Raw genomic sequence first — 68,524 nt, forward strand, 5'->3', positions numbered from 1 at the left:
GGTGATGCCGGAGCTGGACATGCAGCGGGAAAACAACCTGCGTGAGCTGTTCCCTGAATCAAAGGTGTCCAAGGAAGGATTCGAGGTCCTCAGCGGCCTCCTCACGTGCAACCCGGAGAAGAGGCTCACGGCAGCCGCGGCGCTCAAACACCCATGGTTCGACAAGATCGACGTGCTGGAGCTGCCAAAGAAAGAAGAGTTGCCATCGCCGATGCCCTTGCAGCCCAAGAGACGGAGGATACATGCTGTGTGACTGACTTAGATTTCTTTTGGTCGTTGTACGCACGTGTAAATTTACTTTGTTCTTCAAATTATGTTGTACATATTTCCGGCCCTTCTGTGATGTTCAAACACACGAAGTTGCTGAATTTCAGTTGCTTGTGTTTCGGAAGAGGTCAGTATTAAATATTAAACGACTCCTTTTCATGAATTGCTGCTAGAACTTGAACAACGACATTTTGCTGAAAATCTTGTGGGGTCTCGCTTCAATCTGGCAATTTTTTCATAAATTAGCTTAGCGCACACGGACAGTGATCAATACTGGGTCAAAACAACAACTTTACTGAATTATACAAGATATATGCATTTGTGTTCTACAGATTCTGCAAATCACAGATGCATGAAGTTGTTGGATATTCTTTTAGATGCGCGTGTGTTTTTCAAAAGATTTCAATATCAAAATGACTTGCCTCATGAAGAGCTTCTGAAACTTTGACAGTGATTTGAAAATAGATGCATGAATTTGTTGGATTTTTTTTAAACGTGCGCATGTGCGTCAGAAGATTTCAGTATCAAGTTGACTTGCCTCATGAGTCATAAAGAGCTGCTGAAACTTTGACAGTGATATTCATTTTTGCAGGCAACGTGGTGTCTGATTGCTTCAATTTAGTGCATTTGCTTTTGTCTTTTGATAAAACATATAGAAAGAAGATGGATGTAACACTTTTCTGGTGAGTCCAAACTGTAATCTATCAGTTACTAATACTTCTTTGTTCTTCGATATCTGAATTGTTCCTTTTACTAGGTGACTTGTGTCCGGTTTTGTTAGGTGCCAAGATCATATTGTGCGGAATTGTACTGGACTATTGTGCTAGAAATTTGCTAATCGCTGAACTTTCCGAATCCGAAAGACTGGATTTTATTAATGCAAGATAACCTGTTACCTGAAGACTTTTCCATTGACATCCTATTGTGAGGGGGCGTTTGGATATTAAGTGCTAAACTTTAGCAGTGTTACATGTTCGAATACTAATTAGAAGGACTAAACATGAGTTAATTATAAAACTAATTGCAGAACCTTGTGCTAATTCGCAAGACGAATCTATTAAACCTAATTAATCCATCATTAGCAAATGGTTACTGTAGCACCACATTGTCAAATAATGGACTAATTAGGCTTAATAGATTCGTCTGCTAAATTTTAGTGGGGTGTATCCAAACACCTCCTCAGAAGGTGTTCGTTGTGTCTGATTGCTTGCCTGAATGAGCTGTCGAGCACTTAGCATTCTTAATTTGTTTGCTGTATGAATGTACATAACTGTCTATTCTTCTGAACAGGTCATGTAACTACTAGATTACTGAATCAATTTAAGAATTTTTTTTAGCAGAGCCGAATTGAAGCAACATCTACATGCTGATCTCTTATGCATCTAGCCATCTAGTACTACTAGATTCATTGGTGGTGGACTGGTGGTGTCTGCCGTCAAGCAAAGACTATTGCACTGGCCATCGAGCAGCTCATCAATCGGTTTCGATCTGCTTCGCCTATCGCATCTGTTAAGCCTTCCGTGGTGACGAGTCGCTCGCTAATCTCCACCAGCGGAAGCGTGGATTGGATCCACCGTGACGAACTTGCACGATCACATATGACAATAAAGACACTGTTTTCTTGACGAGGTTCGGCCGAAGCCTACATCCCGGGGCATGACAACGGGCGCTCCTCCCCAGTACTGCAACACCGGTCACTCCGGGGTCCCAGCATCATCTGCCTCCCCTGCGAGCTTGTCGCTATGTCGTCATGGTTACAACAGCAGGCCTCCTCTCATATTTACGAGGAGGCTCAAGTTACAAACTATGACATAAACTCTACTCTATACTGCTAAATACAACTCAAGTCCCATCGTAATTGGACTTGTACAAATATTCGACACAATATTTAACAAACTCCACCTTGACGAATATTCCATCATCTTGAAACCGTCATGCGCAAACCTCCATGTACACCGAACTTGAGTTGTCGTCTTTTGCCAGTTCATCAAAAGTTGCCCGAAGAAACATTGCTATCCCCGCAATTCACAAGTTTGTGACTCCATCACCCTTCTCTTCTATCACCACAATAGCTGCCAAGCAAAATTAGATTTCTCTCTAACCATAATAGCTAGCTAAATCTAACATCATGCTCCTACTGACTGCACACATGATACTGATAAGAACCTCATTGTCGCTATTCAAGTCACATGTAGGAATTGCCACATTAGCATTGTAACCTCATTGTCACTATCCAAGTCACATATAGGAATTGCCACATTAGCATTGTTTTTCCGTTACCACCACCATACTATGCCTAGCGCCTTACACCGTAATCTCCTGCAGCCATGTCCAACCAGATTGCTCCAGTTGTAAGTACAGACACCACAGTCTATACTTCCTTCTTGTCCAGCCTTTGAAGCTTCTTCGCGTTTTTCGATTCATGCTTTAGAAACCTGTACGTACATCTCGAATCGATCTGCGCTGTTGCTGATTTGGAAGGACGTAAACTCGTCCCATGCAAACCTGCCTCCTGAGCTTGCGCCGCGTGTTGCCATGCCACATAGAACAACCCTATCAGCCGTCACGCTCCCATGTCATCATCATTGATCCTGTCGTTGGCTTTAGGGAAACCTCGAACATCTCCAGGGTCACATGGTGACAGGGGAGCCTGTGAACGTCTCCGGAGGGTCACACGGATTGTGTTGTGACTGGAAAGTTGGACTCAGGGCCTAGGATAACATCTTCGAGAGATCACATGGGTTTTATGTGATGGAAACGTTAGGCTTGATGTGTGATGGGAAGATTGTTAGATTTAGTCCTATATCGAAAATTGATGGTGGGGAAGCACAACACACACGCATATAGAGAGAGAGGTAGGGGCAGCCCTCACCTATCAGATTTTTTGGGTTAAGTTAGACCTGATACCTTGTTGTTGGTTTCGATGGACGTGGACCTGGTTGAGCGCCAACTCGTGGGTATAGCAGGTCATGCTAGAATCCGCTGCGCAACAGCCTCCCTGCTCTCCATCGAGCTCAGCAACAACTTCGGAATCGGGTCGTGAACGAGCGGCTGGATCCGAGCCGGCGGAGGCGCGGGACGATTTGCGGCTAGATCAGCTCGGGCCCAGCTTTCTGTCGAGGCCCAGAAAATGAAGCCAGCCGTTTTCTCGCAGCCGCAGTCGCGCGCGGCGGCGCGGTTGCCGATGGCGAGCACGCTGCCGTCCAAGTGCAGCAACATGGAGGTGAGCAGGAGAGTGGCGCGCGGGGCGCGCCGCCGGTGGTGAGCCCGTCGTGCAAGTGCTGCAAGATGGAGGCGGGCGCTGCCGCTGCTGAAATCGGAGGAGGTGTCCTTCTGAGCTCTCTCACGGGACGGCGAGGTAAGGAAGCACACGCACTCGCCGTCGAATTGCCGTAATCGTTGATACGTGTTACATGCGTTCGCGTGTTCATGCATGATGCATCTGTGTCGTCTCTAACTCTCTGTCGACTTGTTTTTGTACTGTGTCCTGAGTGGCAGGCTGGCAGCCATGCATGAAGTGTTTTTACTTTCTTACTGTGATGTGCAGTGTATTGAAAGAATTGTACGTTTATATGTGGGAAAATAAGAGCAATTTTGTGTCAGAAAAGGAGAACAAAATTTGGAACCATGCGTGCAAACATTTTGGCGTCCGGCAAGCTGATCTGGATTCTGCAGTGGGAAGAACGGAATCCGAAAAGCGAGATCCGAAGTTCCCTTGACTTGATCAGCAGTTCAGCACCCGAACTCATCGCGCGTGCGGACTCGGCGATTCAGGCGGCAATGGCATACGATAGACGTCACGTGGACTCTTGCTTGCCATCGACAGAAACGGCAGCGGCTGGCGAGGCGAGGCGGAGGCGAAGCCTCAAAGAAAGTCGGCGATCACACAGCTGGGAGCCTGAGAGCCCGAACTGAGTATTCTGATTGCCACACGCACGCCCTTCCAGCCGACCTTCTTGAGCCGCCGTACGTGCTGCTCTGCACAGCACACCGTGCGCGCAGGCTCGTCAATGGAGGCGGCAAGTCTGCAACGAGTTAAACCTGTACGCTTCAAAATCGTCGTAAAATTTGCGCGGCATCTGGACGTTCCAGGCGTCTCCTGTAAGGCTGTAACTATTCCCGGCGGCGGCAAAGGCGGCGGTGGCGGTGGCGGTGGCGGTGGGCGAGGACGACGCGCCGGCGCGGCGAGGCCATCGGCATTTACAACCCGTGCGCTGCGCGTCCGGGGCGGAAAATCCCAGCCGGAAGCTGGCTGATCTGCATCGGTCGGAGGCGCCTGCGTTCCGCGCGGCACACTGCCGGACGGCACCCCTCAGCAGCCAGCGGGCGGCGGCGGAACGGCAAGTGCCCGCGGCGACGGGGAATTGGGGGACTGGGGGTGGACGGTATTTCATCTACCGTCCACCCCTAGGGTCATCGGAACCGTCGAGTCGTGAACGAGCGGCTGGATCCGAGCCAGCGGGAGGCAGGCGGGAGCGTTGCGCGGGCCGATTTGCGGCTACATCAGCTCGGCCCAGTTTAGCTCTACGACTCCTCGGAACTAGCTTTGAATCTTCTTCAGAGAAGGCCAAGAGCCCGACCGACGCCGAATCTTGGTAACCCGCCGACTCAATCATGTTCGAAATGCACTCAATTCATCTCTGTTTTTTTCAGAAGAATTTTCCTCGGAAGATTTCATCAATGTTTTGATTTCTCGATCATCCCAGAGATAGATGTGGATCGAGAGACGTAGTGTTTTTTCTTCGTGTCCCCTCGGACTGCGGCAGCCTGCAGCGGCCACCGGCGGTCGCCGTCGGTGGATGCTGTGCTCTGCTCCCTGGGCACCACGGGCATCTCCGGTTGAGCCGCAGCCGTGTCGGCGCGCGTGGGTGGGCTCGTGAACCTGGCAGCGGCTCGAGATCGATGCACGGCGGCGGCCGGGGAGAGCGGAGGTCGGCGGCGGGATCAAGCTCGCCGGCCTGGAATAATTGCAAAAGACCCCTAGATTGGATCGCGATCCGTTTATTTAGACGATGCCCGCTAATTTGGATCGCGATAATCGCGATCCGAATATTTGCAAAAATACCCCTGGTTTGGTCGGCGGACTCTCGGCTCCTCCTCCCGCTCGGCCGCCCGCCCGCCGCCGTCCTCCTCGCCGGAATGCCCAGGCCCTGTACTACCATTCTCCTGCTCAAGCCGTAGCACCGACCAGCTCCAGCCTCCACATACATGATACATCTCACCCGTAGCGAGGACCGGAGCGGCGCGCGCGGTGATTGGGAGATGCCAGAAAGGCTGCGATTGAGCTTGCAAACCTGTTGGAGCCTGTCCAGGTTCCCGATCCACAATCCCTCTTGGCTGACTGCCTTCTCTCTGTCTCTGGAGTCTGGACATGGCTTTGGGCGTCACAACGAAGAAGTGAGATTGGCAGAAATACTTGTGGGGTTCTTCCAAGATAGAGCTGAGAGCGATGCGCGTGTGCTCTGCTCCCTCCCTTGATCTGCAGCCTGCAGGTGCTTGTAGAGTCGGAGGGAGGTCGAGGAGGTCGGTGACGCGCCTCGAATGCGGCGGCAACCGCGGCGTGCTCGTGGCCGATCTCGGCGCCCGCTCGTCTCAACCAATCTTCGTCTGCAGGCGCGCATCGTTGGTTCTAGCTGTCGAACGAATGCACCTTATGCTGTGACGCTATGCACTATGCAGCCTGCGGGTCTCCATGAATCCAACAGCGGCCTCAAGTGTGTGACTGCAGGTAAACAAACTTATCGGACCGTTCGCTTCAGCTTATTCAGCTAATTTATTAGCCACCAAACAGTGTTTTCCTCTCACAACAAATCAGTCGTTTCAACTTTTCAACCGGCTTATAAGCCGAAGCGAACAGGTCATCATCACTAGAGACTGGCTTCGTTTTGCAGTCGGACTGCTATCTCGATGATGTGTTTCGTGCTGCACTTTTATCATCAGAAGAGTGGTGTTAGCCTTCGTTTGGGTGGGCCGGAGTCGAAGACAGACTGGTTTGCATGGCCCACTCACGATGGGACGGCCCATACACCTTTCACGGGCATGTTTATTCCAGAGACAGTCGATCGATCAACGGTCGAGATTTTCCGACGGAATGATAATGATGATAGATGAGCCATCCAATCCAACGACTCTTCTCGCTGTAACGGGATTTGATACAACACCCAGGTCGGCGCTGCACGTAGAGGACGGCGGAAGGAAATTCGTTTCTTCACGTCGGCGCCTCCAGCCATCATCCCCAACAGCTTTATTCCCTCCCTCCCTCGCGATCATCATGCAACGCCTGGCCCCTGTGCCAGCCCAACCCTTCGTGCGCGTCCCCTCCACCTCTGATCTGTCCCATTATTTTTCTCCCCAATCCTCTTCTTCCGCGACGCCCCCCTTGATCACTTCCGATCCGATTGGTCATTGCATCCGCGTTGAGCGCGCGCGCGCGCTGCCACCTCGCCGCATGAGACCTGCCGCGCCGTGCGCCGCCGGTCGCCCTAGTAGCCGTCGCGAGCTGGATGAGCCAGCAGCTACCGCGACGATGAGGATCACGGTGCGGACGCTGCGCGGGGAGCGGGTGGCGCTGGACGTCGACGGCGTCGCCACGGTGGCGCAGGTCAAGGGCATGGTCGCGGCCAGGGAGGGCGTCGCGGCGGACATGCAGCGGCTCTTCTTCGCCGGCCGGCACCTCGACGACGACGCACTGCCCGTCGCGCACTACGGCGTTCGGCACGGCTCCGTCGTCTTCCTCAGCCTCCGCCTCCGCGCCGATTCCTCGCAGTACGTACGCACCCGTTGCTCCAACGTAGAACTCCTTAACTTGTGATGTCTGTGGCATGTTCGACTGATCGATAGATCGTCGACGCGGAAGGCAGGAGATGCGTAACGTGCAAATGCAGCCAGAACAACAACCTGTGACAGCGAGGCAACTGATCGATCAGCAACAGCAACAGCTGATTGTTTTCGATGGCGATGGCCACCACGAGGCCGCGAGAGGCCGTGGCGGCGGCGAGGAGGCCATCATCAAGAGGAAGCCGGTGTCGCGGCGCTCGCTCCGGAAGATCCTGTCGCGGCTGCACGTGGACGTGTGGACGGCCCAGCACGACGCCAAGTTCCTGGACCTGCTGCACCGGCACACGCGCGGCGGCGGCGGGGACAGGCGGTCCGTGGGCGACCTGACCGCGGACGACTGGCGCGCCATCCGCGCCGAGCTTAACGCGGCGACGGCGTCCGCGTTCCCCGTCGACGAGCTGCAGCGGCGGCTGGCCGAGTTCCGGCGCGAGTTCAACGCCGTGAGCCGGATCAAGGAGCACCACCGGTTCAGCTACGACGCGCGCCGCCGGGTCGTCGTTGCCACGGAGGCCGAGTGGAAGCGCTACGTACTGGTACGGTCGGTGCTGATCAGCTGATCGCGACACGCGGATTCTCTGATACTCTGAACGGAAACGAACGATGCGTTCTTCTTATCTTTGGTTGGTTTGGGGGTGTTTCAGGAGAACCCGGGGGCGGTGGCGTACGAAGGGAAGAGCCCGCACTTCGGTCGCCTCCGTGCGATCTTCTCCGGCGTTGGCGTCGGTGGTGCGGAGATGCGTGGCGCGCGCGGCGTGGCCAAGCAGTGCCGAGAGTCCCGGGCGAAGAGATGCCTGGGCAAACTGCTGCGAAGCTTTGGGCTCCGATGTAAGTTGTAAATATATTTTGGACACGGTAAGTGGTGTTGTGTTAACACTTGGGCCAACCCAAATCGTATGTACTAGCATGGAGAGGCACAATTCCAGTCAGCTCGAAGTTTTTCCTTCTTTTTATGCCGGACGACCCCGGAATTTCGTTCCTTCGTCAGCAACGGAATTACAAGTTTTTTTTCGGGAAAAAAAGAAATTACAAGTTTTTGAGACCAAGTTTTGTAAAGGACATACTTGCACGGTCCTGTCCGTTCTGCTAGTACTTTCGACCCTTTTTAGTTCCACACAGGTTTGTCAGGATTCTAACAAAAAGAATGGAGAATGCACACGTACACCCCACTGTGACAACAGACAACCGACGTGGCAACCAAGTAACAAGAAAAACTAAAATTATCCATCCTTGCATAATATCACGATCGTTAGTTGTAGGATCAAATGATATAATTTAAGCAAACATATCGAGAACATTTCTTCTAGAGAAAAGAAGGAACAAACATAGGTGGTGGACGCCAAATTACGGTTGCAATACATATATACTTATCGCCCAACAATATTAGCATGTGTCTATCTATAATTTATGTGACAATTCAAACATAGAAAATACACAAGAAGAATATATCTACTAAAATCTATGTAACAATTCAAGCAAAGAAAGTATAAAAGTAAGGAATGTTCACCGGTGATAGAGCCTAGCAGGATGCATATGCCCCCTACCCCCACACCCACTCTTGTTCCTTATGTGTATGCGGATTCCTTCTTACAAAGTGTAACACCTCGGGTGTTAATCTTAGGCATCATAAACTTCATTAGAGCGTAATTGAGCATCATGTCAAGCTCTTTAATTGTTGTTGTTGTCCAAATTTAACATTGTGAGGTAACTTAAATTTTGGCCACATAACTGTGGCTCCTGTTAATATATTTAAATACTATATGCTAAATGATGAATTTAAAGCATTTTTGCATAATTTTTGGCTGATGTTTGCTTGTGTTAAAAATTCAGTGAAATTTCAATTTTAACCATTTTTCTTTTTCAATTGTGTGCAACCTGATCAGCTCTGCAGTTGATTCAAGTTCCACTGTGTTATTTGTGGTTTTACCTTTCAAATGGGTATTGTTGGGTAATTTTTAGACACCTGTAACTTGCTCATTGAAGGGGGAAACTTTATTTCAAAACAAATTGCCGTTGGGCCCGCCTGTCATCTCCTCCTTTCTCCCTCCTCCTCCTGCCCATGCCGTGCCCATGCGGCCAGCATCCCGTCGGTACTGGCGATGGCACTGCTCGGCCATCCTTGCTCGTCCTTGTTCACTAGCCGTCAGAGCAAGGCCGATGACTTCCGCGACCTCATCTTTCCCAAGCCGGCTGGCCTCAACTATCTCTCTCTCTCTCACTCATTTCTTCTTCCTCCTCCAGCCGAGGAAACACCGAGCTGAGCAGAGCCTGTCCGCCGGTCAAATCCTCGGCTTCCGCTCCACCATCTTCAAATCACCGCCTCCCACGGCTTCCTGACCTCCTACTCTTCCCCCTCGACCACTCCTTGTCCGCCGCCGTAGCTCCTGGCGCCGGGGATGTCAAATCCCGCGGCCGCCATTACCGTCGGCCCAAGCTCGGGCGCCGCCGCTAAACACCACCTCCCCGGCCTCCTTGTCCCCAACAAGCAGCCAAAACGGGGTCGTGGTGAAGCCCCGGTGCTCCTGCGCCCATCACCGGCCGCTCTCCCTCGCCGTGCCGACCTCCCGGCACCGCTCCCCATCCGCCGGTCTACCGTCGCCCGAAGACCCTGCTGCGCCGCTTCCTCCTCACCGCCGGACCCTTTGCTAGTGAGATCCCCTGCCTCGGCGAGCTGCCCCTTTGCCTCCCGCGCCGCCGCGCCTCGCCATTCCCCGTCGCCGGCCAAGGCCACGGCCGGCCATGCGTTGCCGGCTCGTGCCTGTGTGCGTGGGTGTGTTGAGGGTGAGAGAGAGCGGAGAAGGAGAGGGGGTATGGGAAAAGATTTAGGGAGCCATGTGCAAGAGAACTTTTGATATAAGGGGCTAGATGCAAATTGACCTCAGTTTTCTTTATTCTCCTAGATTCAAATAGCTGCAAACTTTGGAATTGCATAGTAATTTGTATAAAAATGAGAAAAATGCAAAATAAGTTTTGATAGCTTCCTGATGCCATCTAGCTTCAAACAAAAATGAGTGTGTGCATGTCACTATTGTATATTTTTTCTATAATTTATCTTGTGCTACACTTGTTTAATGCATGGTAAATTGTAGGTTGCTCCAAAAATTATGAAACTAGTTTTGTTAGCTTCCTTGCATCATGTGTGTTTCAGATCTGTAACTTGAATACGTGAAATATGTGGTTTTTCTACTGTTTTCAAGCTATCTCTTGTGTGCTGGCTTAATTTTGTTATGTGCATAGTAATTATCAGAAAAATGATAAAATGATGAAACCACTTTTGTTGCTCTAGTTTTTATGTATAAAATCTCTGAAAAATTCTATCCATATTTTTATAGATGATTTACATGCCTTTTATGATTTAATGTGTTTAATTATAACTTAACTTGTTTAATTTGTACTTAAATGTTGAAAATTGATTTTGATGTAAATCCAACTGTCATGGTCTGGTTTTGTTGTCCTTTATCAGTATAATTTAATCATATTCGTTACTCAACCCGTGACTTTAATCTTGCAATTCCATGTTGCTAATAGCTTAATCAATTAAGGGATCCTTTTAAATAATCCTATAGGGTTGTCTAATTGTTTTAGCTTGTTGTTCTATGTATAAATTATATCTTGCAACTCTAATCATCACCTTGCATCACCATATTTCCTTGCATAGTCCTTTTGTGCACTTGCTCAGTAATGACTACCCAGTCATGTTTTAAAATGTTAAGCATTCATACTCACTTGCACTGCATCATGGCTGAGCAAGGAGAGAACGACCAGCTGGAGCAGTCCGAAGACCCGGCCCAAGGTTGGAAGGACAAGGCCTTATTAGTGCTAACACCGAGTAGTAGAAAGGCAAGCCTCAGAGCATAACCCTTAATTTCAGTATTAAATGGTTATTTATTTAAGTATTGTGCATTAAGTTTCTATTTGTTGATTGAAACCTTAGATGCATAGGGATTCCTACTAGTATGTGTAGGCATGCTTAATTAGAATTCGTTAGAAATCGAGTGATTTCCTGTCACTCGCGAGATATAGGACCTTTGATATTTATGGTAAAAGTTACTTAAGAATGAATCAGTGAGGAAAGAAAAATGGAGATCGGGTGGAGACGAGTTTGGTTAAGGATATGACATGGATTGAAAGTAAACCTTCGCCTGTGTCAATTAAGGTCCGAACCATTGTTGGCTGTGCTGATCGAGTTTGAACAGTACTGATTGCATGCCGGGAGTAGGAGGTAGTCGAAACCGGTAAACCTATGTACCTTCGTGTGCGCTAGTAGATTGAGCTTGATATCGTTGTCTTATTCATGTACTAGTCTGTAACTCATGACTGACCTGGGAGGTACGGTGGGGACTAGTACTTAAGAGTCGCGGGGTAGTTCAAATGCTGGCGTTCATGCAGAGAACGGTTGCTATGCGCAGCTTGACGGGACGTGCGTATGTCGTGTGATTAGGTTTACCTTGTAAGGGATAAAATCGGATCGATTCGTTGTACCTCTCAGATAAGAGAACCTTGATCTCTTAGTCACATCTTAGTAAAGAAGTGGAATGAAAATGGAATGGTGATGATATGACATATGTTTATGGTATTCTTTAATGATTAATGTTGTGCACCATACTTGCTCTAAGTTAGTTATGCAAACCTAGTTGGTACTTGCTACATATTAAACTTGAGCTAAAATATTGAAAGGAAGGATCTACTTGTAGTAAGTTTCTTTTGCAGAAAGAAACCTAGCAAACCAGAAGCCTTGCATACTAGTAGTCGGCTAAGTATACGCTATAGTTGGGTAAGTCTTGCTGAGTATTAGTATACACAAGGTTGTTGTTGTGACCCTATTTCAGGTGAGGTTGCTTCCCTGTGATGGCACACCGGTAGGCTCGATGTGTTGTCATCTGCATGTTGTTGTTGTTAGTTTATCGTCTAGCTTAACTTTACCTTTGGTTTTCAAGTTTCTTCTTTTTTGTGTTCAAAAGCTCTGTATCATTCGTGTATTTAATCTCTGTTTGTAAAAGTTAAGTGTTGTACATTAATTTATGTAAACTTTGTGATGTTTGTATCATCTCTGCTCACCTTCGTGTGAAACTTGCGGTGTATTATTTTGATCGAGATATTCAATGGTTGAATCGGGCTTGACCTAACAGACTGTCAGATTACACCATTTTAAGTGCGTATTGACTGGATTAACTATTAAGAGGATGGTTAGCATACTTAAGCTGGTTTAATTTGGGTGGTTTTGCCACACAAAGTGAAAGAAAGAAAGAAAATGCGTGTGTGTGATAAATATAAAGAGAGGGTGGATTCCTTTGTCAAAACCACTTCTTGGTGGTGTTCGAAGTTGTGATGTACAACTTCATCCAGTAGGATCTAAATCACATGGACCTCAATTTACACAGGTACTTTTTGGGCATGTGATACAAGCATACTTGTAGATGTGTGCGTTGGCGTGTACATTTACGTCAGTTGTAATAATGAAAAAAAGTGATTGATCCCCTTATTCCAACCCATCTTACGTCCTAAAGTGTTTATGAGAAGTACAATGACAATATAATCGTGTTATTTTTTGTTAGCTAGTTTTGTCTATCTCCTGTAAGACTGGTTGCACTTTCTACCTTTTCACAAATTCACCATGGTCGGGAAAGGCCTATGCTATGGTCATATAAAGAGCATAGCAGAAATGCACTACACTTAACAAATAGCTTATAACGTTGGACGTAAACATCAATTGTGATCGAACATAATTTGGTCAAAGAAAATGTACAATAGACATATGGCCTAAGCGACGGTGGCAACCAAGCACAAATCACCGAACACCGATTGTGATCGAACATAATTTGGTTTTTGTCATGGAGATGGGCCATTGGACGCGCAGCTCTAGCTGTAAGAATTTTAAAATCTGTTCATCTTAGCTCCAGATTTTTTTTTTAGTGGGAGCTGTGGACATATTAAAGGAATTAACAACTTTTTTTTGGTTTGTTTGAGCTGCAGTGCTGCGCGCGCGCACACCTCTGGCCTGATATTTCGCTGGGAAAAAAAAATCCATCAGCGACAAAAGCGTACACAAAAGGCTATTACATGAAAGCTTGGGCCTAGCCCAAAGTAAAAAAAGTAGGCCCAAGTCTGATCCAGCTCGTAGTAACCCGCCTGATCGATCCATTTAAGTGGCAGTTCGAGCAGCAGGCACACCGACTACGCAGAGTCATCATGGCTGTGATGGTTGTTAGACGGAACGTTTTCACCATCCGCAGTCAAGGCGTGCCCAGGACGACTGTCCCGCCGACGGGGGCACCGACCCGGCGACCCCTAGCCGGAGGGGACGCCTCATGATGGCATTCACCGTTCATCCCATCCAATCATCCATGATCCATTCCATCCACGGTTGCAATCTTACACGCAGACTGGTACACGCGTGGCACATGATTGCTGCTGACGTCTCGAGCTGTGCGTATCAAATACTCTCCAAAGGCCATGTTTAGTTACCCCCAACTCCTAACTTTGACACTATGCAAAAAGAAGATTCCCCGTCACATCAAACTTGCGGTACATGCATGGAGTACTAAATGTAGACGAAATTAAAAATTAATTGCACAGTTTTGTTGTACTTTGCGAGACGAATCTTTTGAGCCTAATTAGTCAATATTTGGACAATAATTCACAAATACAAACGAAACGCTACAGTGTGCTACAGTGCTGGCACAGTGATTTTGCATCTCCCAAATTGGCCAACTAAACAAGGCCAAAGTTTGGTAGCATGTGAACGGTATTCACAGACGGGTTCAGCGACTGATCAGTATCTAGTGATAGGAAGGATGCATGCCAATTGCCAACAGTGTCAGAGACAGGGACCCTGTCCCTTTGGCTGCCTGGCGCTGGTGTTCCTGCTCCTTCACGTCCATTCACTCGTTTTCAGCGATATCGTGCAGCGCTTACGGGATTTGGATACGAGATTTTAAACTTGAGCAGAGTCACATCGAATGTTCGGATGCTAACTAGGATGACTAAATATGAGCTAATTGCAAAACTAATTGTACAAATAGAGTCTAATTCGCGAGACAGATCTATTAAGCCTAATTAATCCATCATTAGCAAATGGTTACTGTAGCACCACATTGTCAAATCATGAACTAATTAGGCTTAATAGATTCATCTCGCGAATTAGACTCCATCTGTGCAATTAGTTTTATAATTAAACTATGTTTAATACTTCTAATTAGTATCAAACATCCGATGTGACAGGCCGCTAAACGGCCTGCATCCAAACAAACAGGCCCTAACTAACCTCTGCTTTTGGTAGGTAAAGCCTCTTATTATATTCCGCTGCAAAAAGAAAACAAATAAAAGGCAAAGAGATGGATGGATCGGTCGAGTGCAGGCGGCAGCCTAGCGGGCTAGCACTAGCGGGGAGCACGATCTGTACAAACCCCCAAGTGATGAATAATCCGTCAACATGTGTTCCAGCTTCCAGAAATAAAAATACTAGTCTAGTTAAGCTGCTGTTCGGACGTCGATCGAGCCGGTACAATGATTGCTCGATCGATCAGCACAGAGTCTTGATTCGCTTGGCTTGCCTGGCCACTACTTCATTCGTTGATGAATGATGACGCGAAAGCTTGGAATCCATTACCAGCAAGCACCAGTAAACCCACACTTAAAAAAAAAAGAGCAGAAAAAAGATTAGTCCTTGATCGCGTTTACCTTTATTTGCTAGCTGTAAACAGCTAGTTAAGCAGATGACATGGCGGCACCCCGATCGATGGAGGTCGTTTTCTCTGACTGCAACGTCTCTGCGTCTGCAAAACCAATGGTATACCGCGCTGAAGGTGGGCCATGCCCCCCCCCCCCCCCCCCGGGGCGACCAATGGAAATCCCCATTGCGTGAACAGTAAACCTGCTGCTGTTCATCGATTTTTAAAAGCAGATTAGCTGCTCAAGCTCCGCCACTGGTATACCCCGCGTCATCATCGGCGTCGCGGCATGGTGGTGCCGTGATGACTCGGTGGCGCGCGCGGAGACGAGCGCGACGGCCGCTGGCTGGCTGGCCACGCCCGCTTGTCCCCACCCGTAGCCCCCGCGTCACCCGCCGTGTACACGTCCCGCGGCCGTAGCAAGCAAGCCAACCCCCGCTCGCACACGTGCCCGCCGGTGGACGGACGGAGCAATCCAACCCCCTCTGGGGTCGGGGACCGGGACGAGGGCCTCGCTCGCGCGAGGGGAGGAGAGGAGGGAGGGGCGTACGAGAGGAAAGCGACGCGGCCCTGGCGAGCGGAGCGAGGCGAAAGCGGCCGGCGAGCGACGCGCGGGCCGCGTGGGCGCCGCTCGTTGGCCGCCCGCCCCCGCACGTAAATTTTTTTTCCGTCAGGCAAAGCGCACACGCACGACGCTTATCCCGCGCGGAAAAGGGGGAAAGCGACGGCCCGCCACGACCGCGGCCGGCTGGGCCACCCTATCCCAATCCCCGGCTTCCACCTCGCCGCGCCGGAGGACGGGGACGGAGCATACTTGCTCGCGAATTAAACTAGGTGCCGTCGTGGCTCGCGGTGATGATGGCGATGATGATTTTGGACGATGACTAGTAGCTAATTGAACCGATTATGAATGAATTCATATAAATAATCCCGTCGACTTTTTTTTGGCTATCGTCCTTGTCCATACAGATTGTGATAAAGAAATCCAAAAGACGTGAGGAGGGGATTGGGCTTTTTTCAAAAAATTTCCCCCTCTTTCTCTTCTAGTGCTTGGTCTAGTGCGATAATGCAGATAAAGCAGAACACCTACTAACTAATCGACACACCAGCACCTACCTACTTTTGCTAGGGAGTTTGCGAGTATACTATCAGTAGAGTTTGCAAAGCTGGATCAGCGATGTGCACGCTGGGAACGTGGTATTGCGCAGCATGCGTTTTCGTGCCATGCGTTTCAGTTGTCTAAAATTGGCTCAAACTGCACTCATCCTGTCAAGTCATTAGTTCAAAATTCTAAAGATATGGGCAGATTTTTCATGATCCTGTGCTTAATTTGACCGTCACACGTGTTTTACTAGTCCTTAGCTAGGCGACAAGAAACCAGAGGAGAAAAGGCGAAGAGAAGATTCTCCATCAGCATCCCAATTGCTTTCACTAGAACGTAGGGATTTTACAAGAAACTCACAGAATTCGGTCCGATTTTCATTTTATCCATGTAGCATAGGATTTAGGAAAGAATCCAGCATCCCAATTCCCAAACTCACAGCCGAACCCTTTCACCAGCCAGTTATTACCTAAACAGCCAACGAGTGCTGCAACTTGCAAACTGGAAGTGTCCAGCTGCTGCAGTCACGAAACATTCGGGCGATCTATCGATGGAACTAAACAAAGCTCCCACCTCAATCTCCAGGTGCGCGGGGAGCCAGCCCAGGAACACTGACCCAGCCTCGCCGGTCACCGGTCACCACCACACCCTCCCCACCCCCACACACTGCGTGTGCATGCACTGAGCTGAGAAGATGAGAACTTGGCGGATTCCCCCCGACAGCTACGTGTCACCCGCGCGCGCCAATGGACAATCAGCCATGGCCATCGCTTGACCCGGCCTGCCTCTGCCTGGTTGCCCATCCGCCCAGCCATCCTTCTTGATATACTCCAGCGCACCGAGTCGAGCCGGGCACAGCCACGCACCACCACCAGCGCCATCCACGGAAGAACGAGCACGGCGGCCCTGCTCATGCATGGTGCAGCCTATTAGCTCCCCGCCGCCGGCGACGACGACCTCCACCACATGTTGCATGAGCAGCAGGCACCGGCAGTAGCAGCCGCAGCCGCAGCAGCGCCGCCGCCAGTGCCATCGGCGCCGAGCAGTAGCCACGACGAGGACGGCGATGGGGGCGAGGGCGCCGCGACGACGTTCCGCGACATCCACCCGCTGACCCCCGACCCGCCGACGCCACTACCCCCCGCGCGCACGGGCTCCGCCGCGTCCTGGGACACCGCCAGCCACCGCTCCTACTCCTCCGAGGAGCAGTACATGACGATGAGCCGCGAGTTCACCGCCATGGTCGCCGCCGGGGCGACCATGCAGACCGGCCCCAACGCCAACAGCGGCGGCGGGTACGACAACGGCGCCGCCGACCAGCTCACCAGCATCGGCGAGGACGAGCTGGAGGAGACCAACCCGCTGGCCATCGTGCCGGACAGCCACCCCATCGCGACGCCGGCCAGGTCCAGGGCGTCCGGCCTGGAGGTGGTGCCCGCGGGGCCGCCGCCCCCGCCACCGGCGCACGTGGAGGCCAGCCAGGTGAAGAAGGAGGAGGTGGAGACCAAGGTCTCGGCGTGGCAGACGGCGGAGGTGGCCAAGATCAACAACCGCTTCAAGCGGGAGGAGGTGGTCATCAACGGATGGGAGACCGAGCAGGTGGAGAAGGCATCCGCCTGGCTCAAGAAGATCGAGGTAATCCAAATCCAATCAACGACAGACGAAACTCTCCCCTATCCTTTTTTCCCCTCTTGATTGAAGGAAATTTATCTAAAAAATTGTTGTCTTCTAGATTAGTTTCTCATGACTGCTTGCAACGTGGTATGAACTTTGCATCCTAATTCCAAAATTGCGAGAACCGAGTCTGACTCTGACATAGTATATCTGCTGTAGCCTGTAGAGCTTAACAAAGTTCTTCACGAGCAGAGGAAAATAGTTAAACATGATATACTAAATCAATTTGCCGATTTTGTTGTCTTGTACTATAAATCAAATCTGTATATATTCAACCTCATTATCGATGCAGTAGGCATCTGTGAGATTTCTGACGGATAGACTGAAAGCAGAGGGGTACAGCTATCTTCTTCATACAACTCTGAATATTCAGTCCTACAAGGGGAAAATATGGATCGATTTTGCTCTCGGAACTTAATATCCATCAAGGCAAAAGATCAACCAACTTCAATCGTGTGTTTCGTACATGCTTAGTCTTATTGTCCCTGAAGTTCACTTTGATCTCCGAGTGAAGGTGACCGGCGTCTGCTAACAAAAATGGCTCGCTTTCACTCACATGGATCTCCCTGTGTTGCGCAGAGGAAGCTTGACGAGCAGCGCGCCAAGGCGTTGGAGAAGACGCAGAACGACATCGCCAAGGCGCGGCGCAAGGCGGAGGAGAAGCGGGCGTCGGCGGAGGCCAAGCGGGGCCTCAAGCTGGCCAAGGTGCTGGAGCTCGCCAACTTCATGAAGGCCGTCGGGAGGGTGCCCACCAAGCGCTCCTTCTTCTAGCCGCCGACCCGGCACTCGCCTCGCCGTCCCTTCAGTTCTCCATCACTACCGGTGTGCTCAACCCCTGCTGCTTTGCTGCTGCTCCATCGAGGCATCGATCATCATAGCTACTAGCTAGTAGCAAGCTTGTGTGACGATGTATGCCGCTGCATCCGAGAACCCTAATTGTAAAAAAGATTTGTATACGATGTACTGTCGCCGCCCATGTGATGCCTGTGATCCACCATCCATCGCAGCGCAGAGCGGCCGTTCTTCTCTTTTTTGTTTGGCTTGTATATCGATCCATCCGTATGGTGTTTGAGTGATCTGTTTGCGTAACCGTGCAAACATTCAGAAACCCAACACTGCAAGAGCTTATTACTTGTGCAGAGAATAGGACCACATCACTGCAATACCTCAATACCTCATTCGTGATTTTCTTGCCTTTTTGCTACAATCTGCATACGATTGTCACCATGATTGGTGCATTAACTTCTGGTCACCCTGTATCATGATCAGAAGCTACTGTTCTTACATGTCTGTTTATCATCAAGAACCATCATCGCACATCATGTGTCTGAATGGCATTAGCAGTCGCACGCACATCATCGCGACCCATCAAGAACGGCATGGCGACTTCGAGAGCCAGGATACGGAGCTCCTCCCTCGCCCTCGTCTGCATCGTCTGCACGTCGTCCAGTCGATCTGCCCTTTTCCTCATGCCAAGGCCAGAGCCTTGATCTGGAGCCATGCAATCGGAAGACAGGGTCGGATTAATCAAAGGTAGGATCGAGAGGGACAGGTGCGATTGACCGGTGGAAGATGGGTCCTCGCGTCGACAGAAGAATCGGGCAATCGGCATCATTCGTGGCCGTAACGTCGGCGACGGCGAGATGCTTAGCCGCGTCTCGCTGGCACTCACCGTAGTCCAGGCACACCGGATGGGGACAGTCACTTGCGAAAGGCGAACTCTAACCTCCCAGATTCCGAGCTGGTCAAGTCTCGAGATGGTGTCGCATGCAGAAACTGCTGGTAAGCCTGGTAGCAACTGCCTGTTAGAGCATCTGGTAGGCTTTTACAGCGATAGTTTCCACCGAAGAACAGAAGATTTACTTAACGGTGTCGGTGTGGGCATCTCAGCATCAGTGTCCGCCCGTTTCTTGTTCTTCTCGTGGGTTTTGCCGCCTCTGCTTTACGTTGACCTCTGAAGTCTGAACTGTCTGTGATCACCTACAGCCTGAAAGTATAGAATGATAGAAGGTACTCTTACGCTACAACCCACGGGTCTGTAATCTGGGCATGGGAAGATGAACATGTGGATAATTAGTGCCAAATGCGTGCATGCTTTTGTGACGGCTTGGGGTGATCAAACCGATTTGTTCTGCAATACCTAACTTCGTATTGGCATAATTGTAGTAGTATGCCTTGGGTTTCAGAATCTGAAAGTCAATTTATTTTTGGGAGTATTTATTTATCTGTCAATAGATTTTTCGGAGTAAAATCTGTCGAATTTTATGATGTTGCATATGTTTTTCTTTGATGTTACAAATATTATTCCCCCATGTTGCATATGACTGAAACATGAAGTATTATGCAACATGTGAAAGTGCATCTGGACCTCTAAGTGGGTTTTGGTGAATTGAATGACAAAATAATTAAAGAACTAACTTGTTGGCTTAAGTTTGTGAGCAGGGTTTTATTCTCATATTCATGATGTAATATTGTCTCATATGTTGAATGTGTATTATATGGCTCACAATGAAGATAGCAAACAAGTATATGATTCCGTGATGCAATTGTATGATCAATGACAAGCAAGGATGAAATAAAACTTGGGGCTAGAAGTTTCCAAATCATGTGATAGCTTGATTAACAAGTGAAGGGATCATTAAGAAGAATAGTGATATTCACAAATGAAAGTTACAAGACTTCATGTGTATATGATAAAAAGGACATGGGCTGATGTGTTACATATTGATCTTATTATTGGAAACTTGCCATTTATGGGATATTATTTATAAATTAAGAACAAGCATTTGAAAAGGATTTCAAATAGGATTTTATTGTTGGTGTCAAAAGCAAATCTAAACTCAAAGTGGCAAGAACATATGAAGAAATCAAGCGAGGTACTAGAGCGAGGGACTAAGCAAGCTTTGGTTAAGCGACGGTTTGAACCATATGCGTTTTGCTAAGGTGAAGTGGCTAGTATCCGTGGGATTTCGAACTATCATATCTAAATCTTACCGAGGGAAGCAATGCAATGCATCTAATTGATCATGATTGATAAAATGAAGTGACTTAAGGATTCAAGTATATCTTATCAAGAATGATGGAAAATCTTAAGTCACTAGCTCAAGTTGGATATGCTCAAGATGATAGCAATGCTGAGAGCCCTCAAGTGACTATTGATCAAAGTATGACATGGATGAAGACTTACAAGCTCAAGTGGATAATATTGTGAGGGATAAGGGTACCCACGAGTCCCCACCAATCAGGATACTGGCCGGCCATGGCGTGCGGGGCAAGGCATGAAGACACGTGAAACACAAACTCGGAGGTCGGGCGAACAGACTCCGTCCGGATATTGCGGGATATATGTTGTAGTCCGACTCAAATTGCTTTCCATGTAACAACGGAATAGGAGTAGATCATATCCGACTTGTCACCCTAAGTCGTCAGCCTATATAAGACGGTCAGGGACACCCCCCGAGGGTAACTTAAACTCAACCCAACAGACATGAACTCTTCGCATACTATACCAACAATACAATCCATCAGAACACATGACGTAGGGTATTACTCTCCGGGTGCCCGAATCTATCTAAACCTTGTGCCCCTATGTTATCATTCGAGTTCTTGGTCTTACGATCTCCCCCGCCTACAAATTTACCATCTAGGTAACCCAGATGGACTGCCGGTCACTGAATCCGATAGTTGGCGCGTTACGTAGGATGATCGTGAGATCTTCTCGGGAACTCGACGGCAGTCATCATCAACATCTCCTCAAAATAGGAGGCGGCGCTGCATGCCGCGGGACGTCGGCGCCCGTCATGCTACATCCTCGATGCCGCCGAGAACGCGTCACGTGCGGCCGTGAATTGCCCGTGCAACGGCCGAGCGGGATTCCCAATGCACGTCAAAAGCTGATGTGCCGCTGAGCATACAACCCTCATCTACGCACGCACGTCCTATATTCCTCTTTTGATCCTTTGTGCATGATTGTTCAGTTATACTCCTTCTATTCTAAATTATAGGTTGTTTTAACTTTATTAGATTCATAGACTTTGTTATACATTTAGATATACCATATGTCTAGATGCATAATAATATCTATGCATCTAGAAAAGTCAAAACGACCTATAATTTAGAAAGGAGTACTTTAACGGAAGTTTAGTGCTTAATTGGTCTGTTGGGTTGTTATGCTTTTCAAGAGTCGTCATTTTATATTTTAACCTTATCAGGTTGTCTCTTCCATTTTGTTGGCGATTCTAAATGATTTCTTTTTTATGTACAGATAAGCTTGTTGTCCAACAGGTTACCTGCATCAACGTGTCCGGAATCTTTGAACGATTTGGAATTGCTAAACCTTTTTGACTTGCACTAGCCGTATTTCTATGTAATAAGAGATTTTTAAATACTTAAGATTATAAACCAACCACTATCATCTTTTGCGCCTTCTACTAGCCAAATGTCTATACACTAGTATTTTGAATACCTAAGATTTCATAGATGAGCGAGCCTGGTAGCCTCATAATTTGTGCTATTGTGCATGTGCTGGGACACAGGGACAGTGGTAGTTTTCTCTGTTTTTTAACTCTATTAATCTGACCTGTGTGCTGTCTGGACTCTGAAATGACATGGTCACCTCTGTGAACGCCTGACGCGGCTGTTGAGCGTCAATGCAGCACCCGACTAAACTCTCCCCGGCTATTTTGTTTTCTATATAGCGTATGCGATATTTGTCTTGCATAAGTCGAAATATAGAAGTGGCTTTCAACCGGCAGTAGGTTTATCACCCGTGACATCGTATTAAGCCGCGGAGGGGTCCATGGTCTCGGTGACGGAGGCCAGCGCGGTTTTGGTTGTGTGTCCTGCCGCAGGACAAGCTCCGATGAGATCCACGCATCCTACCCCTATCCACAAACATACAATGTTTAGAACAGGCTAGCTAGGTTGGTCGGAGGGAGTATTTAGTATTGGATCGTAACGATCTCTAGTGCTGCTTGAGTAGAAATAAACTGCAGAGATTTCAAATGAAATGGGCAACAGTTGCATCCTAATTCCTAACGATCGTTGTGGCTAAAAGGTGGTGACTTAACACTAAACACTGAAGAATGGATTGTAATAGCCACCATATCGAGCAATGAAGATGAACACGGTTTCTTATGACTCTCCTGTCGGCTGTCCCTGGAGGCACTTGCACGCAGAGCGGGTAGGTTATGTCGAGCTGTCCGCTGCAGGCCAGTTTGTTAGCACTTGCACGCAGATCGAGCAGGTAGATTGAATTGGAGGAATGGCAAGGAATTGGGGACAAGTGCATTCTGTTTGATCACACATCATGGTGCTCTCCCTCCCTTCTCTCCTGTTCATACTTCATACAGTAACTTCATATAACATGTACTGACACATTGAAGGACAACTCGATCTCTACACTCCGAGGCAGACAAGCAAAATTGAGACACTGTCCCTGTATGCGGATGATGCAGTGGTGTTCTTCAATTAACACTCAACAATAAGGGATGATGCTCTTAGTCCCTATACTATCCTATAATGCAGCGCAGCGTTGGTCGAGCAGGCCGCGTTCAGTGCTCCAATTAATGGCACCCAAAGCTGCTGAGCAGGTGATGTTTGATGAAATGTCGCTTGGGTATGAGTATGACGCAGCTGCACCAGCTGAGCATATCGGGAACGCTGTGGCCAGCGGTGAGTATCCCTGTCCAGCGGTCTTCCCAGTTGGATTGGAACCGAGTTCTTCAATTCAAGCACTACTGCTTCCCTATGCAGCCGGCAAATCCAACTCAGATGCATAAGTTGAATTCCAATCCGGTTACGTTATCATGTGTTTTAGAGCTCAGATCCACCAATGAGGGCATCATCAGAACTGAATGAACTTTTTGGCTTTTGGTCTGCAGATGCTCGTCACTGTGACAACATGAATCGTTCCTGTAGGATGCTATGTTTGTTGCCTTGACCACTGGCTCACTAGAATTGATAATGGTGTTTAGCATGAAGGAACCATGTCATTTGGATTCAAGCATAGTTTTCAGGGGAGTATTGTGACACCTGTGATGCAGAGCCAAGAGGTCTAGAGCTTCACTGTCAACTAGTCCACCGTATGAGTCCATAAGCTGCCAATCGAGAAAGAGCACCGAGCAGAAAATTTGACACAATTATCTCGAGCTATAGGAGATGATTTTACCTCCAAATCTCGAGCCGGAAAATTTGACATGAAATTTGCTTTCTCTAAATGTGGAATAAAAGTGAGAGGCGAATCTCCTGCACCTCAGACCGACATAACTCCACAAGCTGACAGTAATATTAACTGCAACGCCTTATCTTTCCGAAAAGACTTTGACTGCAATGCTTCGATGCTACTCCCTCCGTTCCAAATTATAAGTCATTCCAACTTTCTTGGAGAGTCAAAGCATCTCAAGTTTGACCAAATTTATACAATAAAGTGCTAACATTCATGATATCAAATAGGTACCATTAGTTTCTTCATTAAATATATTTTCATAGTATATCTATTCGGTGCCATAAACTTTTGTAATTTTCTCTATAATTTTGGTCAAACATAAAATAGTTTGACTCTCCAAGAAAGTTGGAATGACTTATAATTTGGAACGGAGGGAGTACAATTTTGGTAGTACTCGTACAAGTGTATCTTAGGATAATACATAAGTTAATAGCGGTAACTAAATAAACACTGCATCATTGGAGCAATTATATGATATAAACAGAGGTATTGGCAGTATCAACTTCAATGGCCCTCAGTTCCTTATCCTTCATTGCTATAACCTCCCACACCTCCCTCCATGTAGTAGTGTGTGACCATCCAACCGCAGTGTCCCGTAGAGCCTAAAAGTAGAATTATACAAAAGTATATTAGACCCCAAGTCTCTGGTCTGGTTATATAAACGTGTAATATGACATATTTGCACACACTTTTGTGAAGGTTAGCAGGGGATCAAACCGATTTCTTTAGCTATACACAACTTCTTTATTGCATAATCATAATATGTCTTGGGTTTCTAAACTCCTTCTAAACTCAGTAGCATCAAAGACTTTTTACATCAATTTTCCATCGAAGCTAAACAACTAACAAAATTGACGATGGTTAACAGATTCCGACAGGCAAAGCATCAGTGTACTTGTGTCATCATATCAACGTTTAGTTCTATCACATTTAAATTAATTCACTAAATCAATGTCCTGGCTCCTGCTGGGCGCTGACTACTTTGCAGTTTGCAGCATAGCAATACAAGTAATTTCTGGTAGATAGGAAAAATACCTAACAAGTTGGGGCCAGCCGGCCAGGGCCTTGCTCGGATCGCCTGCTTGATTGGCTAGTTGGCTGATCTGCTGCACGCAGCGCGCCCCACAGCCACACAGGCGGACCGGCAGAGGCCAGACCGCCAGCCGCCAGGGGACACGGTGAGGGCGCGGGGCGCGGGCCTGGCGGCGGACGGCACGGGCGTGGTCGCGAGGAGGCGGAGGACGGTGCAAGACTCCCCGACGGAGGAGCGAGCGCGTCTGACGGGGTGGTTTTTTATTCCTTCGCGGATGCCCGTGGCAGCTAACGCCATTAGCTCGCCCATATAAGACGACACCCACAAGGCCACAACGTTGGCCGACGCTGAAAAAAAAATAGCCATGGCACGTTTTAGCATGCAGCGTTAATATCGCCGCGCTCCTTGGTGATCTCCCGTAGCAGTCACAGTCATACTGTTTCCATCCACTACCCAGCGCCCTTGCCCCTTGGAGATGAACTACCTCCACGGCGTGCTGCAAGCCAAGCACCGTTCCGCTACAAGCAGCCATGGATGGAAACGGTGGCATGAGAGGACAAGGCAGATGATCGCTTGGGTTAGAGTGTTACACTATGGGTCCTACAAGTTAGGATCAATCAAAATATTAAATTCGATTTGTAGTTATCTTTGCTATCGTTATTTTTTTTTGTTAAAATGTGTATTTGCTAGATAATCTAGTCGTATCTCTCATGTCATTGAAAATCATGCGTGTGTTCGGAATACTATGTCATGAGAATCCCTTTCCAAACTCTTTCTATCTCTGTTCTTCTTGCAAGCCAACCATAAATACTATCTGATCCCCAAGGCAAACCATAAGTACTCTGATTACATGTGTATTTATTAATGGTATTTTATTCATATGTAACTCAAATTACTTTATTATGCTTTCTTGTGTTCCAAAAAGTTCAAAGTTTCCATCCCGTGTTTTGTTTGGCAGGACTCCGACTGTGGTTGAAACGGCACTGGCTATAACTCCTCTAATGGAATACTTTTTCCCCCGACCTATGTAGTTAGAAAAACGTTCGGTAAAACCACTTCTCTTAGTGGTTGAAAATAGAAGAAAACATTAAATGTCTATAATACCTTTCTCTTTTTTCCTTTTCCTTTCTCTTCCCATTATTCCTTCCCTCTATTTCTTTCCCTTTCTCTACCTTCCTTATCCATTTTCCTACCTTCCGTCTCCCTCTCCCTCCCAGCGTCCCGTGACCCTTCACCCACGGGCACTGTCGTCATCGCCTCCGGCCCCTTGCATCCGCGTCGCCCACCGTCCTCTGACCTCCCACGCTAGCATCGCCGACAACCCCCCTCCCCCCAACTCAGGGGCAAGCTGGGGACTTTGACCCCACGGAAGGGATGACGCTATGGAAAGCTGTTTTTTGGGGCTTTTACTCCCTCTCCTGACTCCTCTCAGCGGAAATCTTGAGGCTCCTTCGACGGAGCAATTTCCTTTCCACCTATTTGGTAGGATTTTAGGAGAAGTCGGTGAACGAGCTACTCATGAAGGTAGAATCTTATTTTGCATCGGATTGTTCATGATGGTAAAAAAAAAATTGTCGACTCGATGATAACCAAGCGTAGATTTCCTCGTTCGTGAGAGTTTTCTGGTATCCTCTGAATTTTGCATTTGGACGATACGCAGTGGACTTCAATTGTTTGACATTTGACTGAGGGCATGTGTGCAGCTGACCCAAACATTCCACAACATTCACTCCTGCCCTTTCGACAGTACTCTACTGCAGCCAACCAATCACCAGCTGTCGCGCCTTGCCCCAGTCACTACCAACTCGGTCCCACGCGCCTTCTCCACCTGTACGCCGAACACGGGCGCGCACCCCCGACGTCACTGTCCCGTGGTCCCCTACCCCACCCCCACCCCGCTATTCCCCACTCACTCCCAAAACTAATCAAACCGAGGGCGGATCAGCTCGTACGCGCACGCGATTCCAAAATTAATCCGCGAAATCATAGGGTTTATCACCCCATCACCGGTTGCTAAACCCCGGCAAAGAGAGTGATACACGGCACGGCTGCACGGACGGGCGCACGCACCGATCCAATTCACGCGGCGGCGTGCGCTGCTCCCCACCCCAACCCATCCCGTCGCCGTCTCGCCGGTGCCGCGTCCCTTTCCTTTTCCTCTGGCCCCCGTCGCCGTCCCGCGCGAGCTCCCCCGCGTCTAATCCTCCGCGAGCTGGACGGTGCTCTCGCTGCCGCTAGTGCTGCTGCTGCTGCCACTGGGATTGGGGAGGCACCCCGTCGGCGCGCAAACCCGAGGCGAGGCGATTCGGTGCCGTGCCGATACGGGGGGTTCGTCCGGGTGCGAGGAAGCCGAGGAATGCGGTGAGTCGGCGGGGGCGAACCTCGCTCGGATTGGGGGTGGCCGGGGAGTGATCGGCGCGGGCGCCATGGACGGGGGCGGCCGAGACGCTGCGGTGAGTGGCAGGCATTTCGGTCAGGGGATGGGGAATATCACAGGGTGTTTTTCTCTACTGCGGTTTGTTTGGGGATTGGTCTGAAGGTGTTTTATGTTGTTTTTGTTTTTTGGTTTGTGCGCGTGCGAAGAATTCGGGGAAGCATAGGGCCGGTCAGGTGTGCCAGATCTGCGGCGACGGCGTGGGCACGGCGGCGGACGGCGAGCTCTTCACCGCCTGCGACGTCTGCGGCTTCCCGGTGTGCCGCCCCTGCTACGAGTACGAGCGCAAGGACGGCACCCAGGCCTGCCCGCAGTGCAAGACGAAGTACAAGCGCCACAAGGGTAATGCCCTCCTCGCCATGTGCATGATTTCCATGTAATAGTTCAGGTTAAGGGCAGCAGGCTAGGCTTGAGCAGCTGTTGAAATTAATCAGATAGTTGCATTTTAGTGGCTATGAGCAGGGAATAATTCAGTGATTGGCAAATTTATTCAGATTCTTACCAGAAGCTAGCCCTTTCAGTGAATGTTATAATCAAATTGCAGTGTTGAGTCGTGTTGCATTGTCACCAAGAGCGGCAAAGCAGCATGAAATGTTGTTAACTCCAACCCGAGGCTGAATCTTTGCTCAATTACGTTATCTTGTTTAGGGAGCCCTCCTGTGCATGGTGAGGAAAATGAGGATGTTGATACTGACGATGTGAGTGACTACAACTACCCAGCATCTGGCAACCAGGATCAGAAGCAGAAGATTGCTGAGAGAATGCTCACCTGGCGCACCAACTCACGGGGTAGTGATGTTGGCCTTGCTAAGTACGACAGTGGTGAGATTGGGCATGGGAAGTATGACAGTGGTGAGATCCCTAGAGGATATATCCCGTCACTCACTCATTCCCAGGTTGGAGCTGGATTTTTCACTTTAAATTTAATTTATATTAACTATATATCAGAAGAGGGGACTAATGTTCAGTTTTTTTATGAATTCGTTGTACAGATCTCAGGAGAAATTCCCGGAGCTTCCCCTGATCACATGATGTCTCCTGTTGGGAACATTGGCAGGCGTGGACATCAATTTCCCTATGTGAATCATTCTCGTATGTTTGTCAATCAACAATCATCACTATCTCATGCTTTGTTGGCTACTTCTGCATCTGCTGTGATCTAATTTGTGCATCTTGTTTCACACCAGCAAACCCATCGAGGGAGTTCTCTGGTAGCCTTGGTAATGTTGCATGGAAAGAAAGAGTGGATGGATGGAAAATGAAGGACAAGGGTGCAATTCCTATGACTAATGGGACAAGCATTGCTCCCTCAGAAGGACGTGGTGTCGGTGATATTGATGCATCTACTGACTATAACATGGAAGACGCTTTACTGTAAGTTTGAATACGCTTGTGTTTACCATTAACCAGCTTCGAGCGTACCGATAATTAATGTTTCCTGCATTATCTCAGACACTAACACTGTTAACAGTAGTTTGCACTTTAATGTGTTTGGAAGTCTAAAACCGTATGTGAAATCCTGCCTTTTTGGATAAACTTTATGCATTGCTCTCGGATTAATCAAATAAATTATGTAGATGTAGCAGTCTATCAAACATGTTAATGCTGACTTCTCATGTCCTTTTTTAGCAATAACTCTTGTGGATCCAAATTGCAGGAATGATGAAACTCGGCAACCTCTATCTAGAAAAGTGCCAATTCCTTCATCCAGAATAAATCCCTACAGAATGGTCATCGTGCTACGTTTGATTGTTCTCTGCATTTTCCTGCACTACCGTATCACAAATCCTGTGCGCAATGCATATCCACTGTGGCTATTGTCCGTTATATGTGAGATTTGGTTTGCTCTGTCCTGGATTTTGGATCAGTTCCCGAAGTGGTCTCCAATCAACCGTGAAACTTATCTTGATAGACTGGCTTTAAGGTGATGTGAAATATTTAATGCCAATACAAAACTGTCTCCATTGTTCTAATACTGACACTTTCACAATGCTACTTCCATTACCAGGTATGACCGAGAAGGTGAACCGTCTCAGTTGGCTCCTGTTGATATTTTTGTTAGTACCGTGGATCCTATGAAGGAGCCTCCTCTTGTCACTGCAAATACTGTGCTTTCCATTCTTGCTGTTGACTATCCGGTTGACAAGGTGTCTTGCTATGTATCTGATGATGGAGCTGCTATGCTGACTTTTGATGCACTTGCTGAAACTTCAGAGTTTGCTAGAAAATGGGTACCATTCTGTAAGAAGTACAATATAGAACCTAGGGCTCCAGAGTGGTACTTTGCCCAGAAAATTGATTACTTGAAAGACAAAGTCCAAACTTCATTTGTTAAAGACCGCCGGGCCATGAAGGTATGTTTTGCTTATATGCATGTAGGTTTTGGCAATTCCTGATGCTGCATGGCATTAATTTCTGTTTTGAAAACATACTTGACAGAGAGAATATGAAGAATTCAAAGTCCGTATTAATGGCCTTGTAGCCAAGGCACAGAAAGTTCCTGAAGAGGGATGGATCATGCAAGATGGTACACCTTGGCCTGGGAACAATACTAGGGATCATCCCGGAATGATTCAGGTTAAGCTCAAATTTTCTTGCCAAAAACTATTTGACCAACAGATAGATTTCCCAGCAAAGAGTTCGATTATTCTAAGCACTTTAAGCTCAAACTTGCGGTCATTCTCAGGTTTTTCTAGGTCACAGCGGAGGCCTTGATGCTGAGGGCAATGAACTTCCTCGTTTGGTTTACGTGTCTCGTGAAAAACGTCCTGGATTCCAACATCACAAAAAGGCTGGTGCTATGAATGCACTTGTGAGTGGCTAAATACTACAAATTTCGAAAGGTATCTTGTTGACTTTTATAACTTGGATATAATGGAAGTTGTTTCTGCAGGTTCGTGTATCAGCTGTCCTTACTAATGGGCAATACTTGTTAAATCTTGACTGTGATCACTACATCAACAATAGCAAGGCTCTCCGAGAAGCTATGTGCTTCCTTATGGACCCAAACCTAGGAAGGAGTGTCTGTTATGTCCAATTTCCTCAGAGGTTCGATGGTATTGATAGGAATGATCGATATGCAAACAGGAACACTGTGTTTTTCGATGTAAGCTAGCAATACCCTTTTACATATTTTTGGGCATCTCACTTTCTCATTTTTCGTGAGTATAATTTTTTTTTTGATGAATTAGTTATGCTAATACTTGTTATGTGATGAGCTTTATAGAATTTTTGTGAATGTGCCAGGTAACTATCTGTATTTCTGTTTGCTGCAGATTAACTTGAGAGGTCTTGATGGTCTTCAAGGACCTGTTTATGTGGGAACTGGTTGTGTGTTTAACAGAACTGCCCTATATGGTTATGAGCCTCCAATCAAGAAGAAAAAACCAGGCTTCTTCTCTTCACTCTGTGGGGGAAGGAAAAAGACATCAAAATCTAAGAAGAAGAGCTCGGAAAAGAAGAAGTCACACAAACATGCAGACAGTTCTGTGCCAGTGTTTAATCTTGAAGATATAGAGGAAGGGATTGAAGGTATCATTGAGTCTCCATTAGAGTAGATGTGCTTTCAGTATTGCTGATTGTTGGAGACCACCATTTCAGTGCCCATTTATTTACTATTTTTATCTGCTGTAAATGTAACATATTGTAGACAATTAGAGTTGCCTTTCTTTATCCCCTGGACCTTTACCTTGCACTTCACTATCATGATAGGTTCTCAATTTGATGATGAGAAATCGCTGATTATGTCTCAAATGAGCTTGGAGAAGAGATTTGGTCAGTCCAGTGTCTTTGTAGCCTCTACTCTGATGGAATATGGTGGTGTTCCACAATCTGCAACTCCGGAGTCTCTTCTGAAAGAAGCTATCCATGTTATCAGCTGTGGCTATGAGGACAAAACTGACTGGGGATCTGAGGTAATGACTCCTAAAGCTACAACTTATAACACCAGCATTGCTTAAACTCGTGCCATTACTTGCTACTAGCATGTACTAGTAAATATTGAGATATGAATTGATGTTTTGTTGTCTGGTGTACACATAAAAAAATGATTTTGTGACAGATATCTGCTTCTGTTGTTGCAAATGATCTATTTATTATTCAACTGAAGAGAGAAAAAAAATCATTCACTGAAAATCTTCAATATGGTGCACTGCAGATTGGATGGATCTATGGTTCTGTTACAGAAGACATTCTCACTGGGTTCAAGATGCATGCTCGAGGTTGGCGATCAATCTACTGCATGCCTAAGCGACCAGCGTTCAAGGGATCTGCTCCTATCAACCTTTCAGATCGTCTGAATCAAGTGCTTCGGTGGGCTCTTGGTTCCATTGAAATTCTTTTCAGCAGGCATTGTCCCATATGGTATGGCTATGGAGGACGGCTTAAATTCCTGGAGAGATTTGCATATGTGAACACCACAATTTATCCACTCACCTCAATCCCACTCCTCTTGTACTGCATATTGCCGGCTGTTTGTCTTCTCACTGGGAAGTTCATCATCCCTGAGGTAAAAACACACACATTTACATACTTGTGCAGGAGGCAGAATTACAGAAGAATTGAAATTGACCCCTTTTCCCTTTGGAATGCAGATTAGCAACTTTGCAAGTATTTGGTTTATATCGCTTTTTATTTCCATCTTTGCCACTGGTATCCTTGAGATGAGGTGGAGTGGAGTTGGCATTGACGAATGGTGGAGGAATGAGCAGTTTTGGGTTATTGGTGGTATTTCTGCCCATTTATTTGCCGTTTTCCAGGGTCTCCTGAAAGTACTTGCTGGTATCGACACCAGCTTCACTGTCACCTCTAAGGCCACTGATGAAGAAGGCGATTTTGCGGAGCTCTACATGTTCAAGTGGACAACGCTTCTGATCCCACCAACCACTATCTTGATCATCAACCTGGTTGGTGTGGTTGCAGGCATTTCCTATGCGATCAACAGCGGCTACCAGTCATGGGGGCCTCTCTTTGGGAAGCTCTTCTTCGCCTTCTGGGTGATTGTCCACTTGTACCCCTTCCTCAAGGGTCTCATGGGGAGGCAGAACCGCACGCCAACCATTGTTGTCGTCTGGGCCATCCTCCTCGCATCTATCTTTTCCCTGCTGTGGGTTCGCATTGATCCATTCACCACCCGGGTGACTGGTCCTGATATCGTAAAATGTGGCATCAACTGCTAGAATAGTAAAAAAATATTAGGAAGGTAATTGGCACCCATTGTGTTGTAAGTTATCAGCGGGTGACACTTTCTATTATGCTAGGAACTCTACTGTCAGAAGTTTACTTTCGTATGCACTAATATGCACCTTGGTTATCGAATATCGATAAGCTAATATATCACTGCCTTTTTTGCAAGTGTCTGACAGTATCAATTAATTATTTACGGCCCAGCAGGCTGATCTACTGCATAAATTCAAATATCATCTGCCAATATCAAATGCATTAACCCTGAAGTATCAATTGTTGTTGCTTTGTGTACAAGAGTTTACAGGAATGTTACAACAACAATTCACAAGTACTGTAACAAACACAGCCATTTTACTACTACTTTCTGCGTACCCTAGCTTTTAAATGCTGCTCAATTCCAATATTTCATAGGTTTTGGCAGTGCAGGGCTGTGGGCGGACGGTCCCATATTTCCTCCATTTTGCATTCTGGCACGTGCTTACTGTGTTGCCCATGCCGCTATGCATTCTCAGGTCAATGTTCTGCAAGGTAATGCCATGGCATGGGACGCTCATGCTGCAGTTCAGCTTAATGGCATCCTTGGTCATGGTTGTCCCTCTGATGTTCTTGAAGACCACATTGCTAACCTCCACTGCCGATCTCTGTTCTTCGCATGGAGTAGCCTTGTCGCAGTAGTTCTGATCGATGATTATCGGGTTGTCGACAGCGTGCATGATCATGTTTTGGAATGTGATATCCTTAGCGTAACCACTTCCTCCCTGGTATGTCTTGATGCGTGCTCCATTGGTTGTGCCGTATAACTGCACCGTGTCTATGGTAATGCCAGAGACTTGAGCCCATGAGTTGTGATCTCCAAGGCTTCCGATGCTGATCCCGTGGCCCGGTCCGCACACAACTTTCGAGACATGAAGATTGTGAGTCCCGTCCTCAATTGACACGCAATCGTCTCCTGCAAATTCCATGACAATGAAGTGAACATCACTATTTGATACGATTTTGAACTGTGAACGTGTTGATGGTACTTGCCAGTCCTGATCTTGCAGTTGGTGACCTTCACATCTTTGCTGCGAGTGATGTGGATGCCGTCAGTGTTAGGACTGGAGTGAGGAGCAGTGATGGACAGACGTGCCAGTTGCACATTGGTGCAGTCCTCGACCGACACGTGGATTTGTTGGCTGTTGACGATTTTCAGATCCTCCACCCTCAAATTCTTGCACAAGTGGAACGACAAAGCAGTCGGAGCCCCCTTGCATGGCTGAGCAAAAAAGTTGAGATTGGTCATCAGGACACTTTCAAATACAATTCATGACTAATAATCAGATCAAAAGAGTGCCAGGTGTGGGGCCCGCGGAGCAGTGGCACAGGATGTCAGGTCTGGCGAGGAAAACGTGAACGACTTTTCCGGCATCCGGGCCCACCAACAGCATTTATGCGACGGCACAAGCCCTCTCTGTATCGGGTGGTACAAGATCATGGATGTGTGCTACTGACTGTATCGGTCGGCGCCACACACACTTACCAGATCCGGGTTTATCTTGCACGAGTGCTTCCACCACGTCTCGCCGTTGCCGTCGACGGCGCCGCCGCCGTCGACGGTGAGCCTGTCGACGCGCCGGAACACGATCCAGTGCCTCCTCTCCTTCTCGCTCCAGTCGTCCCTGTTCGGCGACGCCACCAGCGTGCCCTTCACCGCGACCGCGACGCTGGACCTGCAGGGGCCGTGGAGGGTGATGACCTTGAGCAGGTAGCGCCTGCCGCGGGGGACGAGCACGACGGCCGGCCGACGCGAGGCGCACGCCGCCCGCCACGCCCTGGCCAGCGCGCGGGTGTCGTCGTGCCGCCCGTCGCCGCGCGCGCCGTAGCGGTCGAGGCTGAACACGCTGGAGCCCAGCAGCGATGACGTGTCCCAGATCCCGGCGGCGGCTCCGTCTTCGACCTCTAGAGCGCCGGGCACGAGGAGCCGCGCGAGGAGCCGCGCCACCGCTGGCAGAGCTGCGAGTACGCTGCCGCCGGCGCGGTCGAGGCTGAACTCGGTCGAGGCAGTGCCATTGGTCGAGGCTGCAGCAGCCTGTAGAGCGCCGGAGACGAAGAGCAGCGCGAGGAGGGGCGCCAGGAACACGAGCACAAGACGCGACGCCATGGGCAGAGAGAGCTTGGTGTTGGTTTGGTGGATGCTGGTGACCAAGGAAGGAGCACGCCCATAGCCTCTATTTAACGCGCGGGAGCTGGAGCTATGGAATCCTGGAGGCGAGGTTGAGGTGGTTGCGTTGCTTGCGAAGAAGAGTAACGCGGGAGAGTTAGGTTGGCACATTGTGTTTTGGAGTTTGCAGGTGACCGTTGCATCGCGCCATGCCCATGTGCTTATTAACGTTTACGCAGACGGCAACAAAACCTGACCCGTTGCCTGCCCGCCTACCGTACTGGGCGCCCTCCAGTGGTTTGGCACAGCCGCCCGATCGGTCGGTGCATGAACGTGGGCACGCCACCGCCCGATCGATCTGGCGGTATAATATGCTCGCATATGCTGCACGCCTTTGAATGGATCAATAAATCGAGAGAATTGCCGGCCCACAATCCTTTGCCGTGGTCCACAACAGGCCCAACAACTCTTTCGCGTGTTTGTTGCAGAAAGCATGTTGGGAGTTGGGACCCGTTTGAATTTCTACAGAAACTCTCCTCGCAAAATTATCGGCGCCGACCAAAATCAAGCGTATCTTAGGAACCACATTAGTTAACATACTGGGAACCAAGTAAACACTGTAGAAATTGCACATCAACTTCAATTGCCAGCAGTTTCTTATCCTTAACCTGGCAATAACCTCCCGCTCACCCCTGCTCCATGTACTGCGACCTCTGAAATGTTCTGTCACGTAGAACCTGAAACAAGAATTATGCAAAGTATGTTAGAATCCACATGTCTTATCTGGTTATATAAACATGTAACCTGACACCAATTTCTTATATAAACATGTAACCTGACACCAATTTCTTTTGCATGCCCAACTTCTTTTTGGCGTAACCGTATTACGTCTTGTGTTTTGGAATCTGAAAGTAAATTTAGCTTCCACATTATTAGTAACAGTGAATTTGGGCATGCATTGAAACCTAGAATAGTGGTACATCTAACATCTCGGGAAAAAAAAATCTACAAACAATTTTTTTAACAGCTTCCATGATCAACTGATAAGCAGGACCTTCTTCAGCCTACAGAGATAGACACACAGGTTCCTTTAATGTGAAGAAAATGTTCCAGTTAGAATTTGATCTCAGACAAATGAAGCTTACCTTTTCATCAATGTGAACCAATGTGAATTAGATACCGATGATAAAACTAGAGAGATAGAGAGATGAAATGATAAGCGAATTGGGTAACATACAAGACGTTCCAAAGGACCAGGATTAGGATCGTCGCTCTCAAACTCAGTTTTCCATTCAGAATTACACAGGGTATACTTTCCTTCATAATACACTTCCTTCAAAGCCTCTTTAAAATTCATCTAAGAAATGTTCAATGAAAGAAATGTCTAAGTCATCAAGCACATAAAGCTGGAATAAATGGAAAAAAAGGAGCACCACAGGTTCATTAATTCAGCGTATTCAAGCAATAATTCTACCTTTTGCTTAGCAACCCTCTTCCAGATCTCACCAAAGAAAACAACATAGTATTTATACCAAGTATTATCATAGCGAACACTCCACATAAATTCCTGAAAATAGGAAAACAATATCATATACCGTCATCATTTGCAATACCCACTAAATTAATATGTGAGAGTATTACAGTGAAGCCGAAGTGAATTAGAGCCTTAAAAAGGCAGGACAGTTCTGCTGCTATCTTCAGCGCGTGATAGAAGGCCACACTCTCAATTTTTAGCAGCTAAACAACAAAACAGCTTTAGAACGTGATGTGTGAAACTTCATAGAATCAAACATATTACAATAAACAACGATGATTAACCACAACAGACTATTTTGGGATGTTTACCTCACATGAGTTGTCTGTAAGGAAGAACTCAATCAACTGCACATGACAAAAAGAGCAATCACACCATGACAACATATGACTAGAATTTCGCAATTGGTCACATCATTTCTACCTTAGTGTTACTTAGTAACCTTTCCCACAACTGGACAGATGCTTGGTCACCTTCAAGCGTACTGCAGGTTTTTCGGTATTCTTCCCAGTCCTCATACTCCCCATGCACAATGAAAACGTTACCTAGCACACCCATTGCCAGTAACCTTGTGCATGGCATCAATGCCATTCCAAAGCAGTACATCCAGTGCCAAACTATCAGCTATGAATAACCTGCAATTCATTTCTAGATTCCCACTGCATGAATTGGTCATTGATTAGTTCAAGCGGTGCGCATGGAGAAGGAGAAACAGCCATTGCCTAGCCACATTAGCCACATAAGCAAGGCTGACTACAATTTGAGGTTAAGTAACATAGACATCTGTATCCTTGCAAAATATCTCACATAGATCACTTTTAGAAAGGATTGGCGCAGCAGCAATCAAAACAGAATTCGACCCATTCTCATACGACAACAGATCCGCCAGAACATAATTGAGCAGAAATATTTCCTAAAGTTCTTTCCCAAAGTTCTAAACGTGATAACGAAACACCAATAAAAGACAGAAAGCACCTCAAACTAAGGAGTATAATTGAATTGAACAGTGACACTTGCATATAGCCAAGCGTTACCTGCATTGTTCCGAAGCATAAGCCGCTGGTAGTCTTGCAAGCGAGCATAGTTGCAGTATTGAGGATCAAAGTACCATTCGAAATCGAGCTCATACGACTCGTAGTACTCCTCGTCTTCAAGAACATTCGCAGGGTAGATCGCTTTCAGACTTTCATCGTCCAGTTTCCGGTGTTCCTCCTTTATCAATCAACAGATATAAGGCACAAAAGGTAAACTAAGCACTAACCAACCAGAGTGGACGCTTCAAACTTAAATCCAAAGAAAGAGAAATTCGTATGATTCTTGCCACCACATCTGAATTTGTAACAATAACAGATACCTCATGTGCTCTGATCCGGCACAGGGCGAGCCGTTCGTTCATCTCCCGGCGCTGTCTGTCATCACAGTGAACCCAAAAGTCATCATCGTCGCTATCAGGGAGGCCACGGTTCAACTGCTGAAGATAACAGTCGATCTTCTCGTCGAGCTTATCCTGATCCCAATCAATGCCTTCGATTTGCTCTGGCCCTTGCTCTTGCTCTCGGACAATAATCTTGGCAGAAGAATGATCATCATCGTCATCCCTCGCAACCTTGCCCATATCCCCAGAGCCAGAGGTTGGTGTGCTCTGGATCTTGGGCTTCTTTCCACCGGTCCATGCGCTTGTTGTGTCCGTCCCATCAGCAGCAGCAGCAGCAGCAGAGGCTTCTCCGGATCCTCGGCGGCTGCTACCACCGAGCTTGAGATCAGAGGGGCGATCCTCCATCTGCCGTCGCACACGCAGGTTGTCCCCCCTGATTTAAACAGGATCCCCAAACTGGCAAACCCTGATCTGCCCCGTCGATGCGATTCGAGCCGAATCCGTCGATGCAGAATTGCAGATGCATGGAGCCGCACGCGGTCGAGCGATCCGGTCGAGAATTTGGTGGATGGAGGCCTACCAAACTCTCTCTGTCTGCTCACTTGCCGGCCCAAACCTTGCAACTCCACCTTTCGCCTGCATCCAGTGATTGATTATCTTGTCCCAACACTAGTAAACTGCAGTGGCAAATTGGAGGAGAACCCATCGATGCCTTTACGAAGAAAAAAAGTAAGTAGTGGCACGGCACAGTCAACGGCGGGATCCGCATGTCAGCCGTATAGTCCTCTATCTGACGATGGACCGGTCGCTGCCGCTGGGGATTACTGGCCAAGTACGCACCTAGGTACGGTACGGCACGGCTCGGCTACTTTCAATTTTCGTGTGTTGGAAGAGTGATAAACGCCACCGCTTGAAATGAAGGCCCTAGTACAAATGGCAGCTTGGTGGCACACTGGCACTAGTTGATTTGCTTAGGAAAAGGTCTTTCAAGTGTCAACCCAACCAATTCGATCGCTTTGTCCACTCAAACATCTGAACAAGTTATTACGCCTTGCTGCTCAAACTATTTAATAAATTGGCCAGCAGTCTAAACCTCTAAAAAAATGTCTCCTTTTCCTTTATCTCTTCATGTGCAAAAGTAAAACTATAGGTTATGTTTTTTTAGAGAAAGGAATGATTCCCTGTTTTATTTATTTTTGGAATGAACATTATATTGGATTCCCTGTTTTATAGAAAACACACAATAACAGTATATGTTAGGAATCATGATTAGTTTGTTTCCATGTCTCCAATTAAGGTAAATAAGTTAATATCATGGAGTAACTAGATCACCGAGATGGATTGGCTTTGTTCCCAATGCTATCAGCAGGAAATGAAGAGGGTTCAAGTAGGTTGGTTCTCAAATAGGAAGGCAAGCTAGTAGGATTAGGAAACTTGGTATGGTAAGGCCATGATCCGCAGGGGAAGGGATCACTCATTCTTCTATTGGGGACAGGTGCACGAACGACAACTCCAAACGTCAGACATCTCACGTGCAATACCCTGAAATATCAATTGCTGCTGCTGCTTTCTATAAAAAGAATTAATATACACCATGGTTACATGAACCAATTCATAATTACACTGATGACTGATCAATACAACGAACTAGCAAGATGGCTAGCTTTTTTATGGATGCTTTATTTCAAAATAAATAGACACAATTTAAACGTGTCATGATAACAGCCAATATATTATCATATATTTTATCGTCATATTTTTTGTTGTCTCTTTTTTAACATGAATTAAAGAGGAAAAATTAATACCTTGAATATAAATATTTTTTGGTATTTACTAAAACAATATAAAGATTTATACAATTTTTCGCATGAATAATTTTTTTTAGATTTTTTATTTGTGATGCACATTTTTTGTTTGTAAGTTTTTGCTAGGATTACAAAGACTCCTTTTATTTTAGTATACATAACTAATAATTAGAATTTAATTTTTAAGTTTGACCTTTTTAATTATTATTATATCCAAACCCCCTTTCCTCTCTTTAATTTATTCTCCGATCAATGGTTGCTACAGCTCTATAGATGTATGATCCCATTTTTGTCTTATAACTGCTGCACCTTTTTCTCATTATAAACTCTACCCTTGGGTCAATAAATATATTGTTATGGCTACCAAGCTATGTTCTTAGAGCTCGTTTGGCAGGGCTGCGGCTGCGGTTGAAACGGCTGCGGCTGTGGTTTCTTTGGTGAAGCAGTTTTTTTTGGCTTCGGCTTGTCTTGATTGTTTTGGATGGACTTGAGGGTTTTTATTTTATTTCAGTTACAATAGAAAATCAAATTGTTTAATTGTTATATATATATATATATTATATTTAATTCTAAATTTACCAATATATTAGTATTTGATATGGACTCTTTTGGGCTAGTCTAGACCGTTAGATCATCGTAAAATCCAACGGTGGATATTCTTCTCTTTTTTCCGATTAACGTGGGAATTTCTAAACCCGACAAATGTGGTGATTTCTTTTAACACTATTATATTAAGATAATAGATTGCAGGTTTCTACTAGAAACCCACGAGTGTGAGGACGATGCATGCTTTGACTATAACTACTTGTTCCTTCTATACGCGCACACACTTTGTACATGGTACTGATGTGCATGACCTAGTTTTTGGAGGTGCACGGCTGCGGGCGAACCGTTCCGGATTTTCTCCATTTGGCGTTCTGGCATGTGCTTTCTGCGGCACCATCGCCGCCCTCCATCTTCAGGTCAATGTTCTGCAGGGTGATGCCATGGCACGGGACATTCTTGCTGCAGTTGAGCTTGATGGCGTCCTTGGTAACGGTTGTCCCCCTGATGTTCTTGAACACCACGTTGCTGACCTCCACCGCTGACCCCTGAGCTTTGCATGGCTTAGCCTTGTCGCAGTAGTTTTGGTCGATGATTATCGGGTTCTTGACATTGTCCATGATCATGTTTTGGAATGTGATATCCTTGGCGTAACCACTCCCTCCTTGGTACGTCTTGATGCGTGCACCATTGGTTGTGCCGTACAATTGCACCGTGTCTATGGTAATGCCGGAGACTTCAGCTCTAGAGTTGTCATCTCCTAAACTTCCAATGCTAATCCCGTGCCCTGGCCCACATACAACTTTCGAGACGTAGAGATTATGCGTCCCGTTCTCGATGGACATGCAATCATCCCCTGCAATAAAATCCAAATCTTAGTAAGAAAAACCTGAAGCTACAAAAGGTGTCATTTCATATGATTTTGAATAATTGTGAACATGGTAATGCTGCTTACCAGTCTTGATCTTGCAGTTCGTGACCTGCACATCCTTGCTGCGGGTGATGTGGATGCCGTCGGTGTTCGGGCTCGTGCCGGACGCTGTGATGGACAGGCCTGCCAACTGTACGTTGGTGCAATCCTCGATCGACATGTGGATTTGCTGGCTGTTCACAATTTTCAGGTCCTGCACTCTCAAACCTGTGCAGTAGTGGAATGACAAGGCCGTTGGCGCCTCCTTGCACGGCTGCAAAAGTAAAACCAAGTCAGTGTTGAGCTAGGCCAGGACACTTTAATTTCAAACAACAGTAATCCATAATTTGCGACCAGTCAGACCATCAACTGTAAGTACATACGGCGCCACACTTACCATGGCCTTGTTGATCTTGCACGAGTGCTTCCACCACGTCTCGCCGTTGCCGTCGACGGCGCCGCCGCCATTGACGGTGAGCTTGTCGACGGCACTGAACACGATCCAGTGCCTCCTGTCCCTGTCGCTCCAGTCGGCCCTGTTCGGCGACGCCACCAGCGTGCCCTTCACTGTCAGCACAACGCTGGACTTGCATGGCCCGGCGAGCCTGACGAGCTTGAGCAGGTAGCGCTTGCCGCCGGGGACAAGCACGACGGCCGGCCGCGGCGAGGCGCACGCCGCCTTCCACGCCTTGGCGAGCGCCCGCGTGTCGTCGTGCCGTCCGTCGCCGCGCGCGCCGTAGCGGTCGAGGCTGAACACACCGCCGCCTTGGGACGACGGCGACGACGACGCCAGGGACCTTATGCCGCCGGCCCTAGTGATGGCAGCCGGCGCGGCAGCTCCGGCGGCCGAGGCGGTGCCGTTGGTCGTCGTGCTGCCCGCGGCAGCACCTGCTAGGGCGCCGCCCGGACAAGAAGAGCAGCGCGAGGAAGAACAAAAGCTGCAGCGGCTTGCGGGACGCCATTGTTGGTGCGCGGCAGAGCTGGTAATGACGACGAATGCACGATCGACTATAAGTAAGTAGGTAGTAGCAGCTTGATCGAACGGACTGTGAGATAATGGGCAAGGTCACAGGAGGCTTGACGAGCTAGCCAACTAACGCAGCGGCGGCACTGCTGGTTAGTTGCTTTGCTTGCTGGGCTTGGTGGTGTTGGATTGGATGTTGACGACCATGGAGCAGGTGGCGGGGCCTATTTATGCGCGCTGGCGCGCTGGAGACGATGGAGGCGGGAGGCAGATGAGCGCTGAAGTGCTGGAGGAAAGGGAAAGGTTCGTGTTGCGTGTCAAGAATCACTCAGGCTCATCGCATGCTTGCAGGGTGAGTTAGGCCCCGTTTTGGGAGATTGAAATTAGATACGCGTTTTGAATTTCGAGGTGTCCTGATATATGCGTGCAGGTAGACGCAAAGGATCGATAGGACCCATGCATTCCAGCCAGCCATAGATTCTGCAGGTATGGCAAGCAGAGATACAGAAATAATGTGCCTGATGAATCGCGTTTCCATGTAAGCCTTCCCGTGTCAAGGCCAAGATATATTCGTAGATTCTGTCGTCCGCTTGGGTTCCCCTGTGGCGTCGACACACAGTAGGAAAGTGCATGCATGCCTGCAGGCACGAGCGTACGTGTAGGTTCAGGTGAAATTAACCATGCAAAAGAGAGCTAAAGTGGTGTCGTCCTGGCTGTAGGTTCAGGTTCTGGTTGATCAGGCAGAACACAACGATCGAGCGGCGTAGCATGAGAGCTGAAGTGGTGTCGTCCTGGTGGTTACCTCACCGGCTGACCGGACAGAGACGACGTACGCCATGACGATGCCAACCATCACTCATCAGTGCTAGTAGTTTGCTCCCTGCTTCCAGCGCACGAAAAGTGCCAGCCAGCAGTACGAGCATGAATAATCGTGGCCGCCCCGCGGGTGACTGACGTGTGGGGCCCACATGGATGTCCAGACACCTCAGCATCACCACTTTCCATTAGCCATGAATCCCGCGCACCACCTCTGCTTTTCCAGCCCATCAGAGAGGCCACCCAATTAAGATTACAGCAGACATGGAAGCCCAATCTGTACAGGAAACATGTACATCCTCAGTCCTAGATTTCTAATCTTCATCGGTTCATCCTTTGTTATTGTTGTGTGACTATTCTTGGAATGATATTTTTCTAAATAGGCCTGTGATTCATCATTCGTATATGATTCATGATGTGAGAATTGGGTTCCAGGTTTATTTAATCAAGTGAGCAAATAGACCAAATTAATCTGCATTTACCTTGTTTCACTCCGGTGAATGCATCTACAAATTTATATGTACAAGAAATGTTTGACCTGACCTCAATTAATAGTATGGGCATTGGCAAGAAATCGTCATGTAAAAGGTGTCCAAAGCTCTCTTCCTGCAACTTGCTCTGTGTTGTCATTCATTCAGATTACGTATATGTAGATCTTGCCTGTTCAATGTTCAGTAACTTTGATGTACTTATTTAGGCTATTGCATTTTACATACTCTTGACATGGATTCCCATGGCAGAGAGCTGTTCACCTACAAATCAAATTAACGTAAGAACATGGAAGCATTTTGCAGCTATAACCCATATAAACAGTGTATTCTTACCCACTTTGCAGCTATTCGCCAACATTCTTCTTATTTGGCTTTTTTTCTTGGAAAAATTGGCATGTTTTCACGGAAGGGCAAATTCAGATTATATGATATCAGTCCACAAGTAGATTCCTGGAATATAAAATTGTTCCAGCTAAAGAAAACTGTGTGTCTGTTTCCGTAGTGTTTCATATGTACCTTTGGTAATGGCTACCTCTATTTTACCTTCAGTTCAATTGAAAAGGTCCATAGCCAGCCCTATAGTGTCTAAAAAAGAAACAAGATAGTATTATGTAGTTTGATATAAAAATATTTTAGTTTTGAATTTTGATTATAGTTTGATCACGGTTTGATATTGATAAACTGAGAAGGCAGCTATTACATTCCAAGTTTTTTTATTTGATATTGAATTGTCATGTAGCAATGCTCGGCTAACTTAACCTGCAATCATATATAATTATATATGTACATCCAAAATTTAAGAGGCCAGTTCAGTTTAGATAAACATAGCATGCTTCATATGCAGTAGTTAATTTTTTGCTACAAAATCATAACATGTTAAGTTGCAAACATAGTTTTAGTTGATCATGTCACTAGAATGGGATTGCAGTGCGAGGTTCAACTTTACTATAGAACCTCTTCTCTTCCGATTTGGATACTGATTTCTTCTTCAATACAACCATCCGTACCTCAATATTGTTTTTTTCCCTACAACATATACTGCCATATGAAAACTATTTGGTATAGTCAATGTTAATAAAGAAATATCAGATCTAGAAATAACGAAATGGCAATGCACCTCACTGTTGCCGTTACTGTTTACAAATTTGGAAACTCATCTAGCAAGAGGGCCATTTCGCGCGGCGCAATGTTCTAGTAGACGCTGAAAAGTTTAACGAAATTCATTTTGCGCGGAGAGAGAGAGAGTTGGAAGAAGATCGAGGAACGTGCACGCCCACGCATGTGTAGTAACTAATAACCGCATGCGTCGATCGTGTCGGTCGTCCGTGCCGGGCAAACACGGAGGGTCGGGCACTCGGGCCGCGTCGCCGTAGGCGCGCTAGGTTGTTGCCGAGAACGGCAAGGCTTGGCCCGGCAAGTGACCCGACCGAGTTCGGCAACAAGACCTCCATTTTGTTCCTTTTTTTTTTCTTTTCTTATATATATAAAAAAAATCAGAGAATGGACTGTCGTGCACACATGCATGGATCGAATTATTCATAGATTATGGATTGATCGATCGACTGGTTAAACTAAAATGCGTGCACGGAATGCATCATCACAAGAACAAGATCGAATTATGCATGACAGGCCCGATCAGACGATGCATGGGGCTAAGCCTGAATATAGCTCCTAATTACAAGAAGGATTGCCGCGCAGATCATTACTAAGTAGCTCGTTGCTTTGGAAGGCATAATCCCTTTTGCGTATTTTCATACTGCTACTATATGTATATAGCTTGGTGACGGGCAAGGAATATATAGATCCGTGTAGATATGATAAGATTGCGTCATCAGCCGTGCTGACTCCTGTACTAAACCCGTGTACCAGATTGCGTCACCACCGGCCTGTTCGCTTTTCTGCCTTCCCATTATCCCCATACCTGAAACGAAAAATCTCCAGGTTCTATCTGCCGGCACGCCACTACTATCACCCTGCTGCACACTCCATTTCAATATCTGCGAGCCTAACTCTCCCGCGCTATTCTTCATTTCTTCTTCAGAAGCAACGCAACGCCTCGCTCGTCACCTCCTCCCAGAATCTAGGCATCTAGATCTAGCTCTCCCCCGCCGCGCATATAAATACGCCCTTCTTCCTCCTCGGTCTCCATCAACTCAGACGCACCAAGCTCAGCAAGCAAAGCAACGAGCGCCCAGCTGAACTAAATCAAGCCCCTTGTGATCGATCTTGTTCAGTTCGGACTTCATAGCCTTGGCTGCAACCTGTCGATCGTGCTTATTGAGCTCTTCCAATGGCGCCCCGTAAGGTGCATCTCGTGTTCTCGGCTCCCCTCCTCGCGCTGCTCTTCTTGTCCAGCGCTCTAATGGCCGGCTTGGCCGCGGCCACGAGCAATGGCACTTCGGCCGATGACGCTAGGGGAAGGTCCCTGGCGTCGCCGTCCCAGGGCGGCGTGTTCAGCCTCGACCGCTACGGCGCCCGCGGCGACGGGAGGCACGACGACGCGGAGGCGCTGGCCAAGGCGTGGGAGGCGGCGTGCGCCTCGCCGCGTCCGGCCGTCGTGCTCGTCCCCGGCGGCAAGCGCTACCTGCTCAAGGTCGTGAGGCTCTCGGGCCCGTGCAAGTCCGGCGTCACGCTCGCGGTCAAGGGCACGCTGGTGGCGTCGCCGAACAGGGCGGACTGGAGCGACAAGGACAGGAGGCACTGGATCGTGTTCCGGGGCGTCGACGAGCTCACCGTCAACGGCGGCGGCGCCGTCGATGGGAACGGCGAGACGTGGTGGAAGCATTCCTGCAAGATCAACAAGGCTATGGTAAGTGTGGGCGCGCGCCCCGTATATATATATGGTTGATCTGATTAATTGTACATTGTTATTGGAAAGTGCCCTAATTAACCAAGCTCGACTGCCTTTTTTGTGCAGCCATGCAAGGAGGCTCCGACGGCGTTGTCGTTCCATTTCTGCACGAACTTGAAGGTGGAGGGTCTGAAAGTTATGAACAGCCAACAGATCCACATGTCGATCGAGGATTGCACCAACGTTCAATTGAGAGGCCTGTCAATCACAGCGTCCGGCACGAGCCCTAACACTGACGGCATCCACATCACACGCAGCAAGGATGTGCAGGTCACGAACTGCAAGATCAGGACTGGTAAGTAGGGCAAGTAGCATCAACATGCATTTTCAGAGTTTAGAATCATATCAGAAGATTTTTTATTTTCTTTACTAAATATTCGGTGCTTTGTCATGGAATTTGCAGGAGACGATTGCATGTCAATTGAGAACGGGACGCATAATCTTCATGTCTCAAAAGTTGTGTGCGGACCAGGGCATGGCATCAGCATTGGAAGCCTAGGAGACGACAACTCAAGGGCTGAAGTCTCTGGCATTACAATTGACGCGGTGCAGCTATACGGCACAACCAATGGAGCACGCATCAAGACATACCAGGGAGGAAGTGGCTACGCGAAGGATATCACGTTCCAAAACATGATCATGGACAATGTCAAGAACCCAATAATCATCGACCAGAACTACTGCGACAAGGCTAAGCCATGCAAAGCGCAGGAGTCAGCAGTGGAGGTCAGCAATGTGGTCTTCAAGAACATCAGGGGCACAACCATTACCAAGGACGCCATCAAGCTGAACTGCAGCAGGAATGTGCCATGCCATGGCATTACCCTGCAGAACATTGACCTGAAGATGGAGGCCGGCGATGGTGCCGCAGAAAGCACCTGCCAGAACGCAAAATGGAGAAAAGTTGGGACGGTTCTTCCACAGCCGTGCACCTCCAAAAACTAGGGCATGCATGCTCATTTCAAACTGAGCAGCTTGTAGAAATTGTGTGTACAGTAGAAACAAGTAGCCATTCTCAAGTATACATCGTCGTCACACTCATGGGGTTTCTGGTAGAAACCTACAATTCATTATATCGTATTGATCAGTGTATTTGTGAATTAGTCCATGTAACATCGATATCCTTTCTTTTATAGAAAGAAGCAGCAATACCAATTGATATTTCAGTGTACGGGACGTGAGAATCCTTCTTGGTGATCTATTTCCTCATCCATCTCATGACATTTGTTCGAAGCAGCAACAGCAATTGATCTAAATATTGAGCTTGCGGACAAATTTTCTGTCAAGTCCCTACTCCCTACCTGGTATCTTGATCGACCTCGTCTCTTTCCTGCTCATCGTCCTTTTGTACTAGTTTCTTCTCAGATCAATTCTTGTCAGCAGATCCATCAAAAACAGATTCTTCAGCGTTACTCCTTCCTATCGTGTCATTATTTTACTCCTTCCATCTCACAACCGATCTTGTAATCAGATTCATCACGATTGAATGCGTGTCGAAACATAAGCATCATTTGTGCCGGAAGCTGTCTTCTTCTGCCACATCCGTCTTGTCATTGGATTCATCCTAGTTCTAGGCACATTGGTAAACAGCTCCATGAGCGAAATATATAAATTCTAAATATTAAGCTAACGGACATATTTTCTGTCAAGTTCAAAGCCTCTACCTTGGTATTTTGTCTGCTGCCGTTTCTTACGTCCAGCTTATCCTCTCTTTTTTTTTACCAGTTTCTGTCTTTTGCATGCACGTACGCGCACCGGTGGGCCTATCGGTCGATCATACAGTGTTTTTGTCTGTATAAGATCGATCTGGCCGGCTAGGATCGGTGCTCGATCGATCGGTCACATCGACCTGGCCGCCGCCGCACCCTGCGCCGGCGCCGCCGACGAAGCCGTGGCCGTGCCCGAAGGCGCGGGCGTGGTCCTTGAGCGAGCTCTTGTGCTTGAACTCGGAGCCGCAGATGCAGTACCAGAGCCTGCCGCAGTTCTTCTCGTGCGTGCGCCAGTCGCCGCCTTGACGGCGAAGCAGGCCTTACCGCAGCGGTGGCAGAGGAAGGGCTTGCTTGAGGCCGTGCTTGCGCTTGCAATGGGTCTGCAGGGTGCGGAAGTCCTTGAGCGGCTAGGCGCGCGGGTGGTCGATGTTGTTGCGGCAGCCCGGCGCGCAGCAGTAGCATGGCAGCCGCAGCATGGCCGTGGGACGCTGGGAAGTGGGAACGGAGCCGAGTAAGCGAGCTTTGCTACGGAGGAAGCGCTCCATCAGGCAGCCGTGGGATGCTCAGCTTGTCCACGCGTCAGGAATGGGTCGGCACCCCAAGAACCGCAGGACTTGCCGGGCAAGTGACCCGATCGAGCAGTTGGGCAACGCAATCTGTCAGATTGTCACGACCATCCATCTGTTCGATCAGATCTTCTATCAACACACACATTCAAATGACAGTCAGGTCAGGTGTGCTGTAGCCTGTAGCCATGCAGGCATGCAAATATTCAATGGATCCAGCCGAATATGTATATCTTTATTTAGGAAAGTAAATATAACGGGCGGAGACAGGATTTAACATTGGGAGGCCAAGAAGAGTAATATGGACTGTACATAGTAAACTTCAATATAGAAAATTATTAACTCATATATTGTAAATTAATTCATTTAGCTAGAGGTCATCCATTTCATCAAAGCTACTCACATTTTTGTTAAAATCTAATACTACTCCATAAGTTAATTGAAAAATGCATAATTTACTTAACTAACTGTGCAAATTCTATTGCCTAATTTAGTGTTGGCATTGAGCATAGAGGGTCCATGGCTCCTGTGCCTCCGCCAAAAGTTGAATATGTGCATACCTGTCTGCTTGTCGTGACGCATTTTGTGATCTCCGTCAGAGTCGAGCTCCCGGGGTAACCCCAAACCGTTGCCGATTATTCATCGACAGATATTTTCTTAGATATCTGTAAAATCTTGATTGTACGTACCGATTAAATATTCTTGCTGTCTATATCTTTGGGGATATCTTTGTACGTGATCTTGATTTTACAGGCTAGATTGAGCTATCTATATTATTCTTTTTTTTATATATATCCTACTCATGTAACTAAAACCACGATTATACAGGGTAGTTCTTGCTGTCGATTTAATTGATTATGCGTATCTCTAGCTAGTCTGCGTAATCTTAGCTCTGACTTTTACTCTATATAAGCGTGGTCAATCCCGCCTTGCTTACAGCCCAACTCTTGATTCTTTTATTTCTAGTTTTACCTGATACCTAATCTTAATTTTTGTCACTCCCCCTGAAACCAACTCTTGATAATCAAGTATGAGGGGTGGACGCTGTGATGGCCTGGTGTATGTGATGGTCGTGTTCTGGTTCATCGTCATCTATGCATCATATGCACAATGCATGTAAGTATACATCGCCCTCTTGTTTTGTCACATAGTTTGGCAGCAAGAGCAAACTAACCTTAGGGAAGAAAGCCCCTACGGGGAATTTCCATGGACAACAAAATCCCGCTGGGAAGATACTGCTATTTGGAAGCCCCGGTGTTTGCTTGGCATATGGGGATTTCTGTTGGCTGGTGTTAATTTACCTAGATTTTTTCTGTTGGGTGACGTGTGGCAATAGAGAAATTGTAGACAGTATTTGTACTAATACATATAAGCAATATTTAATCAAGAGATAAATAGAGCAACAATATAATCCAGTTGCCTTCATAATAGTCTATAAGCTTAATGGACACAGAGTGTCAAATGTTATACTAGTCCATATAAGCTTAATGCTTATCAAGATATTATCCAAAGTAGTAGAATATTACTCCATGGTCCTCAGGGGTAACATGCATATGCTATTACATATAAGCTTAGCCCTTCTCAACCAGCACCAACATACTCAAAATGAGAAGACGGCTAAAATGATTCACACCATGAACTCCTATGTTACACAATATACTCAAAAATTTTCTCACGCACATAAAGAACAAATACCATGCACTTCAGCATGCACGCATCAAGGACTAGTAAACTGGCATGTCAATTCAGCACAAATCGCTTCATTTTTCTCAGATCATGTATTGCTTCCACCAAGGACTCTGCATAAACAAAAAAGAGTCAAAATTGCGAATAATTCAGCCATGTTAGTAGTAGAAGGTGGCATACTGGCAGCACACAAAGTAAGAGTGCAAATAGTAGTAGAAGGTGGCAGACTAGCAGCACACAAAGTAAGAGTGTAAATATCTAGCACAAGTTTGCAAAGATCAGAGAGACAAAGCTGTTGCAGTGTGTAAATATCTAGCACAAGTTTGCAAAGACCAAAGAGACAATCCGTTGCAGTTTCCTACTAGACAAGATAAGATCGAAATATGGCTTCAGCTTAATCTCAGAAATAAAACCAAACAGATTAGCTTAGCCCACAATAATTTGCTACGACAATGCAAACCAAGTCTTGCAACAAATGTCCTTGTCCAGAATTACTTACACATGGGATAAACACAACGATCTGTCACAAATAGACAGTCAAAAGATAAAGCTTATAAATTGTTGGGGATATAATTAAGCAAATACAATCATGCAACAGGCAACTAGCTAGCTAGGGCAATACAAGGGGGGGAGGGGGGGCGCTAGCTTTGTTACGCCGGTCAAATTACGCGCCACCTTCTTGCTGTAGGGAGCAACAACATAACACACATCCACATCCCCGTGTATACTCAAACCAAAAAGGTTCCACACCCAAAAGCTTGGCTTTATTGATTTATGACAAAAGAGAATACATTGAGCCCAACCTCTCTACTCTACAAAAAATATTGCTAAACTTTGCATATTATGACAAAAAAGATAGACTTAGTATTAGGGCATTCACATGAATCCAACCACGAACCAGAGAACATTTCCCCAATATGACAATTAGCATGCAAACACCAGCCTATACGAATCTCAGGAACATAAGCCTACAAGTGAAGGTACACCAACCTAAAAGCAGAGCAAAAGTTAATATGATCAGAACTGCACTGACAACATGACGAAGCAATTTAAATGAGAAACTAAACCTGTCTAGCAAGAAGAATATGCTCCTTTGTTTGTGGCATCGGGCCATCAGGTGCTGACACGACAAGAATACCACCATCCATTTGAGCAGCTGCAGTGATCATATTCTGGCATTTTCACAGAAAATTACTTTGGGTCGTAAACAAAAGATAATGAATGTTGGACAATTGCTAAATAATAAAGAGCTCTAGATGCTTGATTTGTTAGGATATTCTCAATATAACATGCAAACAACTTTCATTCACAGGATCACAAACTATCCCATTTGAGAGATAAAACATAACTGGTACTCCGTATTTACCTTGACTCCAAAGTTGATATATTGAACGGAGGCCAATGCTACGAATCGATGGAAAGGAATCACGAATCACATGAATCTGAACCGAGAAACTAGCAAGCACGATCGGATCTAAGCTGAGGAGTACTCACGTGCGAGTGAAGTTGGCCATGGACCTCGCCCAGAGAGTTCCGGCCATCAGCGGCGGCTGGCTCGCCAGTGTGAATCACGCGGCCGATGCAGAAGCCATCGTCTGGCGCCACCTACCCTACTCCATCTCCCTAACACCGGAGCAGAACCCTAGCGAAGAAAGGAAAGGGTATGAGAAGGGGATGATTCGAAGGAGATGGGGATCGGAGAAAGGTTGGAGGAGGCGCACCTGGACTGGGATTCTTGGAGGAAGTCGCGAGGCGGCCGGCGGCAGCAGCAGCTTTCTATGGGAGTGCGTGAGACGAGAGCACGGGGAGATGCAGACAGGGAGAACTTCTTGATCTCCGTAGGTCGGGCGCATTGCTTCGAGAAAATTGGGCTCGCTTGGGCTGAAGTCCCCGTCCTAGCGGGCTGCCAAAGTCGTCGGTTGGGAGCCCCGCGGAAACAATCGGCGCGGCCTTCATCTGCGGGGAAAAGGCCGGGAACCCCGCGGGGAACTGGGCTGCCAAACTAGCGTACCTACATAGTCCTCATATGCCAAAATATAAGTGTATAATTATGTATTTATGCAAGTACTTGTCCAGGTGTGCTTGATAAAAAATGCATTTTTTTACAAAAAGAATATTGTGCTACATATACGTAGAGTTATTAGAAAAGCGAGAAAGATAGAACATGCTTCGGTATTGATTATTGTACGTATGCATATACTCCCTCCGTAAAAAATGTAAGCATTTTTGACTATGTACCTAGAGTCTAGTGCTTGTCTAGGTGTGCATAGTAAAAAAATGCTTATATTTATGATAGAGGGAGTATTACATTACCGGTGATTGAGATCGATAACTGTTCTAGAGATAAGAATGCATGGGGTTGCACACCTTTTAATTAATAGCACTTGTAAAAAGATGTCATTCGCCGATGTAATAGCTCAATCTAACCTGTAAAATCAAGATCACCTACAAAGATATCGCCAAAGATATAGACAGCAAGAATAATTCAATAGCACATACAATCAAGATTTTACAGATATCTAAGAAAATATTTGTCTGAATGATCGGCAATGATTTGGAACCCAAAATGCTTCACGACAAGTAGACAGATACGCACATATTCAACTTTTCTAAATAAAGATATACATATTCGGCATGGCTACAGGCTACAGCACACCTGACCTGACTGTCATTCGAATGTGTGTGTGTGTGTGTGTGTGTGTGTGTGTGTGTTAATACAAGATCTGATCGAACAGATGGACGATCGTGACAATCTGACAGATTGAGTTGCTCAGCTGCTCGATCGGGTCACTTGCCCGGCAAGTCCTGCGGTTCTTGGGGAAATGCCGGACGGCAAGGCCCATCGCGTTCCCGTAACCGCCACCGTGCCGTGACGCGCTAGGTCGTCAACAAGGCTCTGGTAAGCGTGATTGACGCGGTTAGTCAAAATGGAAAATCATAGAAACTTCCAAAAGAACTCAAGACAATCTCTGAAATGAACCCAAGCTTCATTATTCACGCAAATTACGTATAGTATTTCTGCTTCCCTGAAATCAACTGCAGACACTAGAGAGAGAGAGAACCAGCATTGTAACACTTGAGATTGGCATACACTGTTCCTGAACAACTTCCCAGAGACATCTACACTCTCTACTACAACTCCAACTATATACAACTGACAACATACCTAAGGAGCTAAGCTTAATCACCAACCAAAAAGAATTCTACGCCTCCGCATCAGCCGATCTTCTCCGTGTTGGTGTCATCGGTTGGCCAGATGACCGTCTCCATGAGCCGCTCCCGCATCAGCGTCAGGTTCTCGTCGGAGATCATCTCGTACATCTTCGCATGGTCACATTTCTGACAGTTGTCCAGAATCAAAATGTCAGTGTATTAGCTGAACTGGGCAGCAGGTTGGTTGGCAATACTCAGACTACGACACGGGCAGTGATTCCAGTTACCTTTATCCATTTCCCGTACAGGTGAAGCCTTGTTATCATCACCCGTTCGGCAAGCTCCTGCCTCTCCTGAAAGACAACAAAGCCAGAACCTGTGTGAGCTTGATTTGCAGCAGTACAAGATCATGTGCTGGGTATATCTGTGGATTTATCTACTACTATGTACTACCTTGCTGAGAGCCCGGAGGAACAGCTTTCCATCAGTAGGTTTGTTGACAGCAACGAAGCTGTGGCGGAAACAAGAACATGTCCATTACACAACCATGAGCCGAATTCATACTTGATGAATAGATGATCAATGGCATGCAGTAGGACAAAGAGAGAATTCTCGTTATTACTTGTAGAACCAACGGTAGTTTGATGGGTTCATCTCGTAGAGCTGGGTCAGCACGGTCCTGACGGCTTTGTAGGTGAAGTAGTTCATCAGTTGCTGCAAGCAAAAGACAGCAGCAGGAAATTCCATTCAGTGTTGAAGAATTCATACACCGGGAGAAGAAGTCGACATCTATTTTTCACTGAAAACAAGAGGTTTTGTCTTGGTAATTAGGCTAAATCATAGCAGAATCAAGACACGTTTATGGTCAACAACTGTAAGGTCTGCTTGACAAGTATACTAGTAATTAAGGCAAACGAGCAGTATAGCTCGATCAACGTACCAGCTGGACGTCATCGAAGGTATCATCGTACTGCCCCCCGAGGTTACAGACGATGCCGAGCCCTCCCCTGCTCCGGCTCTGCCTGAGGGCCCTGACCGAGCAGGACGGCCGGCGAGCCCTCCTCCTGTAATCCCCCGCGAACAAGCTGGTGGTGCTCACCGATGAGCCGCCCGACGGTGCGGCCCCCGCGCGCGTCTTCCTCAGCCCCGCTACGTCCACGGCCGCCGGCATCATCTGAACTCCGGCCATGCTGCCTACCTGTTCTTCAAGCAGCAACCGGGCACTGCAGGGTTCTCCTGTGTCGCTTCCCCGCCTGATGATCTAGCTCCGGCTTCAGGGGAGCGGCGGCGGCGGTGTGGTGCAAGGGAGAAGAAGACTTGCAGTGCGGTTTGGCCTCCCCCTTTCTCCTCCTCTGTCCTCGTGGCTGGCTGGCCTTCCTGGCTGCCATCCTCACCAGCCAAATTTTCTGAGGCCCAGGGCGCGTGCGGTTTCAGCCTAGCGTTGGGGAAAACTTGCGTCAGCGCCACCGTGCGCGACACGCGGAGGCCCGCCGTTGGCCGGCGATGGTCCCGGCGAAGATTCTAAAAGACCGGGCCCGTATGGCCACGGGAGAGGAGATGGAATTCCCGGGCGGGGCCCCGCGTGTCATCGGCACGTCCACTGGCGAGGTCGTTGCCGGCAGGTTCGTTCGGTGGACCTGAAGCAAAAGGCGGGACGGCACTTTGCCGGTTTGGTTCGTCGTGGCCGGCCAAGGTACGGAATAGAGCACGAGCAAGTGGAATCCGAGGTCCCAACAAAACGGCGAGCAAGAAAGTATGAATTGGTGGCAAATGGCACATAGCATTACCAATCAGGAAAAATATCGACACTCCAGTAGTGATTCCTCCTAATCCTCGACGAGGGCAACATCCGCCGGGGCATTGGAGGATCACGGATCATGAAAATGAAACAGGATTTCTGCCCTGCAAAAGACAATCATCAAGGTTCTCCCCTTGTAAACAATAGACACGAGCACAAGGAAATAGCAAATCACCAGGCAAAAGGCACATATAGCACAGATTGGCATCCCTCCACGGATACGGTTTTCAATAATGACAGAAACTGCGGGTTCAACATATAGGATGAACTAACAAGCAAACACATGCTCTCTGTGTTCCACAAATGCGTCACGACCAAAAGATAAGGCTGAGACAAATTGAAGGGAAGGAGTCTTAAACATCCACGCCAGAACCAGAATAAAGCCCAGAGGCAAGCTTAATTTGCTACTTTCGAACATGAACCACCTAACTAGTAAGAAGGACCTGGCAACAATAAGTCTGGATCGATCCAGCAGAAGGTGTGCTATGTCTCGATGCCTTTCATCACGTACGCTCCCTGACTCTTAATCGACCCATTGCTGCAAAACAAAACAATCCAGGATTTAGACAGATGGTGATAGTGCTAGCTATGCTAGCCAAGACATGAGGCGGAGCAGTTAACAAATTCAGCAAGCATGAGTTGCGCAGATCAAATGAATTCAAGCGGCTGGTAGTAGAACAACCTTACTCTCCGCGGCCGCCAGTGCCGCAAGCCCTGCTGCAGCAGGACGGTGTTCGTCGACCTTGGTCTCACTTGAACCATGCTTCCTTTGGAGGAAATTGGAAGGGCAAATGACAGGGTCACTGAAAGGGTAGTCGTGAACCACTCCATGCCACAGTAGCCCCCTCTCGCCGTGCAGCTTGAAGATGCAGATGGTATCCACCGTCGGCGCAAAGTTGCGCCGATGGAAGTCAGCCAGCGTGACACAGAGGGGTACCGTCCGGCGTGAGGATAGGGCACTCGAGCGGCCGCTGCGGCAATCCCGCCTCCTTGAAGCTGTCCAACCCCCAGAGCACACTGACAGGAACCTCTTCCACTTCCTCCCACCACGCTTGCTGCCACTTACCCCCATCAGGCACATTCAGAGTCCATATCTTCACCAAGTCATCTGCTGCAGATTCCGCGGCGTTATGAATGCAGACGAGCCAGATGGAGTCCCTGACGCAGGCCATGGTCCCGATCAGCTTCAGGTTATCCTTTCCCATCTGCTCCAGGCACTCGCGCGGCAACCTGATGAAGCCGAAGTCCACGGCGGTGTCGCTGGTGGTGTGCAGGTCGCAGTACACGAGGCCTCGCGAGAGATCGGACCAGAAACCCTTGCCTTGGAAAGAGAAGGCCACGTCTGGATCTCTTCATGCTGTGTCTTGATCTGCCACAGACCGATGCCGTCGTCGGACGCTGGGTTCGCCCTTGCCTCCGGAGTGCATACGAAGAGAACGGGTGGCGGAGTCCGAGGCAGCTGAAGGCGACTAGTCATGAGGAACAGCTCGAAATCACTGCCGCGGCGCTTGGGGACGGGCTTCATCGTACCAGTAGGTAAGTAGAGATCTGATAAGTAATTGATCATGGAGAGTGACGCGCCGACATGGTCGTAGACGAGGTAGTAGGTGAGATCGAGACGGAACGGGCGGCAGAAGAGCAGGAAGATGACGGTGAGGTCCTCCTCCTCAGCCATCTGGACGACGCCCTCGGCTTGCATCGGGCGGGGACGCATATCCTTGCTGGGGGCGCTAATCTCGAGCTCCGAGTCGAACCTTCGAAGCGCCTCGTCGCTCATGCGGATGTCCAGGGAGGAGGTGAGGAGCGGGCCGGCGCCGAGACGCACGTAGAGCTTGAGGCCTTCCGCCGCCTCCTGGCCGTGCTCCCCACATCCGTAAGCCTTCCTGCTTGCGCACTCGATCTCCGTCCACCCACCACCCCCTGGCTCGTCGGTAAGTGCACCCATATCCACTTGGCCGCTCAGCAAGAAGATGGGAGCAGGACGCCGGGCGGCGGCAGCCATGGTTGGCGGCGGAGGGCGAGGCGGCGATCGGTGTTGCCAATTTGAGATTAGATGGAACTCGTGGACAGGGTGGGAAGGACGGACACGGGCACGGCACGACACTCGACTTCGCCTCGGATCCAAAGGAAGCCAGGGTGAACGGAGACCTGTTCGATGCGGGTTCACGCGGATCGTGGGGATAGTGTGTTTCTCGGTGCACGATGGACCAACTGTACTCTTGTTGTTGGGTCACTAACGGGCTCGTTCTTCCTTCTTTTGGACCACACGGGCTCTCTCCAGTAAGAAGGTGGTCTTTTGGGCCACACGGACAGGTGCTCGGGTTCGGGCGTGGGTCGGTTGTTGCCGGCAGGTTCGTTCCGTGAACCTGAAGCAGAAGACCCAATCGTGTTACAGATCTACTAAGAGCAACTCCAAGAGTACTCTAAAAAATTCTTCCCCAAAACTATGTATTGGGGTTCTTCCAAAAAAAATTTCCCCCAAAAACATATCAATCCACAGCAGATAGCTAATAAATAGCCCCCAATATTTTAAAACAGGCCACGTCATCGTATTGGACCTATCGGAAGGGACGCGCGAGCGTGCGGGAATCAAGATTGGGGAAAGAATGCCAACGCTAAAATATACACGGTGGTAGGCTGTTTTTTAGCGTTGCTAAAAAATTGAGGAGGTTTGGGTGGATTGTTGGAGTTCGTTTTTTCTCCTTTTTACCCTAAAAGAAGTATTGGGGATAAGATTAGCAGCCTCTTGGAGTTGCTCTAAACAGATGCAGTACCATTATTTTAGGCACTTAGAAAAGAGGCATAAATCCAGTTATTATCGATAGGATACTGCCACGGTGCCACCGGCTGCCAAGCACCGGAACAAGCTATTCGTAGTATGCAACAGTAATATCGCAATCGCAATGAAATCCAGGAAACACATGGAGAAAATCCCTTATTTGATATTACTAAAATAACCTGTTCCTTTCTTAACCTCAAAAGTTTTCCGTTCCTTATTTGACCACAATTTTAACTTTTGTTCCCAAATTGACACTCCATTCGATTTTCCGTCCTGCTGCCATTAGATATTGTTGGCGCTAGAAATCGGTCAACTGAATCCAAGCGACTGACATACGACCCGGGAGAATCTGCTTAGCTCCTGTTCGGGTGAATGCCCAAGTGCGGTTCGCGCGGCGTGCCAGCCAATCTGACCTGTTGATTGGCAAGGAAGAACACGTGTCAGGCCCAGAAATTACGATCGGCTAAGTTTCCGATCGAGAGAGTTTATCGGCGAATCGGCCGATTTACTATGGTAATGAAATCGGCTATAAGACAGCCTGATCTCTATAGCCTTGTAGACAGGAAATTGCTAAAGTGATCGGTACAAAGCTTATAATAACAATGCTAGGAACAGATCTAATCGGCAATGGATGAATCTAACGATAGAAAATAAAGAAAGCCGATACTACCGATTCCTAGCTGGATAACTGGTGATAAAAACTAGAAAAACAGGTAAAAACCTATGAATCTAGCAAATATCGATAACTAGTGAATAAATCTAAACGAAACAACAGCGATACGCCCGGAGTTAAAGCTTAGATATTACTCGATAAACGGAACTTACAGAATTGGCCGGAGATCAAGATGATGCAGCCCTGCCAACCCGCACGAACTCGTGGAAAAGAGAAAAGTAGTAGCGAAGTCGCTTGAAAGTAAGTACGAGGAAAAAAGTAGCTTGTTGTATTGATTGGTTGATGATTACAGATTTACAAAGGTAGCTATTTATAGCCCCGTACAGATATCTTCTTAACCGACTAGAATTCTATCCCTAATTCAAACAGAAAACAAATATCTACAAGCACGATTCGTGCTAGGTTGGTTACTCCACGCTTCGTGGGCTGACTTCCATCTTCCCCTTCTACTCCTTTCCAAGCCCATACAGGCCCAATTAGCCCATCCCCCTAATCGGCCGATTCCTTATCGGCAAAAGATTACCGATTGGGACTCTAATATATTCGACCCAAAGTGAGACAGAAGTCACTGGCCGATCTCACACTGTAGCACCATTTGGCCGATTCCCAACTGTGCTTCTCCGATTCCCCCTCTTCTTGGCGCCGATTCTACTAGTGACGAAATCTGGCGTCAACACATGTCCCCCAGTTTCGGAGTAAAACATAGTCTTTTACTTCGAAATTCTTTATAACCTCCCCTCCGAAACGGCCGCAGTGAAAATATCCTTCCGTTTCGCGGTCTTCCAGCTGATCATTGCAATTTTTCGAAACGGGCACCCACGACAGCCACTACCCCCGAAAAACTCGAAGCGCCGGCGCGGTAAAAATTCCATTTTTACCCCCTTCAGGCATCCTTTAAATAGCGCTTCACCCGCACCTCGTCTTCAAGCTTACGTCTCTTTTCCCAGCGCGCGCGCCTTCTTCTTCCTTCAGCACCTTTCTCTTGCCGCCGAAGCTTTCTAGCTTCACCTCCTGTTACTCTTCCCTCTTTTCTTCCAATGGCGGCTCCTTCCGGCAGCTCTCCCGCACGCGACACCCCAGAGATAACACCTCCGATGGTGGTGGCGACAACCGTCACTCCATCCATAGATGAAGGAGCTTCATCGGAGATCCCAATGGCGATCCCCATCGCGGCCCCGTCGTCCGCATCCGTATCGGCGACCACGCCGATCACTCAGAACTTCATCCCAGAGGTAAATACCGAATCCTTCTTCTATCGGTAATGTATTCACTTTAGATCTGTTTCTTACTTTTCTACACTCCCCTTCTTTTTTAGGCAGTTAGGCATAGAATTACCATTCACCTCACGGGAAGCCCCGGCCTTGTTTGTCTCGGTCCCATGGTAAACCCAGATCCAATAGATCTCATAAATTTGGAAACCGACCGGATACCCTTCAAACTGTCTGATATGAACTTAGACCACTGGCTGGGCACTTTTAGATCTTGGCCGAATGAAACCCCAGGTTGGAGGGAGTGGTACCAACGGGTGGCCGCATCAAGGAGCGTCTCATGGGAAGAACTCAAAATCGGCCAGTGCATCAACCTTTCCTTATCTCAGATGGAGAAGAATGAGCCGTTAGTGATGGCGGCTTCTTATTTTTGATTTGATGCACTTAATGCATTCTTATTCGGGCACGGTCCTATGACCCCCACACTGGCCGATGTGGTCCTGTGAACCGGCCTTGACATATCCTCCCCAGATACGCCCTTCCACCTTCTAGCCACAACGTCACATCGGCTGGACACAAGGGGAATCGGCGGGTGGAAGGGCTTCATCAGAAGTAATAAGAGGACCGGGACCGTTGAAAATAGGGAGCACACAGCTTTCCTGATGATGTGGCTAGAAAAGCACTTCTTTTGTGGAAGAGCCGCCGACCCGACAACCAATACCCAGGCTTTAGCTGAAGCATTGTCTAGGGGAAACCATATCCCTCTTGGGAAACATCTGCTAGGGGCCACTTACCATATGCTTCATCAAATCGGCATAAGACTATCCCAGGGAGAGCCGATCGGCAATCAAGGTGGGTCCTGGTGGTTCATCAACTTGTGGCTAAACCTTTATATGAGCAGAATCACTCAGCAGCCGGTGGATCGCATGACATTCCCCAACATCGAATCGGCAGAAGACCCTACCGAACGCCGCCGATGTATGTCTTTCGGTGAAGCGGCATCGGCTTTCCCGGGTTGCGCGTACTCTGCTACAAAGGTAGCCGAATACTTTCGATGCTTCTATAACGGCTTCAATGAAGATGCAACCATCTGGTTCCCGTATCAGCGAGACGACCCGGTCTTTGAACTCCCCACTTGCTTCGATTCGGCTTCCGGCCGATTTGATGAAGATCTCTATGAGGAATTGATCAAGCCAGGACTCCTGCCAGCCAACTTCTTCTCGGGGAAGGATGCCCCGACATACGAATTCTACAACCCCTCCGCTGCAGCACGTCAATTCGGCATGGGTCAGCTGCCGATTCAAGTGTACTTTGCTGGCCGGATCAAGTTTAGAGATGAGCTCACATCGGGCCTGGATTACAGTCGGTTGCGAGACCGAATTCCGGACTCCAGTACAATTAACTTGAACGACTGGCTAGTAGCTCCATTTGCTGTCCAGCCGTTCAAACTCTGGTGGGCCGATTGGAAGCAATTTCTCTTCTGCAACTCAGCATCGGCATACTGTAACCTTCTGGACCCGACCAACATCGACCCGAACGCCGAGGTACTTCACTTAGCTGATTTTTATTCCTCTTAACATGATTGAGTACTAATGATTTTATTATTTCTTCAGGTCGAGAATCGGACCCCTCCAACACACAGCCGCAGCGGACGGCTAATAGAGGGTCATCCATATACCACTTATCCTCTTATCGGCTATGACGCCCCGTCTGTTGACGTGATTGCTGGCCGATCGAAACAAGTTCATAAGAGGACCACTAAAAAGACCAGTCGCCGAGTCCGGGCTCGTACGGAATTGGCAGATCCTCCTGGGCTCGTATCGGCAGAAACTTCGACCGCACCACCTTCACAGGTCATTCAAGGCGCCGATACTCAAGCCATCACGCAAGCTGGGGCGGCCGTCGCATCGTTGCTGTTGGAAGCCCTACAGGTAAACCTGAGTTTTGCTGCCCCCGATTGTTATTCTGATATTAACCCTTCTTAACCTTAGTCCACACAGAGCACCCCTATGGAAATACAACAATCGGTAGCAACTCAACCAGCCGTCGACGCGCCCCCGCCCCCATCCGTTGAGGTATAGTACTTATCTTACCGATTTCCTTTGGGTGTTTACGTAATGTACTTATTCAATCCTCTGACACAGGCCATCGGCATACCAGGCGCTCCTCGACCACCGATTTTTTTTCAGGGAGCTGGTCCAAGCACCGCGCCGATTATCGTGGAGTCTTCTTCATCCGATTAACCCATGGCGCAGGCTCCTGAGCAAGGCATGACGGCTCCACAAGTGCAGCATGAGGAAATTCGCTTCAAAATGGTAAGTTTCTGCCTCGGCTTTTATCCAGCCGATTTGCTCTTACTCCCCCGCCGATTTATTCTTTCCCTTTATTTTCTCCAGGAACAAGATACCCCCGACAACAGCCTCTTTTCCTTTGCGGTTGCCCTTTCCGATGACGAAGAAGTTGCTTCTCGCCAAGTCACCCTGAGCTTCGTTCCTAACGACGTCCAAGTTAAACTTTCCAACATTCGATCCCTCCTTCAAGGGGACATCGGCCGACTAGTGGAAGATGCTTCGCCGATTCGGCAGCTCTTTAATGACGTCAGCGGACGAGTACCAGAGGAGGCAGAGGAGGCCCTAGCGCCGGCGGCCTTCATCGAGTCCATGAGGATCCCAGTCTTCAGGGCCCTTCGTCATATGGTCGATCGCGCTAAACTGGCCAAGACTCGTGAAGATGAAAACGCTTTTAAGCGTCAGGCTCAAGAGGCGCATCGGCGTATCCACGTTCTAGAAGATTCCCGCCCGGCGATTATCGGTGAGATACACCGCCTCAAACATCGGAGGGCGGAGCTTGCCAAGGAGATGGAGCAAGTGACTAAGGCAATCAGTGCCGAAGAGAACAAACTCCAAGAGCTACCCTCTGTTATTGCCGATTTGACACGGGAGAGGCAGCGCTTTGCTCACGAGGCTCTGAAACTCCATCGCAGCGCATCGGAAGTCCCTGGATCGGCGGAAGAAGACCAACGGGTTCTTGACTCTGCCGATCAGATCCGGCGTCGGGCCATCACGGCTATCGATACCCTTCTGGGTAATCTGTAAAACACTGACCGTTTTGTACGAACATTTACTGTCTTCTTTGACCGTCCCTCACGACGCCCTTTCTATTTACTGCCCTCTTATTACCGATGGGACGTGGCCTTACCAGATTTCCACGCATTTTTCCATAAATACCGACCTCGGCGCTTACCCCCGATAGCACCAACTTGGCTCTTGGTTTACTTCTCTTCTTTTTCTCATCGGCGCGACCTCTCTGTCATGGCTTCGTCGTCTTCTTCTTCTGTTAACCAGGTGAAGCCCTGACCTCTATCTTCCCTTAGATCTTAGGAAAAGAATGTTCCTTCTTATTCCTTTTTTGTTTCAGCCTCAACGTCTTAGCCCCGAGCTCGTGCGCGCCATTGAGTGCATTCACTCCGAGGACCCGTTGTCGTCGGAGGACAAGGCGCTGATCCTGGCTCACCGAGAGGAACTCCAAGACCACGTTACTGCGGAGGCTCGTGTTGTCTTGGATTCCGTGGTGAGCGAAAGTAATCGCCGATCTCCAACCGTCAGGGGCCATCATCGTGACGATCTTGAAGATGACGTCGCCACGGCAGCCCGCACGATCTTGGACTTCGTGGAGAGGAACGGTAGCCAGCGACCTCCCACCGACAGGAACCGTCTGCTTCCTCGGCCAGTCGTCCTTGCGGCGGTAGGGACTTCACGCATCCGTGTCGTGAACGAGTTGGAGCGGAACGGGAAGGTGTCCAAGAAGACGAATAACTAGTTTGTTTTTCGTATTTTTGTTCTAAGGGCGACTAATGTTTTGTCGGCCATGTAACCCATCGCCCGTACCGAATGAATGTAATCGGCCGACCCGGTCGACTATGTGTTTGAACCGATTTGTATCGGCTAATTATCTTAAACCGATTCGTACCGGTTATGTGTGATCGTGTCACGGTCAATTTCTTACGCTCCGACCCATATACTGGGGTAGTATCTTTTCAAGTACCTTCCGTTTAGAGCTCTAGTAAATTCTTCTCCTTCTATTGTTTCCAAAATGTAAGCATTCCCTGGAGCGCATCTGCCGATTTTATACGGCCCTTCCCAGGTAGGGGACCACTTTCCGAATTTAGGATCTTTCGACCCGATCGGCAATACTAACTTCCATACCAAGTCCCCGGGGAAGAATTGTTTAACTTTGACCTTCTTATCATACCACCTGGCTACTTTCCTTTTGTTTTCTTCAATGCTTATCAGAGCCCTCAATCGTTGGCCAGCCAAATCGTCAAGTTCCCTTTTCATAAGTGACGAGTAATCATCGGCCGTTAATTGGTCCTGGAGTGAAATACGCCTCGATCCTGCCCTTGACTCCCATGGAAGCACCGCATCGTGACCGTACACCAATTGGTAGGGAGACAACTTGGTAGCCCCATGACAAGCCATCCGGTACGCCCATAAGGCCTCTGTTAAACATAGATGCCACTTCTTCGGTTGCTCCTCGACTTTTCTTTTGATCAATTTGATTATCCCTTTATTGGAGGATTCTGCCTGACCATTGGCTTGGGCGTAGTATGGAGAAGAATTTAACAATTTGATTCCCATATCGGTCGTAAATTCCTCAAATTCCCCCGATGTGAACATTGTTCCCTGATCGGTTGTTGTAGTCTGAGGGATACCGAATCGGTAGACGATGTGGTCCCTTACGAAATCAGCCATGATAGCCGATGTCACGGCTCTTAACGGGATGGCCTCTACCCATTTGGTGAAGTAATCGGTAGCCACCAGAATAAATTTGTGCCCCTTGCTTGACGGTGGGTAAATTTGGCCGATAAGGTCTATTCCCCATCCCCTGAACGGCCATGGCTTGATGATGGGATTCATGGCCGATGCGGGTGCACGCTGGACATTTCCAAACTTTTGACACTCCTGACAACCTTTATAATATTTGAAACAGTCTTCGAGGACCGTTGGCCAATAGTACCCGTTATTCCTGATCATCTACTTCATCTTATGTGCCGATTGGTGCGCCCCACACACCCCTTCATGGATTTCTCCCATTAGAGTCTTGGCCTCTTCTGTCCCAAGGCATTTGAGAAGGACTCCATCGATCGTTCGGTAGAATAGGTCATCTTCGAGCAGTACGTATTTGGTGGCATGAAAACGTACTCGTCGCTCCACCTTTTTAGACGGATCCCTCAGGTAGTCGTCAATTTCTTTACGCCAGTCGTCGGCCGCGAGTTCTAAAGCCATAGCGCCCAGAATCGGCCGATACCCAGATGCGTGTTGGGCGAGTTTGTTTGCATCTTCGTTGCGGTTCCTTGGGATGTGCTTGATTATTGCCGATCTGAATTCTTTTAACAGCTTTAAGCAATCTTCGTAATAAATTCTTAATACGTCGTCTTTGCACTCAGACCTTCCGGTCAGTTGATCCACAATAAGCATGGAATCTCCGAAGATTTCAACGGAATCAGCCTTAACTTCCCTTAATACTTGTAGGCCTTTTAATACAGCCCGGTACTCCGCTTGATTATTAGTAGCGGCGTTTTCTATCGGCAGAGAAAAATCATAGCTTGCCCCCCGAGGCGATATGAGAACGATGCCGATTTCTGATCCGACCCCACATGATGATCCATCGAAATATAATGCCCAGGACGCCGGCTCTACGAGGGCAATTTCCGGTCCGCAGTGTTGTGCGACGAAATCGGCCATGACTTGACCCTTGACGGCTTTTGCTGACTCTTACTGTAGGTCAAATTCTAACAACGCCAAGATCCATTTGCCGATTCGGCCCTTCAATATCGGCAGTGATAGCATGTATTTTATTACGTCATCTTTGCATACGACCGTACATTCTGCCGACAGTAGATAGTGCCTGAGTTTGGTGCATGAGAAATAAAGACATAGGCACAAACGCTCCACTGGAGGATATCTTGTTTCAGCATCCAGAAGTCTTCTGCTGACATAATAAATTACCCGCTCCTTGCCTTCAAACTCCTGGACTAGAGCCGATCCAATAGCTTTTTCATCGGCTGATAAGTATAGTTTAAACGGCTTACCGGTTTGAGGGGGTACCAACACTGGTGGTGAGACCAAGTACTGCTTGATATCTTCCAATGCTTTGCGCTGCTCTTCTCCCCATATAAATTCTTGGTCCGGCTTTAGCTTCAGAAGTGGCGTGAACGCCTGAATCCGTCCAGATAGATTAGATATAAATCTTCTGATGAAATTCACCTTGCCGATTAGAGACTGCAGTTCGGTTTTGTTCTGTGGGGCCACGACTTTGTTGATGGCCGCTATGGTCTTCCGATTGATCTCTATGCCTCGTTCGTGTACCATGAATCCTAAGAACTGTCCGGCGGATACGCCGAAAGCACATTTGTTGGGATTCATCTTGAGACCGTGTTTTTTGGTACACTCTAGCACTTTTCGCAAATCGGCTAGATGTTCTTCGTGACCTTTAGACTTGACCACGACATCATCGATGTAGATTTCTACCAGAAGGCCGATGAGTTTGTGAAATATGTAATTCATAGCTCTCTGATATGTAGCGCCAGCGTTCTTCAAGCCGAAAGTCATCACCACCCACTCGAACAAACCAAGGTGGCCTGGACATCTGAAGGCTGTTTTGGGTATATACTCTTCGGCCATAAGTATTTGATTGTACCTGGCGTTTCCGTCCATGAAGCTAATGATTTTATGCCCTGCGGCAGCGTCGATCAGTACATCGGCCGTTGGCATGGGGTAACCATCCATCGGTGTGGCCTGATTAAGATTCCTGAAATCAACGCAAACGCGTAGCTTCCCATTTTTCTTGTATACTGGTACGATGTTGGAAATCCACTCGGCATAACGACATTGCCGAATAAATTTTGCTTCGATTAGCCGAGTTATTTCAGCTTTTATGTCTGGTAGTATTTTAGGATTGCAGCGCCGTGCGGGTTGTTGGTACGGCCGATACCCCGATTTTATGGGCAGCCGATGTTCAACAATGGATCGGTCTAAACCGGGCATCTCGTGATACTCCCAAGCAAAACAATCCTTAAATTCCTTTAATAAATTTGTCAATTTACACTTGTACTCTGGATCTAAATTTGCACTAATATAAGTCGGCCTTGGTTTGGTACCATCGCCTAAATCTATCATTTCATGATCGGCACGTGACCCCGTGCCCTAGCTTCCCATCTTCTCGGGCGAACTGATCCATTTATTCTAAGTCTTCGGAGCCGACTGCTCGGATCGGCTGTAGGCCAAAATCGGTGACCTTCAGGAAATCGGTTTCCCACACTCTGCCCGATATGCACCTGACGGTTTCACAGCTCCACTGCTGCGTGACGGCTGCCACAATGCTATACGCGGAATCGGCGTTGACCACTTCGATGCTATCGCCGACCCATTGCACGAGGCATTGATGCATTGTTGACGGGATGCAGCAGTTTGCGTGTATCCAGTCGCGGCCGAGTAGCATGTTGTAGGACCCCTTGCCATTAATAACAAAGAAGGTGGTAGGAAGGGTCTTACTGCCGATGGTGAGGTCGACGCAGAGAGCACCGCGAGCGTTTGACACCTTACCCTCGAAGTCCTTGAGCATCATGTCTGTCTTGGTCAAGTCGTCGTCGCTTTTCCCAAGTTTCCGGAGTACGGCGTACGGCATGATGTTGACTGCAGCTCCTCCGTCTACCATCAGTCTAGTGAGGGGGCGGCCGTCAACATGCCCTTTAAGGAACAGCGCCTTCATGTGTTGTCGTTCGTCATCTTCGGGCTTCTCGAACGTGGCCATCATTGGCTCCAAAGCCAACTGCGCTGTCTGTTCTTCTATCGCCGATACGTCCTGTTGATCGGCGGGAGTCATGAATTCCATCGGCAGTATAAAAACCATGCCGATCTCAGCTGCCGATTCGTCACCCACTGATTCATCGTCCCTTTTATCGTTTTTCTTGGGGCGCCACACCCGAGGCCTTCCTTCCTTCTTGTCCGTCGCGCTTTCTTCTTCTTGCTGTTCCGATTGGCGGGGACGTTGGATTCTTCGTTTTTGAGACTTGGTCAATCCATCGGGACACCACCTGGGGTTTATTGGTCTTCCCCCTGACCTGGCGCGTTCCCACTCTAGTTCGCGTCCTAACGGGTTTTCATCTATCACCCGAGCATCGGCCATCTCTTCCAGCTGGCTGTGAACGCTGGCCTTGTTATCTGACGGGTCATGCCGATCAGTCCTGCCCCCCTGCCTATCATGGCGTTTATCTTCCGACCGATCATATCGGTCACTTCTGCCCCCCAGCCGATCACGCACGGGAGGGCGCTGGTCATCTTGGTTGCGCCAATTCCTGCTGATCGGTTCTGGCCTTCCGTCTCTGGAGCGAGACCTGTTGAACGGCCGATTGCCACGATACGGACCGTTGCACTCTGGGCAAGTATCGGCCGAAGGTAGCCTGAGGTTATTTTCCCAACAATGAATGAAGAACGGGCATCTCCAGTGCTCCTCGTGCCGACGCATCGCCTCTTCTCGGGACCTTGAGCGTTCATGCTGACGTTGGTACTTCTGGAGCAGGAACTGGGAAGTAATGCGTGGCCCTTCTGACTCACCATCATCGTCCTCCATCCGTCGCTTCCCCTTGACATCTTCAGGCGTAGCTTGATTTCTAGGATCGACAGCGCCACTCTTTTTGGCCGATTCGGACGTCAGCACTTTGGTTTGGAGTGAATTCTTCCCCGTATCAACCATGTTGGTAGGGAAGGGGTGTTGGTCGATCTTCATTGGCTTGGCCGATTTTGCCGGCACTTCAAATTTAAGTCTGCCTTGCTCAATGGCCGACTGTATCTGTTGCCTGAAGATCTTGCACTCGTTGGTGTCATGTGATGTGGCATTGTGCCACTTGCAATACTTCATCTTTTTTAGTTGTTCGGCAGAAGGTATTGTATGGTATGGTGAGAGTTTAATCTGCCCTTCCTGGAGGAGAAGATCGAAGATTTTATCGGCCTTAGTTGTGTCAAAACTGAAGGCTTCCGGCTCCTTTTTGCCGAATGGGCATGATATCGGCTTCTTTCCCTTGATCCACTCCGCAAGTCC

At 48.0% G+C, this 68,524-nt stretch overlaps 9 protein-coding genes, 1 long non-coding RNA gene and 1 pseudogene across 12 annotated transcripts in view; 5 read left to right on the top strand and 6 right to left on the bottom strand.

Moving 5' to 3' along the window:
• The window catches only part of LOC101764304 (putative cyclin-dependent kinase F-2), a 1,074-nt gene extending 821 nt beyond the window's left edge, over nt 1–253 (top strand). The window contains exon 1 of the mRNA XM_004981279.1: nt 1–253. This exon is cut by the window's left edge and continues 821 nt beyond it. Coding sequence (XP_004981336.1) covers nt 1–253 — 253 coding nt within the window.
• Nucleotides 254–6,524: 6,271 nt separating this feature from the next.
• Nucleotides 6,525–8,048, top strand: LOC101764708. The gene is made up of 3 exons (XM_004981280.3): nt 6,525–7,032; nt 7,124–7,637; nt 7,746–8,048. Exons 1-3 carry the CDS (start codon nt 6,539–6,541, stop codon nt 7,938–7,940), a joined length of 1,203 nt encoding a protein of 400 aa, XP_004981337.2. The 5' UTR covers nt 6,525–6,538; the 3' UTR covers nt 7,941–8,048.
• Nucleotides 8,049–16,600: 8,552 nt separating this feature from the next.
• LOC101765125 (remorin 4.1) lies at nt 16,601–18,732 on the top strand. Its single transcript, XM_004981281.4, has 2 exons — nt 16,601–17,508; nt 18,127–18,732. Exons 1-2 carry the CDS (start codon nt 16,840–16,842, stop codon nt 18,316–18,318), a joined length of 861 nt encoding a protein of 286 aa, XP_004981338.1. The 5' UTR covers nt 16,601–16,839; the 3' UTR covers nt 18,319–18,732.
• An 8,081-nt stretch (nt 18,733–26,813) lies between these two features.
• On the top strand, nt 26,814–32,592 carry LOC101765933 (probable cellulose synthase A catalytic subunit 2 [UDP-forming]). The gene is made up of 14 exons (XM_004981283.4): nt 26,814–27,259; nt 27,390–27,582; nt 27,889–28,136; nt 28,233–28,332; nt 28,428–28,614; nt 28,898–29,164; nt 29,249–29,594; nt 29,680–29,817; nt 29,927–30,052; nt 30,134–30,346; nt 30,516–30,771; nt 30,952–31,154; nt 31,397–31,747; nt 31,833–32,592. Exons 1-14 carry the CDS (start codon nt 27,233–27,235, stop codon nt 32,415–32,417), a joined length of 3,240 nt encoding a protein of 1,079 aa, XP_004981340.1. The 5' UTR covers nt 26,814–27,232; the 3' UTR covers nt 32,418–32,592.
• A 68-nt stretch (nt 32,593–32,660) lies between these two features.
• Nucleotides 32,661–38,154, bottom strand: LOC101766757 (polygalacturonase ADPG1). 3 transcript variants are annotated; one of them, XM_022823458.1, is made up of 10 exons: nt 37,453–38,154; nt 37,133–37,310; nt 36,522–36,757; nt 36,410–36,423; nt 36,206–36,301; nt 36,039–36,131; nt 35,400–35,921; nt 33,944–35,301; nt 33,451–33,679; nt 32,661–33,373 (listed from the first exon to the last, which is right to left on the bottom strand). In XM_022823458.1, the coding sequence occupies exons 8-10, from the start codon at nt 34,733–34,735 to the stop codon at nt 32,805–32,807; spliced, it is 1,590 nt and encodes a 529-aa protein (XP_022679193.1). In that variant the 5' UTR covers nt 34,736–35,301; nt 35,400–35,921; nt 36,039–36,131; nt 36,206–36,301; nt 36,410–36,423; nt 36,522–36,757; nt 37,133–37,310; nt 37,453–38,154; the 3' UTR covers nt 32,661–32,804. The 3 variants fall into 3 exon arrangements, with proteins under 3 accessions (XP_022679193.1, XP_022679192.1, XP_004981341.2); XM_022823457.1 differs by having other exon boundaries at nt 36,410–36,445; XM_004981284.3 differs by having other exon boundaries at nt 35,400–35,628; nt 35,710–35,921; nt 36,206–36,757.
• Nucleotides 38,155–39,901: 1,747 nt separating this feature from the next.
• Nucleotides 39,902–41,797, bottom strand: LOC101780541 (polygalacturonase ADPG1; the record flags this gene model as incomplete). Its single annotated transcript, XM_004986109.3, has 3 exons — nt 39,902–40,677; nt 40,777–41,005; nt 41,129–41,797. Coding segments are annotated over 3 exons (1,440 nt in total), but the record flags the coding sequence as incomplete, so codon positions are not given.
• Nucleotides 41,798–45,292: 3,495 nt separating this feature from the next.
• Nucleotides 45,293–46,798, top strand: LOC101780944 (polygalacturonase). Its single transcript, XM_004986110.1, has 3 exons — nt 45,293–45,811; nt 45,920–46,148; nt 46,257–46,798. The coding sequence occupies exons 1-3, from the start codon at nt 45,293–45,295 to the stop codon at nt 46,796–46,798; spliced, it is 1,290 nt and encodes a 429-aa protein (XP_004986167.1).
• An 829-nt stretch (nt 46,799–47,627) lies between these two features.
• Nucleotides 47,628–48,107, bottom strand: LOC101781351 (annotated as a pseudogene).
• A 4,677-nt stretch (nt 48,108–52,784) lies between these two features.
• On the bottom strand, nt 52,785–54,361 carry LOC101767432 (chaperonin-like RbcX protein 2, chloroplastic). Its single transcript, XM_004981286.3, has 5 exons — nt 53,908–54,361; nt 53,590–53,681; nt 53,421–53,478; nt 53,255–53,320; nt 52,785–53,153 (listed from the first exon to the last, which is right to left on the bottom strand). Exons 1-5 carry the CDS (start codon nt 54,154–54,156, stop codon nt 53,031–53,033), a joined length of 588 nt encoding a protein of 195 aa, XP_004981343.1. The 5' UTR covers nt 54,157–54,361; the 3' UTR covers nt 52,785–53,030.
• Nucleotides 54,362–54,957: 596 nt separating this feature from the next.
• On the bottom strand, nt 54,958–55,666 carry LOC101767831. Its single transcript, XR_001162976.2, has 2 exons — nt 55,448–55,666; nt 54,958–55,303 (listed from the first exon to the last, which is right to left on the bottom strand). It is a non-coding gene; the product is annotated as an uncharacterized LOC101767831 (long non-coding RNA).
• Nucleotides 55,667–55,802: 136 nt separating this feature from the next.
• Nucleotides 55,803–56,877, bottom strand: LOC101781751. Its single transcript, XM_012842610.2, has one exon. It carries the CDS (start codon nt 56,765–56,767, stop codon nt 55,952–55,954), a length of 816 nt encoding a protein of 271 aa, XP_012698064.1. The 5' UTR covers nt 56,768–56,877; the 3' UTR covers nt 55,803–55,951.
• Nucleotides 56,878–68,524: the final 11,647 nt, after the last annotated feature.

The sequence above is a fragment of the Setaria italica genome, chromosome IX (assembly GCF_000263155.2).
Source record: "Setaria italica strain Yugu1 chromosome IX, Setaria_italica_v2.0, whole genome shotgun sequence".
Taxonomy (NCBI): Eukaryota; Viridiplantae; Streptophyta; class Magnoliopsida; order Poales; family Poaceae; genus Setaria; species Setaria italica.

What these genes read in the sequence shown, in the direction of transcription:
- LOC101764708 (XM_004981280.3), top strand. Translation starts at nt 6,539, where the DNA reads ATGCAACGCCTGGCCCCTGTGCCAGCCCAACCCTTCGTGCGCGTCCCC. An exon ending in CTCCGCGCCGATTCCTCGCA is followed by an intron (nt 7,033 to 7,123) that starts GTACGTACGCAC and finishes TCGACGCGGAAG; the next exon opens with GCAGGAGATGCGTAACGTGC. An exon ending in AGTGGAAGCGCTACGTACTG is followed by an intron (nt 7,638 to 7,745) that starts GTACGGTCGGTG and finishes GGGGTGTTTCAG; the next exon opens with GAGAACCCGGGGGCGGTGGC.
- LOC101765125 (XM_004981281.4), top strand. Translation starts at nt 16,840, where the DNA reads ATGTTGCATGAGCAGCAGGCACCGGCAGTAGCAGCCGCAGCCGCAGCA. An exon ending in CCTGGCTCAAGAAGATCGAG is followed by an intron (nt 17,509 to 18,126) that starts GTAATCCAAATC and finishes TGTGTTGCGCAG; the next exon opens with AGGAAGCTTGACGAGCAGCG.
- LOC101781751 (XM_012842610.2), bottom strand. Translation starts at nt 56,767, where the DNA reads ATGGCTGCCGCCGCCCGGCGTCCTGCTCCCATCTTCTTGCTGAGCGGC.
- LOC101767432 (XM_004981286.3), bottom strand. Translation starts at nt 54,156, where the DNA reads ATGGCCGGAGTTCAGATGATGCCGGCGGCCGTGGACGTAGCGGGGCTG. An exon ending in CCTTCGATGACGTCCAGCTG is followed by an intron (nt 53,682 to 53,907) that starts GTACGTTGATCG and finishes TTTTGCTTGCAG; the next exon opens with CAACTGATGAACTACTTCAC. An exon ending in TGTACGGGAAATGGATAAAG is followed by an intron (nt 53,154 to 53,254) that starts GTAACTGGAATC and finishes GACAACTGTCAG; the next exon opens with AAATGTGACCATGCGAAGAT.
- LOC101765933 (XM_004981283.4), top strand. Translation starts at nt 27,233, where the DNA reads ATGGACGGGGGCGGCCGAGACGCTGCG. An exon ending in CTTGATAGACTGGCTTTAAG is followed by an intron (nt 29,165 to 29,248) that starts GTGATGTGAAAT and finishes TTCCATTACCAG; the next exon opens with GTATGACCGAGAAGGTGAAC. An exon ending in TATAGAGGAAGGGATTGAAG is followed by an intron (nt 30,772 to 30,951) that starts GTATCATTGAGT and finishes CTATCATGATAG; the next exon opens with GTTCTCAATTTGATGATGAG.
- LOC101766757 (XM_022823458.1), bottom strand. Translation starts at nt 34,735, where the DNA reads ATGTGCCAACCTAACTCTCCCGCGTTACTCTTCTTCGCAAGCAACGCA. An exon ending in GCAAGATAAACCCGGATCTG is followed by an intron (nt 33,680 to 33,943) that starts GTAAGTGTGTGT and finishes TTTTTTGCTCAG; the next exon opens with CCATGCAAGGGGGCTCCGAC. An exon ending in CAACTGCAAGATCAGGACTG is followed by an intron (nt 33,374 to 33,450) that starts GCAAGTACCATC and finishes TGGAATTTGCAG; the next exon opens with GAGACGATTGCGTGTCAATT.
- LOC101780944 (XM_004986110.1), top strand. Translation starts at nt 45,293, where the DNA reads ATGGCGCCCCGTAAGGTGCATCTCGTGTTCTCGGCTCCCCTCCTCGCG. An exon ending in GCAAGATCAACAAGGCTATG is followed by an intron (nt 45,812 to 45,919) that starts GTAAGTGTGGGC and finishes TTTTTTGTGCAG; the next exon opens with CCATGCAAGGAGGCTCCGAC. An exon ending in GAACTGCAAGATCAGGACTG is followed by an intron (nt 46,149 to 46,256) that starts GTAAGTAGGGCA and finishes TGGAATTTGCAG; the next exon opens with GAGACGATTGCATGTCAATT.